Raw genomic sequence first — 72089 nt, 5'->3', positions numbered from 1 at the left:
AATTGCTACGAATGTTGAACGAGCAAGTACGAGCATGAATTGACAAAGTTATGACATCAGAAAGCCCCGTACGAACCTTAGGAATAGTATAGGATATGAATGTCATGACATTAGGTTATCGAGATGTGATTACATGTAAGAACATGTCTGGGACATTGGCATCGTTAATCTATTTCGTGTAAGACCTTGTCTAGGACAGTGGCATCGATATGTGTTAACATGTAAGACCATATCTGGGATATGGCATTGTACGAGCTTATGTGATTTTCGATTATCCTTAACGATTCTGAACGGTTTAACGGTTAAAGTCAAGTCGATAAAGAATATGTGAATGAGCTAATTGATTCAGGTATGTACGATATTCATATGATTTTTGAGAAGAGAAGGTAATTGATGAATTGGTATGCTTGAGAAGTACAAATTGATGATAATGATATTGATGAATTGGTAATTGATGAATTGGTATGTTTGTGATCTTGAATGTGTATTTAATTGTGCTTATTCATATCTTGTTTAATTGATGATAATGATATTGATTCATAAGATGAGTTATTTGTGTATGGCTTACTAAGCTTTTAAAGCTTACTTTGTGTGTTCTTTCCATTTTTTTAGATCATCGAAGCTAGCTCGGACTCTGGGATCATCGGGAAAAGTCATCGCACTATCGATCAACTCGTTGGTATTTTTGGAAGCTTTGTATATATGGTATAAGACATGTATAGGCTAGAGTCATCTTGATAAGTTTTGAGTTGTGATTTAGCTATGTGATTTGGCTTGTAAATGTTGGTGTGAATTTGGCAATTTAAGTTGGCTTAAGTTATGTGTTTGATAAGTTAATTATATGATGTTTATAATGCCTTATATGTTGGCTTAATTAGTGTGATTATATGTTGGTTATTTTGATTAGATTTTAATTGATGTGCTTATGCTTAGAAGCTAGAATATTGTGGTTTGATTTGAGATGACCATATGGTATTAGTTGAAGTATGGAATAGGTGATAAGTTGATGGATAAATGCATTTAGTAGTTATGTATGTTTGATGTTTTCGGTATAGTGAAATGGCATGTTTTGGTTGTGGAATTGGGTAGTGGAAATGGTTGTGAATAGATGCCATGATACGTGTTTGAATTTGTAGGTTTTTCGTCACTTAAATATGTATTGAAATGCTGCTATTTGGTTGTTATGTATGCTTGTGTTTAGGGTGGCAAATTGGCTTTGCAAATAGTCTATTTTTGTCCACACGGACAGAGACACTGGTGTGTGTCTCCGCAGTGTGTGACACACGGTATTGTTGCACGGCTATGTGTCCCCTGGGGTACCCTTCGAATTAAAGTCAGTATACCCTACAGTTTTGACACGGCCTAGACACATTGGCTTGTTTATTGGCCATGTGTGGCACAGGGGCTGGCATATAGGCGTGTGGTCAACTGTGTGACCCAAGTCAGTAACTCCCTTTAGATATCACATAGCTTGGCACACAGGTGTGCCAGTGTGGTGCAAGTCAGTATGTATGCCCTATTTTCACACAGCGTGTGACAAGGGCGTGTCTGGGATCCGAGTGAGGTACACGACCTGTTCACACGGGCTTGTGACCCTTATATCTTTGAAAATTTTCTATGTTTCCCAAAGTTTGAGAATGTTATCAGTTTAGTCCCAAACTACTTCTAAGCATGATTTAAGGTCTCGTCAGACCTTACAAGGGACAATGAGATTGATATGAATAGATTTTGATTATAAATGTATGAGTGAATATGAATTGTGTGTGATTTTTGGTAATGCCTCGTAACCCTATTCCAGCGACGAATACGGGTTAGGGGTGTTACATTTAATTGGTATCAGAGCTATTGTTTAATCGATTCTAGGACTAACGTAGCATGTGAGGGTGTAGTTATGTAACACCCCAAACCCGACCCAGATGTTACGACTGAATCCGGCGTGTCACATTGAAGTGTTTTTCGAAAACCATGTTTTCATTGAAAACCCTTCTTGATGTTTAGAAACTTTTACCGTTTAAACTTGTATAAAACCTTAGCCTTATTTTTTTTCTTCCAAAACGTGATTCATTGTAATAATGAAAACATTGTTAACAACCTTGTAAAATCTTATGGGAAACCTTGAAAACTTGTAAACCTTTGTAGTGGCAGAAACATGTTATTTTAAAAAAAGTTAAGTATCGAAAAATCAAACCTTCTTTGTTATGGCTTAAAGTGAGTGGATACTACGCCCCAGATAGGATTCAAGAAAAGACGAGGTGAGTCAATTAGACTGCTTAAGTACCTAGCTCTTCCATGATCCAATCTTAGACATGCACACATCCATTGCCACACTTTAAGCTTATTACTTGTCCAAGAACAAATTAAGTTTAAGTCTATTTAAAATATTTATTTCCTTTGAAAACATTTATGTTGCGAAAGCTTTGCTTGGTTATCGTGATATTTTGAAAATAAGTAACTTTTATAAAACGTACCCTAGAGCTAACCAATTTTAGGGAATCAATTTAATTGATTTAAAAACCCAAAATAAAAATAATAGAGCGGCCTTATTACAACTTTAACCAAAATAGAAATAATAAAAAGTAAGTGCGAAATTTAAAAGGAAGCTAATTGAAACTTATTTAAAAACTAAGAATTTAATCTTCGTGGCCACTCTGAATCCCGCCCAGCTCCAAGTCTACCAACTAGGGCTCACCTGCAAGGATGGAAGAGAAAGGGGGTGAGTTTGGAAAACTCAGTGTGTAAAGTATCCCAACCAGAGCCCAAATCAGTTCAAGCTTTACTGGGCCTAAGCCCTATTCAGAAATCAGTGTTAACTAGGCCTTAGCCCATATAAATATTAATTTGGGCCATAGCCCCTTACAGTATCAGAGTATACTGGGCCTAGCCCATATGAGTATTAATCTGGGCCGTAGCCCTATTACAAGTCGAGATATATTGGGCCTTGCCCATATTAACACAGTTGGGCCCATTTCAATACAGTTGGCCCATAAAAAAATAGTCTCATATGATTAATGCATGATAACCCCATCCAGCCCTGCACTTGCCTTCGTCCATCCCTACACTTCCTGCGGGGAATAAATCACCCACGCCATCCCTACACTTACAGTGTTAGCACCGGTTGCGGCAGTAACTATAATCTATAGCAAAGCTGCTTATATCAGAATATGTTGCACAGCCACCAGAACGGGTTCTTCCTCCATAACAAAACCCAACCCCATGCAGTATGACATGTATGCAGAATATATATAATTAACAAGGCATGCTTCAGAAAGACAGTCAGATTATATCGTAACAACAGTTATTTACCCTCGAGGGGCGTAATCGTAAACTTGCCCCTTTAGGGGTATTACGGTAATTCTACCTTACAAAGGTATTTCAAAAATTTTATCAGTCTTTTTAGGGTTTCATGCTCATTACAGTTATTAACATATTAACAGAAACACTTACCGAGCGTTTTTATCGAATTGAGCCCGTTGGCCCATTAAACCGATTTCGGCCCATTAAGCCCAAATATACAGAGGTGCACGAAATTGCGCACTCTACAATCATACCACTTGTGATTACCAAAATTAACAAACAAACCACCTCACGAGCGCTCGCACGATCGTAAGTTCACAAATGCCGGCTTTTTGGCATTTCGACTTTTCGGCTTTTGCCGATCTAGTCTATGAGTGGGTGTCATTTACACACCTGTTTGTGATGATATCCTGACGAGTTCCACACATGAGTTGCCTACAGTCAATCGCTAATATGTTAACTATGAATCCAATCACAACTTATATACAGAATCCCTTACCAAAAATTCGGCCATTAACACCTTAGGCACTAGCGATCCTACCTTTGCCGAAATTAGCGACTAGGTTTAGATCCAGTCATTCCACTTGTCCAAGCCTTCGATCAGCAGCCTCTAGATCACACTATTATCACAATAAAATAGTTGTCACAACCCTTAGAGCCACAGAGCCCAAATCGATAGCCTCCCTAAACCTTTAGGGGTTTGGGCTTTTCTAAAACCTGAAATAAAGAATAGGTCCAAAAACTTACCACCGATTCCTTCGGTTAATGATTCCAGTTAATTCCCACTCAATTCTGATACATATCTAACCCCGCAAATGTTAACAAAAATCGAGCCTTTAGTGATCTTAGGAATTCGGCTATGCCCCTATGGCTATGTGTTTTCGGCTTTTTGTAACTGTGTAAAGAAAAATGAAATATGGGAGTTTTGCTGTGGTCTTGTCAACAGAAACATGGGGTTCAGAGGATTAGAGAATTCATCAAAAAGATGGAGGAGAATCAGAGGGTTTTGGCTAGGAGAAATTGGCACAGAAGAAATATAGTCTTTCGGGATTTCGGCTTTTGTGTATAAGGCTTAGGAATAAATGATAAGAAAGTGGAGATAAGTAGAATAGTAAAAATATTCGGCTATAGGGGAGAAAAGAAAAATAAGAAGAAGAAAAATAGAATAAGAGAAAATGAAAAAAAAAGAAAAATATAAATTTACAACTTAACAAAACAAGAACCGATTGAAAAGGAAGAAGAATTAGCCAAATTAAAATACCTCAACTAACCCAAAAAGAAAAATGAATCCTAAGGGCCAATGATATACGACACTTACTAGTTATGGCTCAATTAATGTATTTCGGCATAGTAATTCTTTTTAAATTCCAATTCCCTAATTTGCTCCTTGATTTTTGGCCAAATTCGAAGTTTGAATTTCATTCAAACTCCCAACCGATCAGTGGCCTTATCGACCTCTTTGCACCGCTTTAACATGCTGCCAAGAGTCCTGGTCTTCTCCATGCGTGCAGCAAAAACTCAGCCTTTCCTGCACGAGATGAGGCTCAAACTCCAGACCTCGTCCGTCCATGCGCCCATGCGTCTTCACCTGAGCTGCTGGCCACAGCACCACACTTCTTTCTTTACTAAAATAGGGTCGCAATTAATGTTAACCTTTACCTGCTGAAGCCTTAGTTACTTGCGAAATAAAAATGAAATTTTGACTGCTATACATCTCGAACTCGCGACCTTCTAACCCCATACCTACGCTTCTTGCCACTGCACCGAAGTTCCTTTCATGTCACGATCTTCTCATAATTATTTATAAACCTTACCTACTTCAGTTCTGACCCATTTAAAAATAAAACAGAATTCGCCTTCCCATGGAATCGAACCCATAACCTCTCGACAGGCCTAGCACGCTACTGCCACTGCACTGAAGCTCTTCTCATGATATAATCTACTCACAATTAATCTTAAGACTTATCTGCTGCAGTCCCGATTCGTTTAAAAACAAAATATGCTACTTACCAGACTCAAACCCCTAACCACATGCACACTCTTAACGCCTCCTTGCCACTTGACCACGTGCCTCTTTTGTGTCACCTTTCCTCTCGAAATATTTATAAGGCCTCATTGCGAAAATTTTTGGTTGTAAAAACGACAGCCATTTGCGTACGTCATGCCTTGAACCCAGGCACATCCCATGCTTTCCTAGTGTGCTTAGCCACTGGGCCAGGCGTTCCTTCATTCTCAAACTCAGCCCAATTTATTAATAAGGCCTACTACCTAGATTTCCTTAAGAGACCAAATTTAAGAATTTTGTGGGCCGAACCCTGGACTTTTCCCCACACTATAAGCCCTTCGTTATTTATTTAATTACTAAACTAAACATAATTATAGTAATTATTAATAATAATTAATTTAGAATATCCTAATCATTCGGGTCATCTTCTCCCTGAACCCAGACTCAAGGCCCAATACTTTCTAGGCCCAATTTTTGGGGCGTTACAACTCTATCCCCCTTAAAAAAAATTTCGTCCAAGAAATTTCAAACTATCAACTAACCGTATTACTCAAGTCAAACCACTATGCTTCTGCTGTGCACTCTAGCTCTAATTGTAAATTAAGTAATTAATACACCATGAGAGAAGTACGTACCAGCATCTACTTTTGGTCTCCGTCCTCACGGCGACATGCTGCATAGACCAAGGCTGGCTGTCTCGCCTCAGCATGTCCCATACCCCTGTCTGGTGCTCCACGACCATGACCTATTCCATTGCTACGGCCTCTTGTTGGCTGTTGACCACCCCTCGACGGCTGTATATTACCCGTACCAGTAGTTTGTCCATAATCTGGTCTCCGAGGACACTCTCTGAAACGATGCTCCATCGATCCGCATCTTAAACAGGCTCCAATCCTTTTCCAGCATTCGCCATAATGGCTTTTCCCGCAATCAACACAAGGTTGTAATCTAACAGCAGCAACAAGGGCTTCAGCTCGGACCGGCCCATCTGCCCTAGTACTTTTCCTATGCTTCTGATCAAAATTGGAGGGTTTTAAATCTATTTTGTTTCTACTCCTTTTCTTTTCCCAGCTCTGGCACTCAGTGCGCTTCACATCCTCAGCTATCTTAGCTTTCTCTACTAATGCCGCAAAATCTCGCTCCCTCTGTGGAGCTATTAATACCCGTAGACTATCCCGGAGGCCATCCTCGAACCGAATACAACGTTTATACTCTGTTGCTACTATTTCACGGGTATATCCGCTAAGTCGCAAAAACTCTGCCTCATACTCAGCCACAGACCGATCCCCTTGAGTTAAGTTTAAGAATTCCTTTCTCCGGGCATCTACATAGCTTGCCCCAATGTACTTCCCTTGAAATGTAGTTTGAAATGTAGATTTAAAGAATTCCCAAGTAACCCACTCAAGTTGGGTGCCCTCTTTCACAGTCAACCACCACTGGTAAGCTTCCTCACTAAGTAGTGATATCGCCCCTTTCAGCTTTTGTTCAGCCGTGTAATCTAGGTCATCCATTATTCTCTCCGTGGCTTCCAACCAGTACTTAGCCACATTCGGGGCTACTCCATAAATGCCCCTAAAGACTTCTTCTCCATTCGATTGGAGACGTTCCGAAACTGACCCACGGCGTCCGGTACCAGTGTTGGGTCTAGCGACCCTCTCCAGAATACGAAGCATGGCTTGGGACAATGCGTCATCCTCAGCCGTACGATCATACGGTCTTATCCCACTATCCGTCGTAGGCGATGCTGGTGTCTCACTAGCGTCCACCACAGGTATAGTATCAGAAGCAAGGGACTCAGCTCGAGCCTCTTTACGGCCTCTACCACGGCCCCTAGCACCCCGTCCATGACTACGATGTGTGCTCATTGTATCTATCGAATTGTCTGTATTAAGAGTTTTATGTACAGATAGAGTTTCAAAGTTCGCTTTCGCAAATCTCAGCCTTACTACAGTCTCAATCTCATAGTCTCAATATAGCTTTAACTACAATGTCATAGTAGAGTCTCAGTGATATAATAGATACTTAGTAAAGTTCAGAAAAGGTACTTACAGACTTGGTGCCGGGGATTCAGTGTGCCACTTCTTCAAAAATCAGAAATTCAAATTTATTCTTTGTGCACTTTGAAAACAAAATTTAAAAGAATTTCCTAACATTTCCACAAAATCAATTTCAACGTTTTTTCCATGGAACTAGATTTCAAAATTTTATAAAAAAACGTTCGAACCCGATCCACAGCCGAGTTGTTGCAACTTGGCTCTGATACCACTAAATGTAACACCCCAAACCTGACCCATATGTTACGACCGAATCCGACGTGTCACATTGAAGTGTTTTTCGAAAACCATGTTTTCATTGAAAACCCTTCTTGATGTTTAGAAACTTTTACCGTTTAAACTTGTATAAAACCTTAGCCTTATTTTTTTTTCCAAAAGGTTATTCACTGTAATAATCCAAACATTATTAAGAACCTTGTAAAATCTTATGGGAAACTTTTAAAACTTGTAAACCTTTGTAGTGGCAGAAACATGTTATTTTAAAAAAAAAGTTAAGTATCGAAAAATCAAACCTTCTTTGTTATGGCTTAAAGCGAATGGATACTACACACCAGATAGGATTCAAGAAAAGAGGAGGTGAGTCAATTAGACTGCTTAAGTACCTAGCTCTTCCATGATCCAGTCCTAGACATGCACACATCCATTGCCACACTTTAAGCTTATTACTTGTCCACGAACAAATTAAGTTTAAGTCTATTTAAAATATTTATTTCCTTTGAAAACATTTACGTTGCGGAAGCTTTGCTCGGTTATTGTGATATTTTGAAAATAAGTAACTTTTATAAAACGTGCCCTAGAGCTAACCAATTTTAGGGAATCAATTTAAGTGATTTAAAAACCCAAAATAAAAATAATAGAGCGGCCTTATTACAACTTTAACCAAAATAGCAATAATAAAAAATAAATGCGAAATTTAAAAGGAAGCTAATTGAAACTTATTTAAAAACTAGAAATTTAATCTTCATGGCCACTCTGAATCCCGCCCAGCTCCAAGTCTACCAACTAGGGCTCACCTGCAAGGATGGAAGAGAAAGGGGGTGAGTTTGGAAAACTCAGTGTGTAAAGTATCCCAACCAGAGCCCAAATCAGTTCAAGCTTTACTAGGCCTAAGCCCTATTTAGAAATCAGTGTTAACTGGGACTTAGCCCATATCAATATTAATCTGGGCCATAGCCCCTTACAATATCAGAATATACTGGGCCTAGCCCATATGAGCATTAATCTGGGCCGTAGCCCTATTACAAGTCGAGATATATTGGGCCTTGCCCATATTAACACAGTTGGGCCCATTTCAATACAGTTGGCCCATAAAAAAATAGTCTCATATGATTAATGCATGATAACCCCATCCAGCCCTACACTTGCCTCCGTCCATCCCTACACTTCCTGTGGGGAATAAATCACCCGCGCCATCCCTACACTTACAGTGTTAGCACCGGTTGCGGTAGTAACTATAATCCGCAGCAAAGCTGCTTATATCATAATATGTGGCACAGCCACCAGAATGGGTTCTTCCTCGATAACAAAACCCAACCCCATGCAGTATGACATGTATGCAGAATATATATAATTAACAAGGCATGCTTCAGAAAGACAGTCAGATTATAGAGTAAGAATAGTTATTTACCCTCGAGGGGCGTAATCGTAAACTTACCCCTTTAGGGGTATTACGGTAATTCTACCTTACAGAGGTATTTCAAAAATTTTATCAGTCTTTTTAGGGTTTCATGCTCATTACAGTTATTAACGTATTAACAGAAACACTTACCGAGCGTTTTTATCGAATTGGGTCCGTTGGCCCATTAACCCGATTCGGCCCATTAAGCCCAAATATACAGAGGTGCACGAAATTGCGCACTCTGCAATCATACCGCTTGTGATTACCAAAATTGACAAACAAACCACCTCACGAGCGCTCGCACGCTCGCAAGTTCACAAATGCCTGCTTTTTGGCATTTCGGCTTTTCGGCTTTTGCCGATCTAGTCTGTGAGTGGGTTTCGTTTACACACCTGTTTGTGATGATATGCTGACGAGTTCCACACACGAGTTGCCTACATTCAATCACTAATATGTTAACTATGAATCTAATCGAAACTTATATACAGAATCCCTTACCAAAAATTCGGCCATTAACACCTCAGGCACTAGCGATCCTACCTTTGCCGAAATTAGTGACTAGGTTTAGATCCAGTCGTTCCACTTGTCCAAGCCTTCGATCAGAAGCCTCTAGATCACACTATTATCACAATAAAATAGTTGTCACAACCCTTAGAGCCACAGATCCCAAATCGATAGCCTCCTTAAACCTTTAGGGGTTTGGGCTTTTCTAAAACCTGAAATAAAGAATAGGTTCAAAAACTTACCACCAGTTCCTTCTGTTAATGATTCCAGTTAATTCCTACTCGATTCTGATGCAGATCTAACCCCACAAATGTTAACAAAAATTGAGCCTTTAATGATCTTAAGAATTCGGCTATACCCCTATGGCTATGTGTTTTCGGCTTTTTGTACCTGTGTAAAGAAAGATGGAATATGGGAGTTTTACTATGGTCTTGTCGACAAAAACTTGGGGTTCAAAGGATTAGATAATTTTTCAAAAAGATGGAGGAGAATCAGAGGGCTTTGGCTAGGAGAAATCGGCACAAAAAAAAAATATAGTCTTTTGGGATTTCGGCTTTTGTGTATAAGGCTTAGGAATAAATGATAAGAAAGTAGAGATGAGTAGAATAGTAAAAAGGTTCGGCTATAGGAGAGAAAATAAAAGTAAGAAGAAGAAAAATAAAAGAAAATGAAAAAAAAAAGAAAAATATAAATTTGCAACTTAACAAAACAAGAACCGATTGAAAGGGAAGAAAAATTAGCCAAATTAAAATACCCCAACTAACCCAAAAAGAAAAATGAATCCTATACGGCACTTACTAGTTATGGCTGAATAAATGTATTTTGGCATAGTAATTCTTTTTAAATTCCAATTCCCTAATTTGCTCCTTGATTTTTGGCCAAATTCCAAGTTTGAATTTCATTCAAACTCCCAACCAATTAGTGGCCTTATCCACCTGCTTGCACCACTTCAGCATGCTGCCAAGAGTCCTGGTCAGACCCCAACTCCTTCCCCATGCGTGCAGCAAAAACACAGCTTTTCCTGCACGAGATGAGGCTCGAACTCCAGACCTCGTCCGCCCATGCACCCATGCGCCTTCACCTGAGCTGCTGGCCAATGCACCACGCTTCTTTCTCTACTAATATTGGGTCACAATTAATGTTAACCTTTACATGCTGAAGCCTTAGTTACTAGCAGAATAAAAATGAAATTTTGACTGCTATACATCTCGAACTTGCGACCTTCTAACCCCACACCTACGCTTCTTGCCACTGCACCGAAGTTCCTTTCATGTCACGATCTTCTCATAGTTATTTATAAACCTTACCTGCTTCAGTTCTGGCCCGTTTAAAAATAAAACATAATTCGCCTTCCCCTGGAATCGAACCCATAACCTCTAGACAGGCCTAGCACGCTACAGCCACTGCAATGAAGCTCTTCTCATGATATAATCTGATCACAATTAGTCTTAAGACTTATCTGCTGCAGTCTCGATTTGTTTAAACACAAAATATACTACTTACCAGACTCGAACCCCTGACCACATGCACACTCTTAACGCCTCCTTACCACTTGACCACGTGCCTCTTTTATGTTACCTTTCCTCTCGAAATTTTTATAAGGCCTCCTTGCGAAAATTCTTGGTTGTAAAAAAGACAACCATTTGCGCGCGCCGTGCCTTGAACCCAGGCACCTCCCATGCCTTCCTAGCGTACTTAGCCACTGGGCCAGGCGATCCTCCATGCTAAAACTCAACCCAATTTATTAATAAGGCCTACTACCTAGATTTCTTTAAGAGACCAAATTTAAGAATTTGGTAGGCCGAACCCTAGAATTTTCCCCAGACTATAAGCCCTTCATTATTTATTTAATTACTAAACTAAACATAATTCTAATAATTAATAATAATAATTAATTAATTTAGAACATCCCAATCAGTCGGGTCGTCTTCTCCCCGAACCCAGACTCAAGGCCCAATACTTTCTAGGCCCTATTTCTGGGGCGTTACAAGTTATACATGCCATATATATAAAACTATGATGGAGTGATGAATTCCTGACAATTAAAATGTCTTTATTGTATAGTAAATAGATACTGATCAAGTTGTAGCTGATGATGTGGAAAGTAATGCACCCGCTCCTACTCAAGGGGTAGTGCTAGCTGATTCTAGGCCGATACGGGTAGCCATGAGGGAGAGGCTAAACAAGCCCTCTTGCAGATGATGAATGAGTGGTTCACTCAGTATATTAGAACTAATCTGGCTGCTTCACAACCTTCACCCCCGCCTAATCCTCCACAAGTCCCTGTCATGCCACAAGTTGTGAATCTAATTCAATTGAGTAAGCCTCCAGTTGATAAAATTAGAAAATATGGGGCTGAAGAGTTTCGTGCTACTACTAATGATGATGCTAGAGAGCTGATTTTGGCTCGAGAATACGATACGAGTGTTTGATGAAATGTCATGTACTCTTGATGAATGTCTTAAATGTGTTGTTTCACTTCTGAGAGATACGACATATCATTGGTGGAAAACATTAATATTTGTGGTTCTGGAAGAACGAGTCACTTGGGAGTTCTTTCAGACTGAGTTTAGAAAGAAGTCTATCAGTTAGAGATTCATAGATCAAAAAAGTTAAAAGTTTCTTGAGCTGAAATAGGGTCGTATATCTGTTACGAAATATGAACGAGAATTTGTGAGATTAATATGCACGAGAATGTGTTTCAACTGAAGCTATAATGTGTAAAAGATTTGAAAACGGTTTGAATGAATAAATCAAGTTGTTAGTCGAGATTCTGGAAATAAAAGAGTTTGTGATACTCGTCGAGCGAGTATGCAAAGCTGAAGAACTTGGGAAAGAGAAAAGAAAAGCTAATTTTGAAGCTAGAGATTCGTGAAAAAGATCATCGAGTAAGTCATTTCATTCGGCATCCAAGAAGTTCTGACATGACTTTAGTCGTTCAAAGGTTATTGTAGGTTATTCTAGACGTGACCGAGGCTGACCACCTGTGAGTTCAAAAGCTACCTCAGTAGTTAGTGTTGGTAACATTAGGCCTAACCGAGCCGAGTACAAACATTGTGGTTAACGACATCCCGACGACTATAGATTGAATGATCAGGCTTGTTTCAAATGTGGGTCATTGGATCATTTCATTCGTGAATGCCCTCAGTTGGTTGAACAAAAGATGGTGCAGAATCCTAGGTCGAGTAACACGGCAGCTTGAGGTAGGCCACCCAGAAACACGAGTAATATGAGTAGTAGTCAGAGGGGAACTAAAGACACTGCTGTTAAATCTGAAGCTCGTGCACTTGCCAGAGCTTATGCTATTCGTGCTCGCAAAGAAGCTTCTTCTCTAGATATTATTACCGGTACTTTCACTTTTTATGATACTACTGTAATTGCATTGATAGATCCAGGATCAACTCATTCTTATGTATGTGAAACTTTAGTATCCAGTAAGACTTTGCCAGTAGAGTCTACTGAATTTGTGATTAGAGTATCAAACCCCTTAAGTCGGTGTGTTTTGGTTGATAAAGTATGTAAGAATTGCCCGTTGATGATTCGAGATTTTTGTTTTCTGCCTGATCTGATGTTGTTGCCATTCAACGAATTTGATATAATTTTGGGTATGGATTGGTTAACATTGCATGATGCTATTGTAAACTACAAACGGAAAACAATTTATCTAAGATGTTAGAATAATGAGATTATCCGGATTGAATCAGATGATTTGAATGGTTTACCAGAAGTAATTTCTTCAATGTTAGCTCAGAATTATATGAGAAAGGGTTATGAAGCTTAATTTGCTTATGTGCTCGAAACTAAAGTGATCGAAAAGAAGATTGAATCAGTACCAGCGGTGTGTGAATATCTGAGTGTGTTTCCTAAAGAGTTACCGAGTTTGCCACCGATTAGAGAAGTTGAATTTGGTATTGAGTTAGCACCGAGAACAACTCCGATATCGGTAGCTCCGTACAAGATGGCACCAACTGAGTTAAAAGAGTTGAAAGCTCAATTGCAAGAGTTGACAGATAGAGGCTTCATACGACCGAGTTATTCTCCCTGGGGTGCACTAGTTTTGTTTTTGAAAAAGAAAGACGGAACTATGAGAATTTGCATTAACTATCGACAGCTCAATAAAGCGACTATCAAGAATAAATACCCTCTTTCATGAATAGACGATTTGTTTGATCAGTTGAAATGGGTTAAATTGTTTTCAAAAATAGATTTGAGATCAAGTTACTATCAGTTGCAAGTTAAAGACTCTGATGTACCGAAAAATGCTTTTTGAACGAGGTACAAACATTATGAGTTTTTAGTTATGCCTTTTGGACTAACGAATGCACTTACTATTTTTATGGATCTAATGAATCAAATTTTTAGACCGTATTTGGATAGATTTGTTGTTGTGTTTATTGATGACATATTGATTTATTCTCGTGATGAATCGGAGCATGTTGAACATCTGAGAATAGTGCTACAGACCTTGCATGATAAGTAGTTGTTTGCGAAGTTCAGTAAATGTGAATTTTGGTTGCTCGAAGTCGGTTTTCTAGGGCATATTGTGTAACAGCCCGATTTAGGCGCTATTGGAATGGTCGTTTCGGGACCATGAATTAAAGTCAAAAAAATATTTAAAAAAATTATTTTTTGTGTTTATTATGTGTGAATTAATATCCGTGAAATTTTCGTGTTTTAATTCTGTCGTTTGAATTCCCGATTTAATAAAAGGGCTTAATCACGTAAAATGAGAATTTGATGGTTAAATGTGAAAGTGCCTAACTGTTGTTGTCTTTATAATATGAAGTATTTATGTTGCAATATTACCATTTTTTAAGTGATGGATTGTTATGACCATGGTTATAATGGTTTAAAATTTTAGTTTAAAGGTTAAATAATATATGTTATAATAAAACATAAAATTATAATAAGCATTCATATTGTCTTGTTCTTGTCAAAACTTGAGAAAGAAAGAAAGAAAATATAGCTCAGGGTATTCGACACTTTGGAACCTTGGTTCAGGTTAGTTTTTGTTCGGTTTTTGATAATTTTTACGTTTTTGAGATCGTTGCAGTATAATGTACAAAGCCCATGCTTGAATTTCTAATTTTGATGAATATTTTGAGTTATGCCATTGATGAATAATTAAGCTTTGTGATGTTAGTTGATGCATTATGAAAGATATGTTTTGTATTGGAATTTTTGATGATTTTGAGTAATTAAGGCTAAATTGAGGGACAAAAATGTGAAATAAATGAAATGTATGGACTTGTATGAATATAAGGACATTTGGCCTAAGCATAGTGTATTTAAATTTTGCATGTTTTGTGCAATTTGGACTAAATTGTAGAAAGTGTAAAATGTCAGGGAAAATGTAATTTGCCCATTTATGTGTTTTTGGACTAAATTGAGTGAAAATATGTTCGAATGACTTTAATTTGAATATGTCAAGAACCAAAGAAATCAGATTTGGATCGGGGGAAAACCAAAGTTGTCGATTAGTCGTCCTGTTCTAATTACTATTGTTCGAGGTAAGTTTATAAGCAAATAGATGTTATTTATTTGATTAAATACGAACTATATATGCTGAAATGTATAATGTGATATCATATATATCAAAGACGAATATGTATAAGCTTGGAATCTATATGTACGAGTTCAATTCGACCGAGTTACGACATCTGAAAGCCCCGTACGAACCTTAGGAATATCTAGGATACATATGTCATGACATAGGATTTTTGATATGTGTTCTCGTGTAAGGCCACGTCTAGGACATTGGCATCGATATGTGATTATGTGTAAGACTATGTCTGGGACATCGACATCGTATTTGATTCGTGTAAGACCCTGTCTGGGACAATGGCATTAATATGTGATAGCATGTAAGACCATGTCTGGGACGTTGGCATTGTATAATATATGAGATTATCTGAGTATCCTATTCAATTTAGAAGGGTTCAATAGGCAATGATAAGTTGTGATTGAATGTGTGAAATGAGTTAAAATGATTAGGTATGTAATAGCTTATTACCTATTTGAAATAAGGTCAGTAGGTTATTTGATATATGTTGCAAATCATATATGATGTAAATGAAAAATATATGTGCATAAGGAAAGTCCATTCGGCCAAAGGTTATGTATAGTGATATCATATTTGTGATCTATGTGCAAACATATATAAATGATTATATACGGCCTTATCGATATAAAATATGAATATTTATGAAATGATCCCTGAATATATGTGTATGAGTTTCTGTATATTCGGTTAAAAACAAAATGATATTATGGCTTTAAGATTGAATGATATTTTGATATTCGATATATGTATATTCGGGTAAATGAAAGTATATGTTGTATATGAAATTGTAAAATTGAAATTAAATGTAATTATGATAGTATGAATTGGTTTGGTTAAGTGAATTGTTATTGTCATTAAGTTATTTATTTGCTTATGACTTACTAAGCTATGATAGCTTACTTTGTGTGTTTACGTATACATCTATTTTATAGATTTTGGAATCAAGTTACGAGCTCGGGGATCGTCGGTAAAGTCTATCACACTATCGACTATTTTCAGTACTTTATAAGCCAAAATTTTGAACCTATGGCATGTATAGGCTAGATAATACTTGGAAATGTTGGATTTTGGTTTGTGTATATATATAAGCCATGCGAAAATGGCTTATTTATTTTTGTTAAGTTTGACTTCAAGTTTGAACAAATTATGGATATGTTTGGTTGTGGTTTTGATGTTTTGGCCATTATATGTTTATATGTGAATCATGGTTTATATATTTGCCAATGTTGATGAAGTTATGCCAAAGTATATGTGTATGGTAAATAGGTATGTTTTGTGTTTTGGTGATATGTTTGGTTTTTTGGTTATTTTGTGAGATAAATGCTAAATTGTTTAAGGTGTGATTATATTCAGTTATATCTAGTCAAAATAAAGGCATATGTTTATAACATGTTTATTTGTGGATTGGTTATTTAGGTACGGTTGGTGATGATAAAAAATGTATGTGATTTATTTGTTCATTGGTTTGATCTTTGGAAGTTGTATTGATGACCGAATAGATATAGTTAAATGGCTAGGTATGGGTAGTTTGGATTGGTTTGAGAATGCAGATTTGGTATACTATGAATTGTCTTTTATGTTCAAAAATGGTATATTTAATATTTAGTAAAAGGCATGAAATTATATTAAGGAATGTTTTAATGTAGGCTAGGTTTATGAGTTAAATTATGTTTAATTATATTAGGAGTTCGAATGTGGGAATTACGATATAGTAAACATGGTTTTGAAGTATGTTAGTTTGGTTTGGAATTTGAAATATTATAAGATATTGATAAGGTTATATTATTAAACATGTTACGCATATGTGGAAGAAATGTACAAGCATGATTTGATTTTATTGGTTATAAATTTCATATGTGTTAAGTTAAATGCTTGTTTTAAAATGTGCCTTATATATGTGGTTTATGAATTCGGTATATGACATGAAATATACTTGGTTATAAGTTATGCATATGAATGCCATGATTCATTGGTTATAATGTTTGAATATTAATATGGAAAGTGTATGAATTATAGAATCAAAGCATGTTTAAATTAGTTTAAAAATTTTACTAGATGATTAGTATTGACATGATTATATTATTTGGTGTATAAATTCAAATGAATGTTTGTTCTGAGTTGTATTTTGACCGATAATGCCTCGTAACCCCATTCTGGCTTTGGATACAGGTTAGGGGTGTTACATATTATGTCAACATTGGGTATTCGAGTAAGATTTCTGCAATAATAGATTGGAAACCTTTGAGAAATGTATTTGAAGTTTGAAGTTTTCTGGGACTTGCTAGTTATTATAGACTATTTGTAAAAGGTTTCTCTATGATTGCAACCCCGATAACGAGACTGCAACAGAAAGATGTTAAGTTTGAGTGGTCAAAAAAGTGCCAAAAAAGTTTTGAGCAGTTGAAAGCTCTAGTGGCCGAAGCTCCAGTGTTAGTTCAACCAGAACTGAGTAAAGAATTTGTAATTTATAGTGATGCATCGTTGAATGGTCTGGGTTGTTTTTTGATGCAGGAAGGCAAAGTCATAGCTTATGCCTCAAGACAATTGAAGCCACATGAAAAGAATTACCTGATCCATGATTTGGAATTAGCAGCTATCGTATTCGCGTTGAAGATTTGGCACCATTATCTGTTCGGTGAGAAATGTCACATTTATTCTGATCACAAAAGCTTAAAATATTTGATGACTCAGAAAGATCTGAATTTGCGACAACGGAGATGGTTGGAATTGTTGAAAGATTACGAGTTTGTGATTGACTACCATCCGAAAAAAGTAAATGTTGTTGCTGATGCTTTAAGTCAAAAATCTTTGTTTGCTTTACGTGCAATGAATACTCAGTTGGCTTTATCTGATGATGGCTCAATTATAGCTGAGTTGAAAGTGAGATCGTTGTTTTTACAGCAGATTTGTAAAACTCGGAAAGTTGATAATGAAATGTTGGCAAAACAAGTTCAATGTGATTCAAATCTTGATTCAAAATTTCAAGTTGACTCTGATGATTGCTTAAGATTCAAAGGCTAAATATGTGTTCTGAGAAATTCAGAGTTGATTCAAACGATTTTGAATGAAGCACATAGTAGTCATTTGTCTGTTCATCCGGGAAGTACGAAAATGTATAACGATCTGAAACAAATTTACTGGTGGTTCAGTATGAAACATGATATCTCTTAATTCATTTCGAAATGCTTAATTTGTCAGCAAGTCAAATTTGAGCATCAGATACCGTCTGGGTTACTGCAACATATAATGATTCACGAGTGGAAATGAGACAGAATCACGATGGATTTTGTATCAGGTTTGCCTCTATCTCTGAGTAAGAAAGATGTGATATGGGTGGTTGTTGATAGACTGAAAAAATCAGCTCATTTCATTATTGTGCATATGAATTATTGACTTGATAAACTTGCTGAGTTGTACATTTATCAGTTTGTAAGATTGGACGGAGTACCTATTTCTATTGTTTCCAATAGAGATCCGAGATTTACATCGTGCTTTTGGAAGAAATTGCAAGATGCACTGAGTACAAAGCTACATTTTAGTACTGCTTTTCGTCCGCAAACAGATGGTCAATTTGAGGGGATTATTCAGATACTCGAGGATATGTTGAGATGTTGTATTCTTGAATTTGAACTTATGTGGGAACAATACCTGCCATTGATTGAATTTGCATATAATAACATCTTTCAAACGAGTATAAAAATGGAACCTTACAAAGAATTGTACTGTCGTAAATGTCGAACACCTTTATATTGGACTGAGCTCAGCGAGAATAAGATTCACGGGGTTTAAAGAAACTGAACAAAAAGTGAAAGTGATTCGTGATAGTCTAAAAGCAGCATCAGATCGTCAGAAATCGTACGCAGACTTGAAATTGAAAGATATAGAGCTTTAGATCGGGGATAAAGTGTTTTTAAAAGTGTCGCCATGGAAGAAAATACTTCGATTTGGTCGTAAAGGCAAACTGAGTCCGCGATTTATTGGGCTGTATGAGATTATTGAGTGTATTGCGCCAGTTACTTATAGATTGTTGTTGCCACCTGAGTTAGAAAAGATCCATAATGTATGTCACATATTGATGCTTTGACGATACCGATCTGATCCCTCACATGTGATTTCTTTGTTTGAAATTGAAATTAAGCCTGATATGACATACGAAGAAAAACTGATCCAGATTTTAGATTACGAGGTTAAGGAATTGAGAAATAAGAAAATTTCTTTCGTGAAAGTTTTATGGCATCGGCTTGGAGTTGAAGAACCTACGTGGGAGCCTAAAGATGCTAGAGAGAACAATATCTAAACCTATTCATAAGTAAGATTTTCGGGGATGAAAATCCCTTAGAGGGAGAGTTGTAACAGCCCGATTTTAGCTAAACCGGAACAATAATTTCGGGACCATAAATTCACGGTTGGAAAATTATTTTAATATTATTTATTGTGTTTACATCATGAAGGTTTCGTGTACTAATTTTATTGTTTAAGTGGTTAATTTGAGAAAAAAAGACTTAATCGCGTAAAATACAAAAGTGGCATGCTATAAGTTAAAAGTGTTTATTTTCTATGGCTTGTTATTTATGAAATCCTTATAATGTTATTAACCCATTGAAATTGTTAATGGTCATTAATGGACATTATATCATGAATTTTTGGTGGAATTAATTAAGGTTAAATTTGTAATTTGGCAATTAAGGTTAATTGAATAAAACAAAGTTAAAATTTGACATCTTATCATCTTTTTCAATCGAATATGAAGTGAAGAAGAAACCAATTTAGGGCTTTGATATTCTGGTAGCATAATCTTTGATTAAGGTATGTTCTTTGCTCGGTTTTTGATGATTTCTACTTTTTTGTGATCGTTGCTTTGAGTACTAGCTAGCCTGTACCTTAATTTCTGAATTTGCAGGTGATTTTGTAAATTTCCATTGATGAATGCTTGAGTTCTTGACTGTTTGATGATGGAAAATGAGTATCTATTGATAGATTATTGATCGCGTGATTCGTAACAAGTAATTAATATTTATAATGAAGATCAAACCTAGACTAACTATTATCACGACGAAAAGGCTAGTGCACCTATCGAACAATAGAATAGTAATGGCAAGACCGGGATATCGTACCCAAGGAAACCAAAAGTACTAGTAATAACTATCTTTTTATTACCTAGCCTAAGAATAAAAGGGTTTGTTTTAATTAACTAATTATTTAAACTAAGAATGCACAGAGAAAAGAATTGGGGAATTGCTTTTGGGAAAATCGATTGACTTGAGACAATACCTAAGGAAAAATCCACTTAGACTTTACTTGTTATTCTGGCTCCGAATCGGACGATTTATTCATTCAACTTGTTCTATAAAGATCCCTAAGTTATGTTATTATCCCTATTCAAGACTAATAACGTCTAGTCCCTAGATTGAATAACTGAGACTTTTCTCTAATTAACACTCTAGGGTTGCATTAACTCGATCTATAGATACCCTTATTAGGTTTCACCCTAATCCGGCAAAATTTGTCACCCTATTTCTAGGCGCGCAATCAACTCCGCTTAATTATGACAAATGTACTCTTAGACAGGGCCTATTCCTCCTCTGAATAAGAGCATGTCTTGAATCAGTATCCTGGGATATCAAAACAAGAATTAAGAACATATAATTAAGAACAAGTAAATATTTATCATACGATTCAGAAAATAATAACAAAATTCGTCTTAGGTTTCATTCCCCTAGGTATTTAGGGGTTTAGTTCATAACTAAATAAGAAAACATCTCCGAAGAATAAAGAATACAAAACATAAAGAAAACCCAAAACTCCTGAAGGTAAATTGAGGGGAGATCTTCAGTCTTGATGATGAATCCAGCTTCTGAGATGGATCAATCGGCTTCCTTGGGGTAATTCCTTACCCCCTTCTCTGTCTCCCCTTTTCTCCTCTTCTAGGGTGTATTTATAGGCTTTGGAATGCCTAGAAGCCCTCAAAAATGGCCTTTTCCGAATTGGACTTAACTTGGGCTTGACAGGGACACGCCCGTGTGCCACGGCCATGTGACATGATTGCCAGGCCGTGTTCGATCCGTTAAATTGCACACGGCCGTGTGGGTCAATGGCCAGGCCGTGTGAATTGTGAAAGCCTTGGTCGACACCCTCGAAAGGCACAGGCATGTGAGCTACCCCTGTGGCAAGGCTTAGGCCGTGTCATCTTCTCGATTTGGTCTGTTTTGTCCCTTTTGGCTTGTTTTTGGCTCCTTTCGCTCTCCTATGCTCTCCTAAGTGTAAAACATGAAATTAAAGCATTAGGAGCATCGAATTCACCAATTCTAATGAGAAATCATTCGTAAAATGCATTAAACATAGGGTAAAAATATGTATAATTTACGGTTTATCAAATACCCCCACACTTAAGCATTTTCTTGTCCTGAAGCAAAATTCTCAACTCATAATCAAAATAAATCTTTCTCAACTTATAATTTCTATTAATAATATCTCAAATTAATCCATAGGTAACCATACGTTGAGAATTTAACTAAAAGAACATAAAAGTTTCAATCATTCCAAGTTGAGCATTTTATTCCGAAAACATAGGTGTCTTCTATCATCTGAGTAATTACTTTTAATTTAGAATATCACAGATTTTTACATCCTCACTAAAGATTCGCTCAAATCACTCGAGGTGTTTTAAGGACAATAAAGAAAGCACTCAATAGTCAATAAGGGAAAGTCATTACCATAGGCTTGCATGAAAATCAAATCTCCACCACTATAATTTAAGATGATACATCAATCAAAAGGTCTTTAGAGGGTTGTAATGAGGCTTGGTTAGGGGGTGTGGTCACAAGCTGAAAAAAATGGTTAGAATTGAGATTGAATTGAAAAGTTGCCTAACTAGAAAAAGAGTTAATCTTCACTTGCGTACAACTGAGCTTTTTTCAGAATATGAAATTACAGATATGCATACATAGTTTTTCTTTCTTTCTCTTTGTTTTTTTTAAGAACAAGTTAAATATTCATAGACTAACTTATTACAAACAAGACATAGCTAAGCAATTTCTTCAACTCAAATCTCGACAAAACTAGGGATTAAATTAAGGGGTTTCAACAATAATGGGTTAAAGGTTAATATTAAGGGTAATACAAGAAATGGCTTGTTAGGCTCAAGGAGGTTTACTAGGGATTAATCGTGGGGGTAGGCTTTTCATGGCATGAGTGGGTTAATCCTAAGTGCCTTAATCATTTTGATATATCAAATCAAATGGTGTGGTCTCAACATGCATAATCAAGCAAGTTCTAGAATAACAGTTCAATGTTGACGCACTCAAAGCAATAATAAAAGTGAGCATGAAAGGATGAATAGATGCTAAAAGGTTCAAAAATATCACAAAAATTATGGCTTTTTGATGTTTAGACTCGTGAATTCTAATTCAAAGTAATACCTAGACTTGGGGAAACAGCCTAAGATTTTGAATTCTTAAAAATCAACTCATCATGCTTGACTCTCTATTGTCTTAAAGTTTAAATAATCAATTCATAAATGCCTATGTTTTAATTCAAGATATATCAATCAAAATCATAAATAAATTAAAATTTATCCTAAATATGATATGAGAGCTTTTCAAGAGAACAAGGTAATTATTCAGGGATTTTTCTGATAATGAAATAAATACCCCCCAACACTTAAGATGTACATTGCCCTCAATGTACAAAGATAGATATTAGAGTATAAAAATAAGATAAGGAGAGAAGTGAAACTTCCTGTATGATGAATTCCTCGAACTAGAGGTTTGGAGAGTGATCGGTTTGAGAGTGGAGGAGGATACTCCGGTGGTCGTAGAGGTTCATTAGGCCTTAAGTCCTGCCCAAAAGAATATTATATCTAGTGGTAGCTATGGTCGTGGTCGAGCAAGACATGGTAGTCACGGAGACCCTTTCCCGATGGAGTTTTAGTTCCTATGTGATGATGAGCTTAAGAGCTCTATATAACTGTGATAAAAACAATAACTTTTTAAGGGATATTAGGAAGAATAAGTACTCAAAAAGAAATAACCGAAATTTATAATAAATTTTTAAATCTTCTAAAAAATAAAAATAAAAATAAAAAATAAAAAGTATTTTGAATAAAAATTAAAACATAAAATAATAAAATAAATATTTCTACACATCTTCATCACTAGATGGTTCGCGATGAGATGTGGACCCGCGGAAGATGACGCTCCCTTCCTCTTCTTTGAGGCTGGTACGGTGGTTTTCTTTCCTCTTGAAGATGACATTGAAGGTGCTAAGGGAGAGAGATTGAGCTTTAAAAACAAAGTTGGAGGCTACGCACGAGCGTGGAGGGGGTACAATCGTGTGGAAAGAAAATGGAGGGAAAAGAGATGGGAAAGTGAGGATTAATGCAGGGGAAGTGGATTTTAGGATGGTTTGAGGGTTGGGGAAGTGAGAATCTGGGTAATGAGGGCCAGAATAGGGATTAGGGAGTGGGGAAGGGGAGATTTCGGCTAGGGTTTTGAAAGAAGAAGAAAATGAACAGTAACTTGCTTATATAGGGGAGGTGCACACGGCCTAAAGCCACACCCGTGTACTCTGAAAGTGAGCCTGTGTTTTTCAAATTTTTCAATTTAGGTCGTGCCCGTCTACTGTCCCACGCTTGTGTGTTTGGGGCGTGTGTGGTACACGGCCATATCGTACGGTCGTGCCTAGCCTTGTTCACTTCTCCCACACCCGTGTGTGAGGGTACCACGCCCGTGTTCTACTATCAAGTTCACCCACGGCCATGTCGCATAGCCGTGGGGATTTATCGCATCCCATGTTTTGGGGAGATCATGTCCTGCTTCCACATGGCCGTATCGCACGGTCGTGTTTCTTCCCCTGCTTGGCCACGGCCTTAGGCACGCCCATGTGCCTGACCGTGTGTGCTGAGAAACTTTGTAATTCAAAGATAAAGTTAATGATTTAAAGTGTTAGAAATTGAAAATAAAGAAATCAGAATATGTTAGTGCTCGGGTTGTCTCCGAGAAGCGCTTATTTATAGTCTAAGCTCGAATTACCTCTCTGGTGAATGGTCAGGGTGGTTTGAAGAGTTTATACTCCTCATTCCTGCTATCAATCTCATCAAAATAAGGTTTTGATTGGGTGTTGTTTACCTTAAAAGTGCCGAACTTGGGGTGACTCACCTTCACCGTACCGAATGGAAAAATACTGAGTACCGTAAGAGGGATTTTCTCATTCGGTGTTGTAGTGACAATGTGGGGACCTGCGGCATCTAGTAAGACTTTATCGCCAACCTTAAGTTGATTAGGAGAGGTATTGGCCTTGTTTTGACGTAGTTTCAGTTTATCATGTGTTCTCAGTTTGTGTACTCACCATTCGTCTAGCTCCTCTATCCGTAGCCTTCGCTCTTCATGAATGTGTCCTTTATCATTTCTAGAAATGGCTCGTGAACTTCTTTGAAGCTTAATTTTTGCAAAGTCATATTGTCAGTTTTAGTAGATTGGTGTGGACTATTACCTTCAATGTTCGATGTGATGCCAGAATTATGAGCTAGAAGGGTGATCGTTTCGTCTCCCACACGAAGTGTAAGCTTACCTGTGCCAACATCAATAATTATTTTAACAGTTGCTAAAAGGGGCCTCCCTAAAATCAAAGGGGTGTTATTATCCTCCTCTATGTCTAGAACAATGAAATCAACGGGGAATATGAACTTATCTACTTTCATGAGTACATCTTCAATAATACCCCTAGGAAATCTTATAGTTTTATCTGCCAATTGAGTGCTCATCCTAGCCCCTAAATCAGCTAATGCATGACGTATATCTAAACTACCAATTAAGTAAGGAATTTTAAAACTCCCTGAATCTTTCAATTTGTGGGGTAGCTTATTCTGTAGAATAGCTGAGCAGACTGCATTTAGCTCTACATGCAACGCTTCGTCCAAATTTTGCTTATTTACTAAAATCTCTTCTAAAAATTTCATTGCATTTGGCATCTGCGACAAAGCTTCAATAAACAGTAAGTTAATATGTAATTTTTTCAAAAGTTTAAGGAATTTACCGAATTGTTTGTCTGAGCGGTCTTTCTTTGTGACAGCCCTAATGTGACCCTAGTCGGGAAGTGGTTTCGGGACCACTAAACCGAGTCATAAAAATAATTAACCGTCATAATTGATGCTCATTATATGTACATGTGCATGTGTGAAAATTTCATGTTTGAATTTTGTTAATTGTAAGTGAATTTTATCAAATAGGACTTATGTGAGAAAATTTAGAAATGTGCTAGGCAAATGCAAAGTGGCCTATTAATGCATATTGTGAAAATGATGAGTTTGCATGTCAATTTACCCAAATTAAGGCATAGTGGCCGGCCATGCTATGAGTGGAAACATGTCACAAACATGTTATGTTAGTGATGTATGTTAGGAACAATAAAATAAGGAGTATGGGTAATAAAGAAATGGAAAAAAAGAAAGAATGTGTGTGATTGTTTCTCCCCCCTCCCCATTGCCGTGAATGTAAGAAAGAAAACAAAAAAAAAAGTGTCCATCTTTTTTCATTTCTCTTGGCCGAATGTTCTAAGGAAGAAAGGAAACAAGTTGTGTTCTTTGGTTCTTCTTGGCCGGATTGAGAGGAGGAAGGAAGGAGTGAAGCAATCGGTCATCTTAGGTCGATATTAAGGTAAGGAAGTTGATACTAGTTCTTGAAATCCTAGTTGATTTTGAGTGAGATATCAAGTTATTGTTGGTAACCCATGTTGAAATTGTGATTTTGGAATAAGTAAGGTTTTCGGCTATGGAGATTAATAAGGGTGATGGTTGTGTTTCATGCTAAGTCTAGATGAACAATGGTAGTTGCTTACATCTTGATGATTATGAGTTTCTTTCTTGGTTCTACCTTAGATCCATGAAGTATATTTTTATTTGGTGTTGTTGGAAGTATCGGCCATGGTATATCCATAAGTGTGATTTATGCTTATTGCATGGTAGGTAAGATTTATGTTTTGGATATATGTTTAAATTTGGTTATAATCAAATTTGTGATTCGGCTCTTGCACATATATATATGATTGCACATGACGTATTGGTATGACCTATATATTATCTCAAGGTATATACTTACACATGATGGTGCTTCAGTTATGGATTAAATGATGGATGCGTATTGAGTTATAATATGTAATGCATTAGTTAGTAAAATGTATGCCATTTATGTGTGGTATTAAGTATATAATCAGCCTCAACATAGACATGCATATTCGGCCATAGGAAGAAGATGGTGTTGCATGTATTCGGTTAGAGGCAAGCATATTGATGCTTTTGTCTTGGCTTAGAAAATTCGGCCAAGGGGGAATATTAGCTAAAATGTTGAGTTTGATTCATGATTCCATATATATATGTGACTCTAATGCCTAAAGTATATATGGGCTAAGTACCTTGAGGTTTTCTTTTGATGTTCGAATGAATTGTATTAAATTGCTTGATGTGATTAAAAATGCATATGACCATTGTGTAGTTGAGCTAGAAGGTGGCCATATGACCAATCAAACTCCTTGTCATATTCGGCCATAAGCTAGCATAATGAGACTTTAATAAGTTAAATTTGTTTGAATTAGCTCAAGAGCTTAGAGGACCACAGTTGGATAAGGGAAAGGAAAAAGTTATCGAATAGCCGCTGAAAACGTTCGACCACATCCGAGGTAAGTTCTTGAGTAATAGAGCTTAAATTATGATTTGATTAGATCATGTTTTAAGCAAATCAAAATCATGCTTTTTGTGTGTGGCTATTGAGCCGAAATTGCAAGAGTGATAAGTGTCTTGTGTTTGAGTTTTGCTAATGAAAATGAAATACGAATGTGTCATGATTTATTGTTAAATGTGTATGGTTATTCGAATGATGTCCGGGCTAAGTCCCGAAGGCTTTGTGCTAAGTGACCATATCCGGACTAAGATCCGAAGGCATTTGTGCGAGATACTAATTCCGGGCGAAGCCCGAAGGCATTGGTGCGAGTTACTAAATCCGGGTTAAGTCCCGAAGGCATTTGTGCGAGTTACTATAACCGGGCTATGTCCCGAAGGCATTTGAACGAGTAGCTATATCCGGTTAAATTCCGAAGGTACGTGATTCGGGAATGAACGATCTTGCTGTAAAAATTTCAGTTAATACGCTTGTAACATCCCAACATTGAAGTATGTTTCGTATGTGCTTTGAATTAGTTGAGCCCTTACAAATAAGTATTCGCTCTGTTGATAAATGAGCTACCGGCCTTTGGCTAAGTTGATCTTTGTGTATGAATATAAGGGTTGGTAATGTGAAGTAAGTATGATATTGAAAATTTGTGCAAATGAAATTATCTGTTTAGCTACATGAATGCTATACTTTGGTTGTGTCTAAATTCTTTGCTCAAAACTTACTAAGCATTTAATGCTTACTCCGTTTCTTTGATTCTCTGTTTTATAGATTTTGGTTCTTCAGCTAACGGACTCGGGATTTTGAAGTCGAATTCGCCCACACTATCAAAGCTCCTTCTGGTATACTTTTAGTTGAACTTTGAAATGGCCTGTATAGGACTACCCTTTTGTTGTTGGTCATGTACCCTTTGGTTTTGTGTAAATTTGGATAGCCATGCGAAAATGGCTTAAATATACTTTGATCATAGCATTATAATCGTTTTGTATGTTGTCCGTCGAGAGGTATGGAAATGTTGGTAACGGTTAGCCATGGGAATGGTTATTCATGATCATTTTTTTTGGAATATGTATGACAAACTCTAGTTGATCCATGGAGGATCATGAAATAGGTAAAGTTTACCTTAAAAATAGATGCTGGCAGCAGCAGTGATGTGGATGTGAAAAATCACTAAAAATAGTAGGAATGGAATTAAATAGTGAATAAATTATGTAATCGAACCTTGATGAATCTATTTTCATAGGAAAGTAACGAAACGTTCATATGAACAGCATATTATGAGATGTTAAAGTTTTCGTGAGACAGGGCCAGAACGGTTTCTGGATCTCCTGATCTGACTTTGGAAATTCATTATAAATTAACCAGAGACATTTAGAAGTCATGCCATATATGTATAGATTCCTCTTTGAGTCTAGTTTCTATAGAAACAAACGGCATCAGTATTGAAGCCCTGTACAGGGATATAACCAAATCGTAATGCATGAAGGTCAGTGTAGTCATACCCTGTAACAGGGGAGACTTTAACTAATAAACTGTACTAATTGGCCCGACCAAAAATTCTAGAAAAAAAATATGTAGATGGATATATGAGTCTAGTTTCAGGGAAAAATTACGAAACTGATTTTTGAGTTTTAGAACTCAAGATATGATTTTTAAGGTGACAGTGACACAGTTACCCAACTGCCTGGAAATTTTTAAAATGAACTGTGCAAGTAAGTGAATGTAGTCTGTGAACCCCTCGTGTTCGACTCCGGCAACGGTCTCGGGTATGGGGTGTTACAATTTTATTGGTATCAGAGCTACGGTTTAGTCGATTCTAGGACTACCGTAATGCGTTGGGTCTAGCTATACATGCCATTTTATGTGATTATTTGATAGTGTGGTGATTTCTGACAATTGAAATGTGTTTATTTATAGTAATGGATCCCGATCCTGACCGAGCGGTAGCTGATGATCTTTAGAGTGTAGCGCCTACTCCCGCACAAGGGACAGCTCTGGCGGACTCTCATCCTATTGCTAGTAATCCAAATGATGAGGCTAGACAAGCTTTCTATAGCGTGATGAATGATTGGTTCAACCAATACATTCAAACTAATACGGCTATTCCACAACCTCCATTCCCGACAAATACCACCCCCGCACCTACAATACCTCTGGTAATGGACCAAATAAGGTCAAATAAGCCCCCAGTTGACAAAATCCGAAAACACGGGGCTACTGAATTTAAAGCTACGGACAGCGATGATGCCGAGCAAGCTGAATTTTGGTTGGACAACACTATCCGGGTACTCGACGAGCTATCTTGCACACCCGATGAGTGCCTAAAGTGTACTATCTCCTTGCTACGTGATTCTGCCTACTATTGGTGGAATACATTGACTTCTGTTGTGCCTAGAGAGCAAGTAACTTGGGAATTCTTCCAAACCGAGTTTCGAAAGAAGTATATCAGTCAGAGATTCATTGACCAAAAACGGAAGGAATTTCTTGAACTTAAACAAGGTTCCATGTCGGTTACCGACTATGAACGAAATTTTGTAAGGCTTAGCCGGTACGCACGAGAATGCATTTCCTCAGAAGCCGTAATGTGTAAACGTTTCGAGGATGGATTGAATGATGATATAAAGCTGTATGTTGGCATTTTGGAAATCCGAGAATTTGTGGCACTTGTCGAGCGAGCTTGCAAAGCCGAGGAGCCTAGTATGGAGAAAAGAAAAGCTGAGGCGGGAGCAAGGGAGTTTCGTAAGAGGTCTTCAGGGAAGCCCTTCTCACAGTCATCGAAGAAATTAGAGATGGCTTAGGCCGGTCTAGAGACACTTCGGGCTTTTCTAGACGAGATCGCGATCGACCCCTTTCGAGTGCACGAGTCACTTCGGTCGCCAGTGTGGGAAATGATCATCGAGATAGAACGGAGTGCCAATATTGTGGCAAATGGCATTCTGGAAGTTGTAGATTCCATGATCGCTCCTGCTACAAGTGCGGGTCAGTTGACCACTTTATCAAAGATTGCCCGAGATTGTCTGAACAGAATGTAAATCAGAGTGGGAAACCGAGTGCTACCACTGCTCGAGGTAGACCATCTAGAAACACGGGAAATGCTAGTGGTGGTTAGAGAGGATCTAGAGATGCTGCGACCAGATCTAAGGCTCGTGCTCCTGCTAGGGCTTATGCTATACGCGCACGCGAGGATGCTTTCTCGCCAGATGTTATTACCGGTACTTTTACTCTCTTTGATACTAATGTGATTGCTTTGATTGACCCTGGTTCTACTCATTCTTATATATACGAAACCTTAGCATCCAGTATAAGAGTGTTCTTCAAGTATAAGAGTGTTCAGAGCACGAGTTAACTCCAAATCGCATCAGGTGTGTAACCACACAGTTATATTCGTAAATCGAAAAAAGCCAGAAAATATGACTATTGACCCTACACGAGTGTGTGTTCGCTCGTGTGGTAATCCGAAAGCATAAAACATGGATGTTTAATAGTAAAGGCCACCATGAGCGATTTCATGGGCTTAGATCGTTCTGGGCCACGTTGGGCCGAAACGGATCGTGTGGGCCCCATGGGCTCGTAGGACCCACACGGGTAAACCACACAAATGTGTGGAGATTACTGGGCCAGGCTGGGAAGTCACATGGCCAAGGTCATTTTTGGGCTTTACGGGCCACACGGGAGTGTGGGCCCACATGGGTCGCATTATGGGCTTTAGGCCCATTTTCACTATTTGACTGTTAAGGTTGCACGGGTCACTTGAGACGACTGTGGACCTCCTGTTGGGTCGGTAAGTATACCTAGACCCTATTTTGATGGAATTACGATTATACCCCTAGAAGGTAAAATGACTGGAATACCCCTATGATATGTATGACTATAATCAAACATGACATGATTTGCATACACGGATGATATTATGACATGACATATTCCATGGGGATTGGCTATTATATTTGGAGGAAGTGTACTGTACTGGCAGCTATGTTGCAAATAATCTTTAGTGCCACAACCAATGCTATATTTTAGAGTGTAGGGATGGATGGGTCGATTTTATCCCCACATAGAGTGTAGGACTGGACGGAGTGGAGTGTAGAGGATGGATGGGTAGGACTTCTGACTGCATTTCTATTATTGTTATTGAAATGGGCTAAGGCCCATACTGATATTGATACTGTAATGGGCTAAGGCCCTAACTGTTACTGGACTATTATTGTAACGGGCTTAGGCCCAGATTGTGATTGCCTACTTTATGACTGACTGTTGTTAAGGGATTACACACTGAGTTTCATAAACTCACTCTTCTACTTATTTGCGCAGGTAATCCTTAGGCAGATTGGCACTGCGAGGGACTCGAAGGTGGCCACACATCTGCTCGTGCCTATAAGTTGGACTTTTAATTTCATAGTAATTTAAATTTTGGTATTTTCATGTAATAAGGCCTCTTTAAATTTTTAACATTTAACTTGGGTTTTTATTTATTTTGATCCATATCTGCTAGTAGCAGGATGCGAGTTTTCAAAAGATAAATGCTTTTCAAAACACCACGTTTATACTACATAATTTAAAAGCTTCCGCAATTAACAATGTTTTGAAATGTAATAACAAATTGATATGATTTACCCTTTTTGCTAAACGACATGAGTTTTTACAATGAATAAGACAACCTAAATTTTCGTTAAGATCACCAAGAGGTTTAGCATAGAACGGGCTTTCCAACGAAACTATATCCTTTTGAAGAACACTTCAATGTGACATTGCCAGAATCGACCATAATGTCTAAGCCGGGTTTGGGGTCTTACATTTAATGGTATCAGAGTCTGGTTGTAAAACTCTATTGTGGATTTGGGTTTCTTTTAAAATTAAATTTCGAAAAAAGAACTGTTTCAAATGATTTGAAATATCTGGAAATGTTTTACAAAATATGTGGTACACTGAGTCTCCGATGCCGATCTTGTAAGTTCTCTGAAACTACTGCTTGTTTAAATTGAAACACTGAGACTATTATAGGTACTAGACTGTACTGAAATACTCTGTTTAGGGTAAACTAAAACTGTAGTGAAATTGAGATCTGTGAAAACAAAAACTCTGAATTACTGATATTGTTTTTCATAAAACATCCATTAATAAACACTGGAACTGTAAACTTATGCATAAACTGTTAATACAGATAAAGTGTAATCCGATAATGAGCACCAGAGGTACTCGTGGAAGGGGTACAAGAGGCCGCAACGGAGGCCGTGGAGGTGCTCAGGCTGGGTCTTCGGCATCGAGCCATCTGCCTAATAATGAAGCTAGAGAGGCACCGGCTTCACCTGTGACTGAGACTGGGTTACACGATCGTGCAGCTGGGGACGACGCACTATCCCAAGCTATGTTGTGAATTGTGGAAAGGGTCGCTAGGCCTAATACTGGTACTGTAGGCCGTAGGTCGGTTACGGAAAGACTCCGGTCTAATGGGGCTGAGACTTTAGGGGCATTGCTGGAGTTGCCCCTAATGTGGTTGAATATTGGATTGAGGCCACATAGAGGATCATGGATAACCTCGACTGAACCCTTGAGAAAAAACTAAAAGGTGCAGTGTCGTTTCTACGAGGTGAACCCTATTAGTGGTGGCTTACAGTGAAAGAGGGTACTCAGCCTGACAGGTTGACTTGGGAATTTTTCAAGACTGCATTCTAAGAAAAATAAGTGGGCGCTAGTTATGTGGATGCTCGAAAGAGAGAGTTTTTGAATTTCACCCGGGGGGATAAATCTGTGGCTGAATATGAGTCTGAATTTCTACAATTAAGCCGCTATGCACGTGGGATGGTGACAACTGAATATGAGCATTGTGTTCATTTTGAGGATGGCCTCGGGGATAGTTTAAGGATTCTGATAGCTCCATAGAGGGAGTGAGATTTTGCTGCTTTGGTCGATAAGGAAAAGATCTCCAAGGATATGCAGCACGCTGAGCACCAGAATTGTGAGAAGAAAAAAGGTAGGAAAAGAGGGATTCGGAGCCCTCAATGTAACACCCCCTACCCGTATCCATTGCCGGAATAGGTATGACGCATTACCGGAGTTTACTAAATATTTTCAAATAATTCTAAGTCATTTATTATTCATATTTTGAAAATAATCATAACGTCTCTCTATTGGGCCCTCGAAGCCCCAAACGTACATTAAAAATCAACCAGAATTAAATCGGGATCATAAAAAAAATTCGCAAAATCATAAATTTTATTTTCATCTAACTACTTACCATTTCAATACTTCTTATAATTAAACATGTTACCATTCAATCAATAGCTTGACACTTGTCTAAACGTCAAACAACATCATTGTTAGTATACTTGCATATATTTCATATAAATTCAACATTTATATACTTATTTTCTCGACATATTACACTTGAGTTTAATAATTGTCTTTACTTACATAATTTCCTTGTATCAACATATCAAAGATAATCATATATGTACATGTCATGAAACATATCATTCTCTTACCGTTTCTTCATAAGTATATATCAATCATTTCGTTATATCAATATTTCATGCACCATCATTTCCATATATTTTATGTATATTTATTCCGGTAAAGTTTATATCAAACTTAACATAAATTATATTCCATGTACTTATTCTTATTTTGTTTGTCTATCGTCATAATTATTTCATACAACTATTTTGTGCATATATTTCCATATGACTAGTTCTTGTAAACATTTCACACAACTATTTCATATAACCATTCGTCATCTGATACATATTACCTGAATATCAATTGTTTAATAAATGTCATCGTGTCTCCCATCAACGGTCTTATTTATCTTTGACATGATGCCATAGTGTCTTTCAACTATGGTCTTACTCATTTTCTGTCATGTTGCCATGGTATCTTTCAACCATGGTCTTATTTATTTCATGTCACGCTGCCATGGTATCTTTCAACCATGGTCTTACACATTTCATATCAGGTTGCCATGGTATCTTTCAACCATGGTCTTACACATTTCACATCAAGTTGCCATGGTATCTTTCAACCATGGTCTTACACATTTCATATCAGAGAGCACACTCCTGCGAACCTCATCCTTACAGTGGGATTACCAGTCCAGGCTAAATCCCCTGCAACGATAATTACTCTAATGAGCTTGAATCTGAATTACCAGTCCAGGCTAAATTCAGACCCTAATTTAGATTACCCGTCCAGGCTAAATCCATTTACATGTATTCTTCGGGAGGGCTATATCAGGATAGGATCACCCGTCCGGGCTAGATCCTTTTTACCGTCAATTCCTTTTCAGAGATCCATCGAAATTTCCTTTTATTCAACCAGGATTTCTTCCCATTTTTATCAAATATATCAATGTTCCATCAATTTTCATACAATGAAAATTCAAATTATTTTCACATCAATAACATACATTTCAAGCATTTAAGAATATAATTCAAGTTACACGAACTTACCTCATTGCTTGTTTGTGTTTATAATTTCATTAATCTGATATCTTTTCTTTTCTACAATCAAGTCTCATATTTGAGTCGTTCGAATCTTTATAAATAAATTTGATCATCATTATCATTCATTTCATATTCTAATGCATTTAATTAATGTTCTAGGCAAAATTACCATTTTGCCCCTAAACTTTTAATTAATGACGATTTCATCCTTAGGGTTAGGGAAAATAAAATTCTTGCAATTTAATCCTTATTTCCAGCTATTATTCTCATATGTATTGATAACAGTTCATGAATTCTATAAAATATCAGAAATTTCCACAATTTCAACACTTTTGAATTTAATCCCTAAAACATGTTTTCCCCCGATCTTGAACTAAATTAATAATTTCATTCAATTTTGTAATTTAAATAATAAAATAATCCATTTCATGCAATTTGGTCATTTCTGACATTTTTACAAAATTGCCCATAAGGTTTTACTTTTATTCGATTTAGTCCCTGAGCCTAAAATATAAAAATTAGCTATGCTAGATGAATATTCATACATATTTTTCCTCCTCCTCCTCTCCATCCCACATCCTTAATGTAGATAACACACTTGTAAGTAACATTATCCATAATTTTTATTATTTACTTTTATGAAAATTCAAGTTGTCTATCTGCGTCATAGTCACTAAATTATTTATATCTTGAGCTATAGAACTCAAAATTAAGATCCTCTAATTTTTACTGAAACTAAACTCATATATCTTCTTACAATAAAATTTTAAGAATTTTTGGTTTAGCCAATAAGTACAGTTTATGCTTTAAAGTTACCCCTATTCTGCTGTGTGATAGTTCTGGCCCTTCTTCACTAAAAATTAATTATCTCCTCGTACAGAATTCGAATGATGTTCATGTTTGTTTCTATTGAAAATAAACTCATTAAGGATTCTAAAAATATAAATTTAAGCCCATAATTATTTCTATCCAATTTTTTATGATTTTACAAAGTCAGTAATAACAAACTTAAAAACATATTGAAATCTTGATATACTTACCTTGTTCTATTACGCTAATCTTTAACTTGATTTTCTCTCTCCTCCGGCTTCTATTTCTTGAATCCAACTTGATATTCTGACTCGCCATGGTCTCCTTAACATTTTTCTCTCTTAGTAGCTATGGAAATTCTTTTGATTTCTAGGTGAAAATGGTGAATTTTTGGTGGAAGGACCAAATTGTAAAGAAAACAAAATTTCTTTCTTTTCCTTCTCTTCTAACGTTGGTTGCATGGGAAAGGAAATGTGATGTTAATTCTTCATCTTTCCTTCCTTTTATACTAAATAAATAATAATATAATAATAAACATCTCATAAAAATATTAATAAAATAATATTTATCTAATTAATTAATTTCAAATATCATAAACGTAATCATTACATTCTAGAATTCTCTCTCTTACTAATTGACCATTTTGCCCTTTATGATCTTTTAGAATTCTATCCTTGAGTCATCACTTAATTTGGTAAAATTGCGATTTAGTCCCTCATAATTTTTCACCTATTCAATTTGGTCTTAATTCATCAATTTTTCTTGGTTTCTAGATCATTCCACCCTTAAAATATTTGCACCATTAGTCCTTTAACTTTTTTATATTTACACTTTAACCCCTTAAATTTTGAGTATTTACTCTTGTGCAACAAGACTTTTCTCATCTTTGAAATTTAGTCCTTTCTTGAATTAATATATCATAATATACTTCCCAATATTGACATAACTCAAAAATTCCCTTTTTGTCACTTTATTTCCTTATTTTACTATATCACGGATAATATTTTAATGTAAAAATTTTCGGGGTATTACACTCAAGTTCATTTCAGAGGCCTAAGAAAAAGGCCAGATTTGATGGGCCAATCAGAGTTGGGCCCCCTATTGCTGCTTCTAGACCGTAGCCCTGTGTGGATTGTGGGAGATGCCATCAGGGTGAATGCTAGAAAAGGATTGGGGCATGCTTGAGGTGAGAATCTATAAAGCACTGTATCAGAGATTATCCACGACGCTCGATCAGATGCAAGCTACTGGTATGGATACTATTCAGCCACCAAGAGGTGTTCAGCAGCCACCGGGAGGTCGTGGTTAGGCCAGAGGTGGAAATGGTATGAGAAGTGGTCGTGGAGCACCAGGCAGAGGTGCTGGTCATACTGAGGCGAGGCAGCCAGTATTGGTTTATGCTGCACATCGTCGAGAGGAAGAAGACACCCTAGATGTTATTACGTGTAAGTTCTCTATCCATAATGTACCTTATATTGCATTGATTGATGTTGGGTCTATGCATTCTTATATATCATGTATTGTGTTTGAGACTTTAGGTATAATGGTTAAGAACATTGCGAGTTAGGTTATGGTGTTCAGTTCATTAGGGTAGTCTATAAGGGTGAATAAACTATTTAAGGATGTACCTTTGGAGGTCCAAGGAATGATCTTTTTGGCAGATTTAATGGAACTCCCTTTTGGGGAATTTGACTTAATACTAGGAATGGACTGGCTGGTTAAGCACCAAGTGAAGTTGGATTGTGCTGCTAAACGGGTGGTACTGAAAACTGTGAAGGGCGATGAGGTAGTGGTAGTCGGGGAACATCGAAATTATTTGTCAAATGTGATTTTTGCACTTAGGGCTGAAAAATTGGTTCGTAAAGGTTGTGAGGCGTATCTAGCCTATGTCAGTGTTCCTGATTTTGATGTTTTGTCTGTTAAAGATATCATAACAGTTAAGGAATTTTTGGATGTCTTTCCTGATGAGCTACTGGGGTTACCTCCAAACCGTGAAGTTGAGTTTGGGATTGAGCTCCTTCCTGGTACAGCTCCGGTGTCCATTGCCCCTTACTGAATGGCGCCGAAGGAGCTTGTGGAGCTTAAAGCTCAAATTCAAGAGTTACTGGATCGAGGATTCATTCGACCTAGTGTGTCTCCATGGGGAGCACCGGTCTTATTTGTGAAAAAGAAGGGTGGAACCATTCATATGTGCATCGATTATCGGTAACTGAATAAATTGACCATTAAGAATAAGTAACCCCTATCGAGGATAGACGATCTATTTGACCAGTTCCGAGGAGCTTCGGTCTTCTCTAAGATTGATCTCTGATCAGGGTACCATCAACTGAGGGTCAAGGAGACTGATGTTTACAAGACAGCATTCAGGACTCGTTATGGTCATTACGAGTTCCTAAAGTTGTCGTTTGGTTTGACGAATTCACCAAGGCTTTTATGGATTTGATGAACTGGGTGTTCCTGCCCTATCTGGATCGGTTTGTAGTGGTGTTTATAGATGATATTCTGGTGCATTCAGGAACTGAAGATGAACATGATGCACATCTCCGAGTTGTTCTACAAATTATGAGGGAGAAAAAACTGTATGCTAAATTCAGCAAGTGTGAATTCTAGTTACAAGAGGTAACTTTTCTGGGTCATGTGGTGTCCGCTGAGGGGATTAGGGTTGATCCTTGAAAAATTGAATTTGTTCTGGATTAGAAGTAGCCTAAGTCGGTATCTGAGATTTGAAGTTTTCTGGGTCCGGTAAGGTATTATAGATGTTCTGTGGAGGGGTTTTCGTTGATTGCTACACCTCTGACTAAATTGTTGCGTAAGGGTGTACCGTTTAACTAGACTGATAAGCAACAAGAAAGTTTTAAGAAACTTAAAAAGGTTCTAACTGAGGCCCCTGTTTTAATACAGCCAGAGTCTGGGAAAGAATTCATTGTCTGTAGCGATGCATGACATGTCGGTTTAAGATGTGTGTGGATGCAAGAGGGCAAGGTGGTGGCATACGCATCTTGTCAGCTTAAGACTCATGAGGCAAATTATCTGACGCATGATTTGGAATTGGCCGTAGTGGTATTCGCACTAAAAATTTGGAGGCATTACCTGTACGATGAGAAGTGTATAATTTACACAGATTACAAGAGCCTCAAGTATCCCCTCACTCAGAAATAGCTAAATCTTAAGCAGCGTAGATGGATCGAGCTGCTTAAGGATTATGACTATTCATTTGAATACCATCCTGGTAAGGTCAATGTATTGGCCGACGCACTGAGCCGTAGGGCTATGACTGATCTGAGGCCGATGTTTGCTCGTCTCAGCTTATTTGATGATGGTAGCTTGTTGGAAAAACTCTAAGTTAAACCGAAGTGGATTGAACAAATTAAGGGTAAACAGTTGGAGGATGAGTCACTGGGTCCTCGATTCTGATAGATAGAGAGTGGAGAAACATCAGATTTTAGACTGAATAGTGAAGGGGTACTCTATTTCTGTGGGAGAGTCTGGGTACCAAAGGATACTGATTTGAGGTAGCCTATACTGCAAGAGGCACATAGTGGTCCTTATGCTATGCATCCCGGCGGGAATAAGATGTATCAAAACCTTCGTGAGTTGAATTGGTGGCCAGTTCTTAAACGTGAAGTTACCGACTTTGTGGGTAAATACCTTACTTGTCAACAGGTTAAGGCTGAACACCAGTTATCTTCAGGGTTGCTTCAGCCAGTTAAGATCCTGCTGTGGAAGTGGGAGAGAGTAACTATGGACTTTGTTACTGGGCTATCCCTAACGCCTTCTAAAAATTCAGTATGGGTATTGACCAAGTCTGCCCATTTTATACCTGTTTGTACTGATTACTCATTGCAGAAGCTGGCTAAGCTGTATGTGTCAGAGATAGTGAGACTGCATGGGGTATCGGTTTCCATAATATCTGATAGAGATCCTCGCTTCACGTCTTGATTCTGGAAAAGTTGCACGAGGCTTTGGGTACAAGGTTGGAATCAGTACTACATTCCATCCTCAGACAGATAGTCAATCGGAGAGGGTGATTCAAATAATGAAGGACATGTTAAGGAGTTATGTGATTGACTTCCGAGGTAGTTGGGAGCACTATTTTCCGTTAGTAGAGTTTGCGTATAACAATAGTTACCAGTCTAGCACACAGATGGCACTATACGAGGCACTATATGGTCGTAGGTGTTGTACTCCTTCGTGTTGGACTGAGTTGGGCGAGCGGCGTGTTTTGGGCCCTGAACTGATTTTTGATACCGAGGATAAAGTTAGATTGATTTGGGATCGACTGAAAGTAGCATCTGACAGGCAGAAATCATATACGGATCTGAAGCATAAGGAGATTGAGTATGCTGTGGGGGACTTAGCTTTTCCTAATGTCTCGCCATGGAAGAATGTACTGAGGTTTGGACGAAAGGGCAAGCTAAGCCTTAGGTTCGTTGGGCCTTACCGCATATTGAAGCGTGTGGGACTAGTTGCCTATCAACTTAGTTACCTCCAAAGCTAGACCAGATTCACGATGTGTTCCACGTCTCTATGATGAGGCATTATCGCTCTGATCCCATGCATATTGTCTCGACTGAGGAGATTGAGGTTAGGTGAGATCAAAATTTCAAGGAGGAACTAGTTTAGATTTTGGAGTATGATGTAAAAGTGTTAAGGAAGAAGTCTATCCCACTGGTTAAGGTACTTTTGTGTAATCATAGCTAAGAGGAGGCCACGTGGGAACCCGAGGAGGCAGTGCGATAACAATATCCTCATCTGTTTTGATCAAGTAAATTTTGAGGCTGAAATTTTCTTTTAGGGGGTAGAGTTGTATCGCCCCAAAATCTAAGTAATTATTTTTGTATGTTGTGTGCATAAATACATGTCTGCTTCAGTGGTTGAGTGTCCTGAGTAGTGTTGGATAAGTCCTAAGTTCAAGCCTTAGCTTGTACAAAATTTGTTTTTACTTGAATAAACCTTGTCTCTAGTCAGTAGGCTTCTTTGATAGATATGGGTAGTTTATGTCATAAAAAGCCTACTGATCTAGGGGATGAGGGCATGTGGAGTGTTCTAGGGGATTTGAGGTTCGAGGCTTGGCAATGTAGAAGAGTATTTTATTTTCCTACTGACACTGGGGAAGTGTTGTAGTTGGACTGAAATTGGGGTGTTTGAGAAGTGTGGGGAGTTGTGGCTGAATTCTAGGGACTTGTTGGAGGGAATTTTAGCTGGTAGGGTTGTGGATTGGTGGGATATGGTTGAGTGATCTTAGGAGCGATATGAGGAGAGAAATTAGGAGATTTGAAGGGAGTGGAAGAGGGTGTGCCGAATTGGGACTCTCACTCCATGTAATTTTCAGTTTTTGACCTATCATTGTGGGTTTGGTCATTTTTTCGGTTCTTTTTTCCTTGGTGCCGAATTCCTATCTTTTGGTTTTGGTTGTTTTGTATTTTTCCTTTGTAGGGCGGATTAGTAGTGATCATCCGGGGTTTTTCTCATTTTGGTCTTTTTCAGGTTTGTTCTCCTCTAAAGTCTTTGATGATCGATTGCCTCGACTCCTTTCCCCTCTTGTAATCAAGTCTCTTATTAGCCGAATACCTCTGCCTTGGTTGTTAGCCGACTCTTTTCTTTCTTTTCCTTACTCCAATGATTCCCTCTTGACCGAGTGCACCTTCTTTTCTTCTCATTCCCTCTTTTCCTTCTCCCTATTCCTTTCCCTTTTCATGTTGGTACCTTGGCCGAACACCCCACCTCACCTTTCTATTTTGCTTTCAGTTAGCAAGTGCATTTTTATTAGTTGGGTTTGGGTGCACGGTTCTCTTCTGTCACTCTAGTGCTTTTATGTTGGCCGAATATTGATAGGTAAGCCTCAGCTCCACTTCTTCCCCTTTCGACTTTTCACCTTGTTAAACCATATTTTTACTTTGTCTCTTCTTGCCGATTACCCTTCTGTTTACCTGTTAGATCAATCCTTATTATTGGTTCTGTGTGCGTTACATCATTAGTCTACAATCTGCTTAGTCGTTGTTGGTAAGTATGGTGCAGTTGTGATGGTATTATACTTTAAGTGCGAGTCTAATATAGAAAGGTGGCGTCTTTTGTGTAGGTGGTGGTCGAAGTTGATTGGCACATCCCCTGACAATCAAGGGTGCAATTATTGTGGGCTTTTGATATGAAGATTGTTATTGTTTTGGACTTCGTTAGTTTCCAATTGGATCATGGGTTAAATAACTGATGAGATGATATATTAATTGTTCTTCAGGTATAAGAGTGTTCAAAGCACAGGTTAACTCCAAATCGCATCAGGTGTGTAACCACACAGTTATATTCGTAAATCGGCAAAAGCCAAAAAAAATGACTATTGACGCTACACGAGCGTGCATTCGCTTGTGTGGTAATCCTAACGCATAAAACGTGGGCGTTTGATAGTAAGGGCCACCATGAGCGATTTCTAGGACTTAGGCCATTCTGGGCAACGTTGGGCCGAAACAGACCATGTGGGTCCCCCGAGCTCGTGGGCCCCACACAGGTAAACCACACGGACGTGTAGAGATTATTAGGCCAGGCTGTGTAGTTCACACGACCAAGGTCATTTTTGGGCTTTACAGGCCACACGGGCGTGTGGGCCCACATGGGTCGCATTGTGAGCTTTGGGCCCATTTTCACTATTTGACTGTTAAGGTTGCACGGGTCGCCTGAGACGACTGTAGACCTACTGTTGGGTTTGTAAGTATACCTAGACCCTATTTTGATGAAATGGTCATTATACCCCATGAGGTAAAATGATAGATATACCCCTGTGATATGTATGATGGTAATCGAGCATGACATGATTTGCATACACGAATGATATTATGACATGACATATTGCATGGGAATGGGCTATTATATTTGGAGGAAGTGTACTGTACTGGCAGCTCTGCTACAAATACTCTTTAGTGCCACTACCGGTGCTATATTTTGGAGTGTAGGGATTGGTGGGTTGATTTTATCCCCACATAGAGTGTAGGGCTAGACGGACTGGAGTGTAGCGGATGGATGGGTAGGACTTCTAACTGCATTTCTGTTACTATTATTGAAATGGGCTAAGGCCCTTACTGATTCTGATATTGTAATGGGCTAAGACCCTAACTGTTACTGGACTGTTACTGTAACGAGCTTAGGCCCAGATTATGATTGCCTACTGTATGACTAACTGTTGTTAAGGGATTACACACTGATTTTCATAAACTCACCCTTCTGCTTATTTGCACAGGTAATCCTTAAGCGGATTGGCGCTGCGAAGGACTCGAAGGAGGCCACACATCTGCTCGTGCCTATAAGTTGGACTTTTAATTTAATAGTAATTTAAATTTTGGTATTTTTATGTAATAAGGCCTCTTTAAATTTTTAACATTTAACTTGGGTTTTTATTTATTTTGATCCATATTTGCTAGTAGCAGGATGCGGGTTTTCAAAAGATAAATGCTTTTCAAAACATCACGTTTATACAACATAATTTAAAAGCTTCCGCAATTAACAATGTTTTGAAATGTAATAACAAATTGATATGATTTACCCCTTTTGCTAAACAACATGAGTTTTTACAATGAACAAGACAACCTAAATTTTCGTTAAGATCACCAAGAGGTTTAACATAGAACAAGCTTTCCAACGAAAATATATCCTTTTGAAAAACACTTCAATGTGACATTGCCAGAATCGACCCTAACGTCTAGGCTGGATTTGGGGTGTTACACTTATTCAGACAGTTAACAATATTTCAGATAACATCTATATTTTTCAATGATAAAAGATAATCCCGATACAAAATTCATCAAAATTCTATTTCGTCATTACTCAGAATCAAAACATGCTAAAATGTCCTGAAGACGCTTAATAATTAACTTTAACCTGTTGATAGATCAGACATTTAAACGCAAGGTAAAAAATATTACGTTTTATACTCATTTATCAATACCACATTCTCAGATTACCATGCATCTTGTTACTCCTGTATGAGCAAACTAGCTAACACTGTGAGCCACCTGCAATAATGGTTATACAATCTCAGAGCTTTTCGGTATACACACTCTATTTCAAAGCAACAAACAATCATCAATTCCACATCTGAAGTTCTGAATCAGAAATCAATTTATGTTAGACCCCTTTTTAACTTATAATTTGATAACACATTTTTAAGTTTCACGAATTCACTCAGTAAGCATCAATTTAACTTCTAATCTAGCTAACATATAATCATCATTTGATAAGATCAATCATGTATTCATCACTCGTAAAGCACACAAAAGTTTCTTATTCAGATCATTTGAAACTATAATCATTTCCCTCAGATAGTAATAATTACTTACAGACTAAGAAGTTTTTTGACGATTCAAGCTAGCTTTGTTGTGCCAAGTTCGAATCTCGATCGGCAACATCAAACATTTTAAACTCTTGTAATCATCCAATATGTCACATAACACTTTTCATGCAGATTTAACTGTATGGAATCACAAGATATCTCTATACACTTTATTATTAGAATACATTTCAAACCATTCATTGACACATGACTAAAAATCATAAACTTTTTCTTCAACTTATGTTGAACCAGAGCTGATGTTTCGGTTGACAATATCTTCATGCAAAAGAAACTTCAACAATCAAACTAACATTAATTTATCACAACATTTCTTAGTTAGAGTTGTTCCGATAGATATAATTCTGTATCAAGTCTTCAAGAATACAAATTCTTGAAACACATATAACCTAATTAACTTTTCAATCAAATAATTCAGATTAGACTAAACTATTCAATCGATCTTTTCGAAGAAATGTTTTCTTCTCGTTAAAAGGATAGCCCCAAACATATCATTTTAAATATTTGATCTTGATCTTCTATCATTTTCACTTTTACCAATGTCGAACCTTTCACAAAAACTAGAAAGAGTTTATAATAAAGCTGTCTCATATATTAATCATCAAAACTCTGAATTATACTGAGTCACCTTTATCAGATAGAAATCATAAGGCCTTAATAAGACTTGTAATAACCCAAATTTGCCCGACCCAAAAAAAATAGAAAAATAAATAAAAATAGTAAAAAGTGTTTTATAGTCCATGTACAAATCATGCTAGTAGCCCATTACACTTGTAGCCCAACTGGTCTAAACCAAAATACCTAAAACTACCCAATACCCGGTTACACCCAACCCACAAATGGACAGCCCAAGGAGACCCAAACTAGCGAGGCCCAATGCCTAAACCGAATCTGGAAACCCAAGGTTTTCCAGAAACTTCACACTACAAGTATCCCAAGAGCTGTGCCTTTTCGTCTCGTGTCGTTCCAGTCTCCACTAACGCCGTGACTCCAGCCCTGTACCACATCGCAATCGGTGCACGAATCAACGACAGTGCACTCACCGCTGTGATATTCTCGCTGGTATCTGCAAAATGGAAAGAACGACAGTAGAAAAATAGGAGCAAAATATGTTCCCAAATTGTAATGATTTAGAAAGAGCTATAAAAGCCTTTCTTTTTTAATCTGTAAGGACACGAGAGAAAATAAAAAAATAGCACAAGAGAAATAGATTACAGATTCACAGATTATAGATTACAGATTTTTCTTTTACCAGAAAGCAAAGGTGATTTTTTTTTATTTTTTATTTTTCTCTTAAATAACTGCATTTCATGCATGTAAAATATTAAAAATAAATAAAAAACGGGTTACCTTTCGATGCGGGGTAAAAGGTGAAGGTTTTCCAGTTTTCGACCGCCGTATGTGGCGGCATTGACAGTGGCACGTGAGTGCGTGAAGACCACTGGATGGAGTCTCGATAGAGCTCCGAGAACCCCCCCAACTCTCTTTCAGAGGGTTTCTTTTTTTTTTAAATCAGATTTCAAAAATGATTTTTAGGTCAAAATTTGGCTTATATAGCCTTATGAAAACGGTACCGTTTTGCTTAAAACAAATAGCTTCAAAACGACGTCGTTTTAGAGCCCAGGATCCACTCGTTGACCCGTGACTCGAGGAGGATCCGCGCGTTTTTAGTAAAAGGGCTAATTGCCCAATTGATCCTTCTGATTTTTTTTAATATTTACATTTTCATTTTATTTTTATTAAAATTTGGCCCTAACCTTTCATTTTTGTGTCAATTTAGTCCTAATGGCCATTATAAAGCCTTTTTTGGGACGACGTCGTTTCGGGATTAGGGTTGAATTACCCAATGAGTCCCGCGGCTTTTAGCGTGTGTTTCAATTAAGCCCAGATTTTTTTTATTTATTTGTAATTAACCCCAAATTCTTTAATTAAATTCAATTTTAATCCTTTTTGTATATTTAATTTATTTTAAATACTTTATATATTATTTAATTTTTTATAAATACTAGTTATATAAAATAGTATATATTATTTTTATTTATATACATTATCCATTATATTATTTATACTATTATTATACATTTTATTTATAAATTTTATTATATATTATATTTTACTATATATATTATTCCTTGTATTTTTATTTTACTATAAATTGTGTATTATTTTATTATTTATTAATTGTTTAAAATTTTAAATATTTTAAAAATTATTATTAAATAATAGTATATATATTATCCTTATTTATATGATATTGATCATATTATTTATATTTCATTATATTTTATTTATATATTTTATTACATATCATATATATTTATATATTATTCCCTATATTATATTCCTTTTATTATATATATTATTTCATTATTTATTATTTATTAGTATATAAAAGTTAAATTTGTAAATTATTATAAACCAATATATATATTGTTATTATACGTGTTTGTTTAAAATTTACTGCAAAATTTTACTCCAATTTAACATATTATTTTTTCTATAAGTATATCAAGCTACTATATTACATAATATATTTTTTTAAAAAAACTTTTATTATTACTTATATATTGCTTAATATTTTTTTTATTTTTTATTGTTTTATTTTGTTTTTATCCTTTTTTTGTATTTATTAGGTATTGTTTTAACACACTAATTTCATCTCATAAATTATTTGTTATTTTTCATGTTATTCATTTATTGTTATATATTCGAATGCAAATTGGTCATTTTATGTTGTTATTTTAAAAATATATTCACATGAAATATTATTATATATGTTTAATTTGTACTGATATATTTATTATTTTTGCCATTTTGTATTTTTGCATGAAATGATAATGTGTATATACATGTTATTTGTGATCATATATGCATGAAATGTTAAAGTATTGTATGATTTAAGTCGTATTTACCATTTTCTACATTATATTTGCATGAAATGTTAAAGTACGTAGTTTAATTAATCCAATATTGATCTTTTGTAATAGGTTAAATGCATCATCATTTTTATTAAATTTTTCATTTAATCCAAAGGAATCTTAAAAAACAAGGCAATGTCTTTTGTATTTAGGAATTCGGGGAATAGTGCCCTAACGTGCTGGGTTGTGATTTCCCGTTTGTCTAAATATCTAAAGTATCATTTTTAATAGATTTTACAAATTACGAAATGATCTTTAGTTATGAAGGTTTAAGAATATCGTGTCCAATCACGCTGGATGTGATGTTCGCATTCTTTTGGGACGAAAGAATTTCGATTTTCAACTCAAATTATTACGGGTTTAAAAGAGATCTTATTGCTAAATTATTTCAAGCTTTTGACATTAAGATAAAATTATTCAATTTGGTACCAATTTTGGGCGTTGCGAGGGTGCTAACCCTTCCTCGTACGTAATCGACTCCCGAGCCCATTTTCTCATAATTTCGTAGACCAAAATGTTTTATAAGATGATCCAATCACACTTTAAAAGGTTGGTGGCAACTCCCGTCTTTTCAAAATTCTCGCTTTTAAAAAGGGAGGCTTTGACAGCTTGGCGACTCCACTGGGGACTTATAAGAGAGTCAAGCCAAGAAATTGATTTTGTGTCTTAATGTCAAAAGTTTGGAAAATTTTAAAATATTGATCATTTTTCATGTGTTCACCGCTTATGTTTGTTACTTCAATTTCGTACATCGCATTTGCATGACCGCTGTGGTCGCACCTTTAAGTGGGAGTGAGAAGCTACGCTTTCGTGAGGTTTTCACCTCCGTATGAGCTAGTGGATTGCTTCTGGGATATTGTACCTATGTCTTCATGAGATTTTCATCTCCGCATGGCCATGGGGAAATGTGTCCCCCTGAACTGAACTTGGTCTATATGAGCCTATAATGGGTGAAGACCGAGGAATCGGCTAGTTTAGTACCCTCACTTTAGAACTGAAACTCATATAGTGAACTTTAAGCGCTTACCCTAGGGATTATGGTGATAGCTTTTAGTAAACTACCCTTATAAGTGTTTGTTTGTTATACTTTATACGATACTAATTTATTTTGTTTTGTTATCATTGCATGTCATTCAACATTCAAAGGTATCGATTCACGGTTCGATTTCTGGGTTAGAAAGTTTTGTAGTGGGGAACGAATATCTTGATAAAGTGGAGGACAATGCCTCTGTTTGTACCTGGTCAGAGAAAACCCAGTTAGAGAAAGGAGATAGTATTACTGAGGGGTATACCTCAGAGTTATGGGACTTCACTCGTATTAATTAGACACTGAATGAGTTTCAAGAGTTGAGAGACATTTGGGATCAATGGGATGACAAGGCTAAACAGCTTTTCTATCAAAATTATGGAGATCTTCCCTATTTGCTAGACATCAAGGTAGATAAGCATCTGTTTCGAGCTATGGTACAGTTCTAGAACCTTGCTTATAGTTGTTTTACATTTGGAGAGGTAGACTTAGTACCTACTTTGGAGGAGTATACGACCTTGCTTCACTGCCCAAAAATTCAAGGTAACAAAGCTTATGTTAGGGCTGCTAATCCCCCAACTTTCGTAAAGAAATTAATGACGATTACAGGGGTGAGTGAACAGTGGGCCGCAACTCGAATCCAACGAAGGGGTGACAGCAAATGCATTCTGTGGTCAAGTTTGAGGGATTTGATATTGGCACACCCAGATGTGAAAAAAAAGGTTGATGTCCTGTCTTTAAGTATGTATGGATTGATGATTTTCCCAAAGGCTATGGGGTACATAGATGAGGCAGTTGCAGGTTTATTTGATCGAATTAGTAAGCAGAACATGCCTGTGCCTGCAATCCTAGCCGAGACGTTTAGATCCTTGAGTGCATGTCGGAGAGCTGGTGAAGGTAGATTCATTGGATGTGCACAATTGTTTTTAGTTTGGTTCCACAGTCACTTTTGGAAGGTTGATAAGGTTCCTTGCTGGGTGTTCTTTAAAGACTATTCTCCGTTAAAGGAAGCAGCAGCTATACCGAAGAGGGATGACATTACAGAGGAAAGGTGGATAGAAATACTCCAGAACCTCTGAGAAGAAGATGTTATATGGAAAGCTCCTTGGATGACTCCTAGCGAAATCCTTTATCGTTGCGGGAACTTTGATTGGGTACCTCTTCTTGGAAGTTGGGGGGTTTGTTGGTTATGCACCATTACTTATCCTAAGGCAATACAAGGCAGAGCAGTTTATACCGGCAACACAAGGGCTAGCTCAGAGTGACTTCTCATATAAAGGTGATCATTATAAGAGGAAGATGCGAGAAATCTTCGAGGCTTGGAAGAAGGTTTGCTGTGTGAAGATTCTGACTAAAGGACCGACGACAACTTTTGAATACAAAGGGTGGTTTAGTAAGAGGGTCAATGATAACATCCCTAGACCAAGTTTGGAGGCTGCTCGATCAATGGAGGAGAAGTTACGAGTGATTCCATTAGAGTTAGAGGTTATAAAGCAAGAGTTTGAAAGGAAGAGTTTGGAGCTTAAAAGAAAGATAGAGAGGCTCGAGGAGGAAAATATGTACCTAGGCTTAGACGTTGACGTTCAGAAAATCGAGGTCGAAAAAGTAAGGAAAGAAAAGAGGAAGATTGAGGAAGACCGAGATGACTTGAAGACGCAGTATAAGAAGACACAGCTATCATTGAAGAGAGCTGGATTGGGGAAGTCTTCAGAGCAGTGGAAACAAGAGGTTCAAGAAGAAAAAGCCAAAGCCGAGTATTGGGAGAAGAAGTTCAAAGAGATGCAGTCGCGTAATCAGGCCTAGAGAAGGAAAATGAAGGATTAAAAACTAAGGTGGTTGAGCTTGGGCGATCTCTTCATCATCACTGAAGTCGTAAATCTGCGGTCGAGTTAAAGGCAAGCTTGGATAAGATCGGGGAAATGAAGCACAATATTGGAAGGTTGGAAGCAGCACTATAGGATTGTGAACTACGGATTGAGCAGCTCGAGGCAAGAGAAGAATAGTGGAAGGGAGAACTTCACCATCTTCAAGATCAAGTTGGAGATAGGGATTATCTCATGGGAGAAGCTATAGTCTAGATTCGAGAGGTTTTTGATCATTTACAAGACCTAGCAGCACAAGCTAATGTATTGAGTACAAAATACGAGTTAGTGTCAGATAGAGGTCTAGAGTTAGCTTTGTTGTTGGATAGGGTTAAAACCTTGGGCCTAAGGGTAAAGGTGTATTTGTAATCCATTTTGTGTAAAGATTTTTGTTTCTTAAATAACGTTTTCTAAAAAGAAACTGAATCAGAATCGATATCTTTTAGCATTCATGCATTTGCACCTCATCACATCATATGCATTCAAGTTTATAGAAAAACCCTAATTAGTTAAAATTATTAGGGAGAAGAGAGAGTAAGAGAAAGAAAATATGAAAGCAACACATCCCTACGATACACGCGCTAAGTCAAAGAATATGGATCAAAGACTTGAGCAGATTCAGAAAGAAATGCAAGAGCAGTTACAGGAGCAATTGGCAAAAATCCAACAAGAGATGAAGGATCAAATGTTGGAGGCTCAAAGGAATATGATGGCTGAGATGGCTCAGCTGTTGAGGGGAACAATAGATAAAGGAAAAGCCCTTATGACTACCACTGAAGAGGATAACGAGGGTCATCCTCCTGGTTTCACTCTACCTCACGTGCAAACCCAACCTGAGGCATATCCCCGAGGGCCGTCTGTCACAATAAGGCCTCAACAGGGTCAAGTCGGTGCTGGAACACCCATGAACTTTCAAACTAGTTCGGGATTCAATCTTGGAGACAATCCTGCCAATCCGGTTATCCCCGATCTAGATGTAGCTGAGAGGGAAGAAATGGGACTTGAATCATCATGGTAATTAAAGGAACGTTACAGATGGTTAGATGAGAAATTTAGGGCACTAGAAAACGCTGATAATCGTCAGGGAATGGATGCTAAGGACTTGAGTTTAGTCTCAGATTTGGTGCTTCCCTATAAGTTTAAAATGCTGGAATTCGAGAAGTACAATGGGACTACTTACCCAGAAGCCCATATCACTATGTTCTGCAAACGAATGACTGGTTATGTAAACAATGATCAATTATTGATCCATTGTTTCCAAGATAGTTTGGTTGGGGCAGCGGCTAGGTGGTATAATCAATTGAGTCGTACAAGGATCGGTTCTTAGAGAGACTTAGCGCAAGCCTTGATGTGGCAATATAATCATGTGACTGACATGACTCCTGATAGAATCACTTTGCAAAATATGGAAAAGAAGCCTAATGAGAGCTTTAGGCAATATGTATAGAGGTGGAGGGAGGTTTCCATGCAAGTTCAACCATCGCTCTTGGAGAAGGAAACTACTATGCCGTTCATCAACACTTTAAAGGCCCCATTCATTACCCACATGATCGGAAGTACCACCAAGAGTTTTGCTGATATAGTTATGGCGGGAGAAATGATTGAGAACGCCAAAAGAGGTGGCAAGATAGAGGGGGAAGCTACTAAAAGATCTGCCTCAATAAGGAAGGATAATGAGGTGAATAATACGAGTAGCTATAATTCAAAAGCGGTTACGATTAGTCAGCCCAGAGTAACTACGGTTGGGCAACAAGATTATCGAAAGTAGGGATCTGGTTTGAGACAGAATTCTGAAAAGGTCTCATTTACGCCTATCCTAGTGACGTATCGGGAGCTTTATCAAAGTTTATTCAATGCGCATGCAATAGCCCCTTTTCATTTGAAACCGTTACAACCCCCATATCCCAAATGGTATGATGCAAACGCCAAATGTGAGTACCATGCGGGGATATCGGGGCATTCAATTGAAAATTACATTGGTTTTAAGAAGGCAGTGGAAAGAATAATCAAGATGGGGGTCGTAAAATTTGACGACACCCCTGTTATAGAAAACCTGTTGCCAAATCATGGGGATCAAGGGGTAAATACAGTTGGGGATACGGGTATCAGAAGGGTTAAAGAGGGCGTGTCCGAGGTGAGAACGTCAATGAAAATGATTTGGAAAGAAATGGTGAAAAGAGAGATGATAATCTCTAAAGAGAGGAATAAAGGACCAAGGGACTATTGTGAGTTCCATGCTGAAGAGGGGCACGAGATCCAGGAATGCGACAAGTTTAAGGCCTTGGTACAAAGCCTTACGGACAACAAAGAGCTAGAATTTTATGAAGCTGGCACAAATGAGGGACATATATGCACATTAGAAGGTGCACCGAAGAATCAAAATCGGCCGAGGATTATTATTTCTTTACCAGGAAGTAATGAAGCTAAAACACCAACGGTACTGAAAGTCATTATTCATAAACCTGTTTCCTTTCCTTATAAGGATAACAAGAGGGTACCCTAGAATTATAACTGCCATGTGTCAATGCCGGAGAAGGAGGATATAGCTAGTGCTTCTAAGGAAGCTCAAGGTGAGGTTTCTTACACACGTAGTGGGAAGCGCTATGATGCAGAAGACGTCAAAGTTGAGCCTGCAAAACCAAAAGCTTTAGACAAAGGAAAAGGGACCGAGATACTGGTTAATGAGCCAGTGAAGGAAAAAGAAGCCAGATAATTTTTAAAATTCTTAAAACACAGTGAGTACAGCGTGGTTGAGCAATTACGCAAACAACCAGCTCGTATATCAGTGTTGGCTTTGCTTCTAAGTTCAGAGGCTCATCGAGAAGCATTAATGAAGGTGCTCAATGAGACTTATGTTACTAATGATATATCCGTCAATAAGTTGGATCAATTGGTTAGTAACATAAGTGCTGACAATTTCATCTATTTGAATGATGATGAAATCCCACCTGGTGGCATGGGATCAACTAAAGCTTTACACATCACCACTCGTTGTAAGGGATATACACTGCCAAGTGTGCTTATTGATAATGGATCAACCTTAAATGTCTTGCCATTATCGACATTGAACAGATTGCCCATAGATAGTTCTCATATGAAAATATGCCATAATGTAGTGAGAGCCTTTGATGGCACAGAAAGGAAGGTCATGGGAAGAATCGGCATTCCTTTGATGATTGGACCAAACACGTATGAGGTGGACTTTTTAGTGATGGACATCAAGCCCTCTTACAATTGCCTGTTGCGGTAGGAGCGGTGCCCTCATCTCTGCACCAAAAATTGAAGTTAGTAGCTGATGGACGGTTGGTCACAATAAATGCGGAGGAGGACATTATAGCAACAGTTACTAGTAGTGCACCCTATGTAGAAGCAAACGAGGAGGCAATTGAATGCACTTTCCGTTCATTAGAATTCGTCAACGCAACATTCATTTTAGAGGGGAATGAGGTGCCGGTGCTCAATATATCTAGAACTACAAGGATGGGTTTGCAAATGACAATGGGAAGAGGAGCCTTGCCAGAAAAAGGATTGGAAAGATATCTTCAAGGAGGGATTCAAATTCCAGAGTTAAAGGAGAAGAGAGACCATTTTGGTTTGGGTTTCGGGCCAGATCAAAAGCAAAGAAGGAGGGAAATGGAGAAGCGTCAAGAAAGGAGAAGGGCACGTTTAAGCAGAAAAGAAGTAGAGTGGGAATCGATGACATTTCCCCATATATTCCAAACCTTTGTATCAGGAGGGATAATTCACCCTAAAGGAGGGTTGCTTGAAGAAGGAGGTTGTTACATCAATGCTGTGTATAATGAAAAGTCTGAACGAGGAAACCTTGAGGGCATTCGCCCTTACGAACTGGGAAGCTCTTTGAATAATTAGGTTGCAAAGGAACTTCCTGTAGTTTTTAAAGATTCTTCAGAGTAATTTCCAAAACGCTCTTATTGCTCTAAAGCCTAGGAGTAGTAAGATTTCATTTGTAAAATAGGCTCATGTTCAGATATTTACATTTCAATAAAACGTAACTTTTGTTATCAATTCAAGTAAATATTTTATATCATTCAATATTCTTTTAACCTTTACATTCTTTCATTCCATTCATAACATAAAAAAATGTTCTGTAAATTCATTTATTCTTTGTACATTCTTTCGTACCCCACAGGTCCCTAGATATCAATGACATGAGCACTGATATTACAAATCCTAGATTCTCTTTTGAGCAAGACATGTGTTTAGAAGAACTTCAGGATTGCGATATGTCTCCAGATCTATTGAGAATGGTGAAACGAGAGGAGAAACAAATCCTACCCCATGAGAAAGAGGCAATAGAGAATATAGCCTTGGGGGAAGGGAAGGAGGTGAAAATTGGCACACATATTGCTAAGGAAACAAGACAAGGCCTTGTTAAGCTACTATTGGAATTCAAAGATATCTTTGCATGGTCATATGAGGATATGCTGGGTTTGAATACTGATATTGTAGTACATTGCCTCCCCATAAGACAAAATTGCAAGCCGGTCCAACAAAAATTGTGAAGGATGAGGCCTGATATTGTGCTGAAAATAAAAGATGAAGTCAAAAAGTAGTTTGATGCTAGATTCCTACAGGAGGTTAAGTATTCAGAATGGGTGGCCAATATTGTGTCTATCCCTAAGAAGGATGGAAGGTACGAATGTGTGTTGATTATAGAGATCTGAATAAAGCTAGCCCAACGGACAATTTTCCCTTACCATATATCGACACTTTGGTGGACAATATAACGGGATATTCGTTATTCTCCTTTATGGATGGTTTCTCAGGGTACAATCAGATAAAGATGCATCCTGAGGATATGGATAAAACCACCTTTATAACATTATGGGGCACCTTTTGTTACAAGGTAATGCCCTTTGGGCTAAAGAATGCAGGGGTAACATATCAAAGGGCTATGGTGACTTTATTTCACGATATGATGCATAAGGAGATTGAGGTGTATGTTGATGACATGATTGCTAAATCTCGATCATAAATGGAGCGTATTGAAGTCTTGAGGAAGTTGTTCCTGAGATTAAGGAAGTTTCAGTTAAAACTTAATCCAGCAAAGTGCATCTTCGGAGCTAGGTCGGGAAAGTTATTGGGCTTTGTGGTCAGCGAAAAGGGGATAGAAGTTGACTCAGACAAGGTTAGAGCCATACGAGAATTGCCTCCACCACGTACTCAGAAGGAAGTTTAGGGTTTTCTTGGAAGATTGAATTATATTGCTCGGTTTATTTCACAATTAACCGAGAAATGTGATCCTATATTTTTCCTCTTTAGAAAACACAACCAAGGTACTTGGGATGAGGAATGCCAGAATGCTTTTGATAAGGTTAGGCAATACTTGTTAAATACTCCAGTGTTATCTCTACCTAGTTCAGATAGACCATTAATTCTGTACTTATCAGTGTTTAGTAATTCTATGGGATGTGTGCTTGGCCAACATGACGAGTCGGGAAGAAAAGAGAAGGCGATATACTACCTCAGCAAGAAATTCATAGAGTGTGAGATGAGATATTCGCCAATTGAGAAATTGTGCTGTGCTTTAATCTAAACGACTCGAAGGTTGAGACAATATATGTTATCTCATACAACTTGGCTAATTTCAAAACTTGATCCATTAAAGTACATGATGGAGTCAACAGCACTAAATGGAAGAATGGCAAGGTGGCAAATATTGCTTTCAGAATTTCACATAGTCTATGTGAGTCAAAAGGCTATAAAAGGAAGCACGATAGCAGAATTTCTGGTGAGCAGAGCACTAGAAGATTATGAGCCATTAAGCTTTGATTTCCCTAATGAGGATTTGATGTATGTGGCAACTATTGAAGAACATCCATGGAAGATGAACTTTGACGGTGCATCCAATGCAGTAGGAAATGGAATTGGGGCAGTCTTGGTATCCCCAAATGGTGATCATTATCCATTCACATGTAAATTGGATTTTGACTGTACGAACAATATGGTTGAGTATAAAGCATGCATCATGGGGATTCAAGCGGCCAGAGAGCGAAAAATTAGAACTCTGGAAGTATATGGAGATTCTGCGTTGGTAATATACCAGCTTAGGGGTGCATGGGAGACAAAGGACCCCAAATTGATTAATTATCGAAAGGTAGTTTTGGAGTTACTTGAAGAGTTTGAAAACGTCACTTTCAGTTATCTCTCACGGGACGAAAATTAGATGGCGGACGCTTTGGCGACATTGGCTTCCATGATTAAAGAAAATAAACAAGAGGTCATGAAACCAATTTAGATGAGCATTTCTGAGGTTCCAGCTCATTGTTGTAGCATCGAAGAAGAGGAAAAGGATGACCATCCTTGGTATCAAGATATATTACGGTATGTGAGAAATCGTGAATATCCTGAGAGGGCAACCGAAAATGACAAAAGAACTTTAAGGAGGTTAGCCTGCGAATATGTGCTAGATGGGGATATCCGTTATAAAAGAAGGAAAGATCAGGTGCTTTTGAGATGCGTTGACGCTGTAGAAGCTAGACAAATCCTGGAAGAAGTATATGAAAGAGTTAGCGGTACACATGCTAATGGCTTTATGATGGCAAGACAAATCATAAGGTTTGGATACTATTGGTCTACTATGGAAGGAGATTGTATTAGTTATGCTAAGAAATGTCATAAATGCCAGATATATGGAGAAAGATCCATGTACCACCTTCACCCTTACATGTTATGACTTCTCCATGGCCCTTTTCCATGTGGGGCATGGATGTCATTGGGCCAATATCACCAAAAGCTTTGAATGGGCATCGTTTCATTTTCGTGGTCATTGATTACTTCACAAAATGGGCAGAGGCAGCTTCATATGCTAGTGCTACCAAGTCGGCAGTAAGTTGTTTCTTAAAAAAAGAGATTATTTGCCGGTATGGAATGCTTGAGAGGATTATATCGGATAATGCATTGAATTTGAACAACAACACGATTGTGGAAGTCTGCAGCCAATTCAAGATCAAACATCATAATTCATCTCCATATCGCCCAAAAATGAATGGGGCAGTAGAAGCTGCTAACAAAAACATCAAGAAGATAGTGGGGAAAATGACTAAAACCTACAGAGATTGGCATGAGAAATTACAGTTTGCACTCTTAGGCTACCGAACGTCCATCAGAACCTCTATCGGGGCAACTCCTTTCTCGTTTGTTTATGGGATAGAGGCAGTGTTACCCATTGAAGTTGAAATACCTTCTCTTCGAATTTTTTCGGAGATAAAGCTAGATGAAGCAGAATTGATTCAATCGCGGTATGACCAATTGAACTTGATTGAAGAAAAGAGGCTAAGGGCTATTCATCATGGTTAAATGTATCAGAATCGAATGATGCAAGCTTATGATAAGAAGATTCGTCCAAGCGAATTTCACGAAGGGGACCTGGTGCTGAAAAAGATCCTTCTCATACAGAAAGACTTTAGAGGAAAATGGATGCTGAATTGGGAAGGGTCGTATGTTGTAAAGAAGGCTTTCTCTGGAGGTGCTCTAATTTTAACAGAAATGGGTGGGAAAAGTTTACCCAATCCAGTGAATTCAGACTCAGTCAAGAAGTACTTTGTCTAAAAAGAAAGGAAAACAAGGTGAAAACCCACAAAGGGCGCTTTGAGATTAAAAAAAAATAGAGAGGCCAGGGTGAAAACCCGCAAAGGGCGCCTTGAGACAAAAGGGGTTTTAAGTTGAAAACCCGAAAGGGCTGCTCAAATATTCGAAAAACATGCAGTGACTTTGATATACCGGATTTGACAAGAAATGGAGTGTGTTACATACCGGGGCATCAATAAAGTACTTTGGATTTTCTAAACACATGTTAAACTCAAAATAGTCTTCATGGAATTTGTATACAGAAGCCCAAGCTATGATTTGTTGGAGATCGATTTTTTTTTGTTCTGTTTACTATCTTTGGATTCTTTTTCTTCTCAAAGATATGTTTTCAGATTAATTTCCTGTTGTATTCTGAGGATTTATCTAACTATTTTCAAGATCAAATTATTTGTTTTCCATTATTCATAAAGTGTGTTGCATTGAAATAAGGATTGATGAACTAAATATTTTTACAAATGATGTTTTGCATATTACTCTGAAAATCTCTAGATAATACGAGAAACTAAAACAGAACAATTGTTTGAAGAATTCCCATGAGTAAAGGCCAGAGGTGCTCGAGGAAATTTCTTTTTCAGTCCAAAAGATGATTGGACAATTCAAACGATTCAATCCTGGGAGAGGATCGTCTCCAGCAGATCGTAACATTCAAAGAATGGTATAATAGGACCAATTTGATTCAAAACATACGAGCACGGTATGATTGATACTTCGAAAAAAGTGGAACTTTGATGGATAAATGAGTAAGGACGTCCAAAATAGGAATCATTTTCATAACATTTTGCATCATGATATGTTCATTTAGGAGCATTTGACTCATTTCAATCATGGCACCCTAAGCATTAGGCATGAATACATACGAATTCTACAGGTTATGTCCCTTAGGGGATAATGTAGATCGAAGATAACAGATTTGGCGTCTCTGTATTACCAGAGAGTAGATCGAAGATGATAGATTTGGCGTCTCTATATTGTTAGAGAGCAAATCAAAGATAGCAGATTTGGTGTCTCTTTATTGACAGAAAGCATATCGAAGATGACAGATTTGGCGTATCTGTATTGCCAGAGAGCAGATCGAAGATAACAGATTTGGCGTCTCTGTATTGCCAGAGAGCAGATCGAAGATAATAGATTTGGCGTCTCTGTATTGCCAGAGAGCAGATCGAAGATAACAGATTTGGAGCAGATCGAAGATAACAGATTTGGCGTCTCTGTATTGCTAGAGAGCAGATCGAAGATAACAGATTTGGTGTCTCTGTATTGACAGAGAGCAGATCAAAAATAGCAGATTTGGCGTTTCTATATTGTCAAAGAGCAGATCGAAGATAGCAGATTTGGCATCTCTGTATCGTCAGGGAGCAGATCGAAGATAGAAGGTTTGGCGTCCCTGTATTGTCAGAGAGCAGATCAAGGGTAGCAGATTCGGCGTCTCTGTATTTCAGCTTGGCGTTCCTAAGTTCGCAGAGAACAGGTTGAAGATAGCAGATTTAACACTCCTAAGTTACGGTGAAGCAAGTTTGAAGCTATCAGAATACCTTTGAAGAAGAGGAGGATCAAGATTTCGTGACCCAGCCAGGCCGGGTAAAATTGGTCATTTTATAGTCTTTGCTCTATCCCTGTTACACAATAATGAGCAAAAAGGGGCAGCTGTAATAACCCAAATTTGCCCGAACCAGAAAAATAGAAAAATAAATAAAAATAGTAAAAAGTCCTTTATAGTCCATGTACAAATCATGCCAGTAGCCCATTACACTTGTAGCCCAACTGGTCTAAACCAGAATACCTAAAACTACCCAATACCCGGTTACACCCAACCCACAAATGGACGGCCCAAGAAGACCCAAACTAGCGAGGCCCAATGCCTAAACCGAATATGGAAACCCTAGGGTTCCAGAAACTTCGCGCCGCAAGTATCCCAAGAGCCGTGCCTTTTCGTCTCGTCTCGTTCCAGTTTCCACCGGCGCCGTAACTCCAGCCTTGTACCAAGCCGTAATCGGTGCACGAATCAACGACAGTGCACTCACTGCCGTGATATTATCACTGGTATCTGCAAAATGGAAAGAATGACAGCAGAAAAATAGGAGCAAAATATGGAAAGAAACCAAAGATTTCTTTTCCAAATTGTAATGATTTACAAAGGGCTATAAAAGCCTTTCTTTTTTAATCTGTAAGGACACGAGAGAAAATAAAAAAATAGTACAAGAAACAGATTACAGATTCACAGATTACATATTTTTCTTTTACCAGAAAGCAAAGGTGATTTGTTTTTTATTTTTTATTTTTTTATTTTTCTCTTAAATATCTGCATTTCATACATGTAAAATATTAAAAATAAATAAATAACGGATTACCTTTCGATGCGGGGTAAAAGGTGAAGCTTTTCCAGTTTCCGGCCGCCGTATGTGGCAGCGTTGATAGTGGCGCGTGAGCGCGTGAAGGCCACTGGACGGAGGCTCGATAGAGCTCCGAGAACCCCCAACTCTCTTTCAGAGGGTTTCTTTCTTTTTTTTTTAAATCAGATTTAAAAAATGATTTTTAGGTCAAAATTTGGCTTTTATAGCCTTATGAAAACGGTACCGTTTTGCTTAAAACAAGTAGCTTCAAAACGACGTCGTTTCAGAGCCCAGGATCTGCGTGTTGACCTGTGACCTGTGGAGGATCCGCGCGTTTTTAGTAAAAGGGCTAATTCCCAATTGATCCTTCCGATTTTTTTAATATTTACAATTTCATTTTATTTTTATTAAAATTTGGCCCTAACCTTCCATTTTTGTGTCAATTTAGTCGTAATGGCCATTATAAAGCCTATTTTGGGACGACGTCATTTCGGGATTAGGGTCGAATTACCCAATGAGTCCTTCGGCTTTTAGCGTGTGTTTCAATTAGGCCCAAATTTTTTTATTTATTTGTAATTAACCCCAGATTCTTTAATTAAATTCAATTTTAATCCTTTTTATATATTTAATTTATTTTAAATACTTTATATATTATTTATTTTTTTATAAATACTAGTTATATAAAATAGTATATATTATTTTTATTTATATATATTATCCATTATATTATTTATACTATTATTATACATTTTATTTATAAATTTTATTATATATTATATTTTACTATATATATTATTCCTTGTATTTTTATTTTACTATAAATTATGTATTATTTTATTATTCATTAATTTTTTAAAATTTTAAATATTTTAAAAATTATTATTAAATAATAGTATATATATTATCCTTATTTATATGATATTGATCATATTATTTATATTTCATTATATTTTATTTATATATTTTATTACATATCATATATATTTATATATTATTCCTTATATTATCTTCCTTTAATTATATATATTATTTCATTATTTATTATTTATTAGTATGTAAAAATTAAATTTGTAAATTATTATAAACCAATATATATATTGTTATTATATGTTTATGTTTAAAATTTACTACAAAATTTTACTCCAATTTAACATATTATTTTTTCTATAAGTATATCAACCTACTATATTACATAATATATATATATTTTTAAAAACTTTTATTATTACTTATATATTTCTTAATATTTTTTTATTTTTTATTGTTTTATTTTGTTTTTATCCTTTTTTTGTATTTATTAGGTATTGTTTTAACACACTAATTTCATCATAAATTATTTGTTATTTTTCATGTTATTCATTTATATATTCGCATGCAAATTGGTCATTTTATGTTTTTATTTTAAAAATATATTCGCATGAAATATTATTATATATGTTTAATTTGTACTGATATATTTATTATTTTTGCCATTTTGTATTTTTGCATGAAATGATAATGTGTATATTCATGTTATTTGTGATCATATATGCATGAAATGTTAAAGTATTGTATGATTTATGTCGTATTTACCATTTTCTACATTATATTTGCATGAAATGTTAAAGTACGTAGTTTAATTAATCCAATATTGATCTTTTGTAATAGGTTAAATGAATCATCGTTTTTATTAAAATTTTCATATAATCCAAAGGAATCTTAAAAAACAAGGCAATGTCTTTTGTATTTAGGAATTTGGGGAATAGTGCCCTAACATGCTGGGTTGCGATTTCCTGTTTGTCTAAATATCTAAAGTATCCTTTTTAATAGATTTTACAAATTACGAGATGATCTTTAGTTACGAAAGTTTAAGAATATCGTGTCCAATCACGCTGGATGTGATGTTCGCATTCTTTTGGGACGAAAGAATTTTGATTTTCAACTCAAATTATTACGGGTTTAAAAGAGATCTTATTGCTAAATTCTTTCAAGCTTTTGACATTAAGATAAAATTATTCAATTTGGTACCAATTTTGGGCGTTGCGAGGGTGCTAACCCTTCCTCGTATGTAACTGACTCCCGAGCCCGTTTTCTCATAATTTCGTAGACCAAAATGTTTTATAAGATGATCCAATCACACTTTAAAAGGTTGGTGGCGACTCCCGTCTTTTCAAAATTCTCGCTTTTAAAAAGGGAGGCTTCGACAAGACTGATGTCTGAATCTCATAAATAGATATTAACCCTGCTATTAATAATGGTTTTAAACACAGAAGAAAATCGAATATGGTTTGAACAGCAACCAATGCAGAAATACAATCTCTATAAATCTGATGATGGTACCACTGTACTCCCACATTTCAATCCAGAAATTATAATCATTATAGATATAATCATCTCTGTAATTGGATATCTCTTGCAGATAATCACATAGAATTTTAAGTAAACCAAAATAGAGAAATTTTCAACATCTGAAGCTACACAGAATATCGAAAAAATACAATTCATATAGAATGATATTAGCCACGATGATATCCCAGAAAATGTCCAGAAAGAACAATATCACACATAAATACTGGAATCCATAGTAATAGAAGCAATATATATTCTTCACGTATATTCAATAGAATAATAACCAGTATAAACAGAGTATTAGCATCATATAGATTTTACCGTTGGTTTTCATATCCACACATGGGAATAAATACCAGAGAAAGACATAGCAATGTCGAACATAACCCAAATAGACCAATGATACTTTCATCTATTAATATGTTTAGCAAATGTTCTCATACGATAAGAATTCTTTCTGAAACTAAACAGTCACGTATATTTCTGAAGATAAATGTACACATAGAATGCTCAGAAGAAATCATAGTAACTGCCCGACTATAACCACTGCACTCAGCCACCAATATAGTTCAAACATTATTCAATTGTCTAATTATGTCATCATTAAGTCCATATTATCCCATCAATAACAGAAATCAATTCAAAAGAACTTTTAGTTAATAACTTTATTTAGATATCATACCTGAATACTTTTATTTCATCGAATTCAACTTCTTCGTTAACAGTGACTTTGCATAATACGAATGGCCATTAAAAAGATTCAATATCTCTTATAACACTGTCTCAATTTGCTGACCCATTCTCTTTTTTGATCACATTATTAATCTTTCAAACACGGACTTCTATAACTCGACACTTATGAGCTTATTCAACCCAAATCTTACAGATTTCAATGTGACATTTTACTGATAAAGGGGTAAGGGTAGTAAAGTCTCAAATTTAACTGGCACATAAATGTACATAACACTTACTATTACAAATAACCAGTTTATTACTAATTTCACATTCTCAAAACATTTAATAAACATTTGTTTATAATCACTTTTGTTCTTAACATGTAGTTCATATGCCAACTCAAATCACTAATTCACAATCAAAGCATCCATATAGCAATCAGAGGCCACATATCACAACTCATATACTTATATCATTACAACATTTATCAACAACAAAATATCTTGTATTCTTATTCATACCTTTATGAGTTTCAACTCACCATCAACACATTACATTCCGTACTATCAGAATTACCTCGGTTGGAAAACTTATCTATCTCATCAAAATAATTTTTCGTCAGAGCCGGGAGATATCACACTATCGCAGGTTAAATGTGGCATGTATAGCTAGATTCACATACGCTATGTTAGTCCTAGAACCGACTAAACCATAGCTCTAATACCAACCAAATATAGCACCCCTAACCCGTATCTGTCGCCGGACTAGGGTTAAGAGGCATTACCGAACATATCAAAACATAGTTCAGAACTGACATTCCTTACAATTCATGCACCCAGTAATGTATTATCCTATATAAATTTTTTTTGAAATAAATTAATAAAGCAATCTCTTATTCATAAAATCAAATTCGTATATTTGAATCACATAGCCAACCACGCAAATCATGCTTTATCGAACATTCTCTTATATGAACTATGTTTCAATATTTAACAATTTCAATTCCGTTTGCCTATACAAAAATTTCGAACAAAGCTATCAAATATCAAAACTAAATTGAACATATTTCATAATTACAAAATTCAAACCATATGGCCATCATTTCCATAACATTCGATTACCCAAGTCATAGTCAAACTTATTTTATTTCATATAACGAGCATATATCAAAACATCCATTCATTTACATCTATTTCATAACAAATTAAAGATCATACCATTTTATAAACCTAAGAACAAACGCATACTAAGCCGTTTCAACCCATATCATTAGCTAAATAGTAAACATAAAATTTAATAAACATTATACATGCGCTTGTTAAATCAATTTGGCCATATCTCACGGCTTAATATTCATTTTCACATAAAACATTAGGTAACTTTATAACATAACCAACTATACTTATAACATTATCATATCATGCGCATAACACCCAAAATCCAAAAGCCATTTCTAATAACAATTACAAATCATAGAATTTTAAACATTATTACCTTATGTGCATTATACCAAATCAAATTTAACCACTTTTGAACACAAATGTTAAGTCATACCATACCTAATTCGCAAGCTAAATTACATATTTAACCATGTTATATTCAACAACACACATGAACCACATACCAAAGTCGAATTTATTACCACATGTATATCACATTTTATAATCACTCATTGAACCAACAATTTGACTTTTTTAAATCAAACTACAAGCAAACATGTCATAGGCATATGTATTCATATCTCATATGTTCAACAAATCAAATAGACAATCATGCGGTTATCAAATTTAACCTCAAATAAGTCATAACATTTCCATCACTCAAATTTTAAACTTAACATGCTATCTCATATCTTAACATCAAAACAATATGTCACCTATAGTTACTCAAATGACCATCAAACACACCCAAAATATAATCATCATTTTACCATATTACCAATCCAAATTATACCACTTCTCATGCTTCTAGAATGAGCTAACTAATAAGTCGAATAAATATCCTACTTACCATTCCTTAATGCCGAATCATATAACCATCATCACGACATATTTACCATGAAATATACCTCCCAATTTAAGTTTATAACATGACCGAATATATATACCAACATTATCCTCATGATCAAACCATTTTCGCATGGCTATATATATACCAATTTCAAAACCAAATATATCAAAACTAGCCTATACATGCCAGATAATCGAATCTCAAAGCATTTATTTACCGAAGCAAAAACTGGATAGTGTGATGAGGTCTCCTACGACTTCCAACCCGAGCAAGTCTCCAAAACTCTATAAACATAGGAAAAACACACAGAGAAAGCTTTAAAAGCTGAGTAAGCCATAAGTAAATAAAATCAACTCAATGATATGTATAATTCAATTTAACTAGCCCAAATTTAACAAATCTTAACCAGATATACATTCATCATACTCATAAATTTATATGATTACATTAAGTATCCTCATTTACCTCATTTCTCAATGAACATCTAAATCTCATACATACTTGATTCATCTAGCTCATTTGTTCATACTCATTCACACAAAAGCACATCTCAATCTCATACATTACATCTATTTCACTTACTCATAATTCATTTGCATACATTCATCATTCATTGTCATGTATTTCACATAGAGTCATTTGAAACATACTCACTTTTCATTTCTGAATTACATAAACATATCACACATACCTGACCTTTTAGCTCGATTTCAAATTTGATCTTAACTCGATATTTCCCATTGAACCATTTGGAATTAATAAGGATACTCGGATAGTCAAAAAGCTTGTACACTGCCATCGTCCCAAACGTGGTCTTACATGTAATCACATATCGATTCCACTATCCCAGACAGGGTCTTACACAAAGTCATATACGATGCCAATGTAGCAGACATGGTCTTACACGTAGATCACAAATCGATGCCAACATTCCAAACGTGGTCTTACACGAAATCACATATCGGAATCCTATGTTATGACATATGTATCCTAACTATTCCTAAGGTTTGTACGGGGCTTTCGAACTTCGTCACTCGATCGATTCAACCTCCTAAATATTGCTTCCATGCTTAATTCAATTTGGCATATACATATACACAAATAATAATTCAATTCGACACTATTAATATATATACAATTGAATTTAACGACATTTATTTACTTATGAATTTACCTCGTACACACACAAATGGACTGGAACGACTATTCAACAACTTTCGACTTTCCCCGATCCAAATTCAATTTCCTCTTTTCTTGATCTCAATTAATACAAATTTGACTTATTTAATCATATATTCATGCAAATTCATCCAAAAACACATAAATGAGAAAATTACACTTTTGCCCCTAAAATTTCACATTTTCACAACTTAGTCCCTATTTCACAAAACAAAAAGTATTCAAAATTTCACCACACCCATGCTTGGCTGAATTTCACTAAGGTCCCTAGCAGCCCATTTTTTTCATTTATTTTACATTATAACCCCTCAATTTACAAAATTCACAATTTAATCCCAAATAGGCATTTTAACTAAAAATCACTTAATTAAACATAATAATCTTTTAACAAATATTTATTTTTCATCATCAAACAACAAAAAACATCAAGCTTTCAATAATGGCAAATCACAAATTCATCATCAATTCTAAAATTAAAGCATGGGCTAGCTAACATACGAAGCAACGATATCAAAAACATAAAAATTATCAAAAACCAAGCAAAACACATACCAAATTCAAGCTTTCAAAGGTGCCAAATATTCAAAGCTCAACTATGGTTTCTTTCTTCTCACTTTCAGCCACAAAAAGATAACAAAACATGTGTTTTTACTTTATGTTTTATTTTATTATCATATATTAACATAATTACCATGTTAGCCTTTTTAATTTCATTTAAAATCCACTGACCTTAGGTTTTTATGTCCATCCATAATTTCAATGGTATATTATCAACATAAGGACCCCACATTAAAAGAGCACATCAATTAAACACATAATCAATTAAACCATAGCTTTTACATTTCATGCGATTAAATCCTTTTATCAAATTAGACAACCAATCGGTAAAATTAAATCACAAAATTTTCACACATATCGAATAACATGCTATAATTACCAAAAATAATATTAAAATAATTTTACGGCCTCAGATTTGTGGTTTCGAAACCACTATTCCGACTAGGGTCTAAATCGGGCTGTTACATTACACACCATCCCAACACACAACGTAGGGTATAAAACACCCACCCAGCCCTACACACCACATAGTGTCTGTACAACACTTAACAAAATAGTTTGCAATCAAGCTGTCAGTATATCGGCGAAATGTCGCCTCACAAAATACTTTCTCCACAGATACAAATCCCACCCCATACACAGATACAAATAACATATAACAGATATAACAGGGTTAACATGTTTTGCATGCTTATATACAGATAGCATACATTTTATTACGAACTAGTCAAATCATACATATCAATTTCTAAATTCTCAAATCAGTCTATCAGAATAGCTTATATCCTGCATTAGGGTTTGCTTTGCCCTTACTGACCCTACGGAAGGCCCATAATCAATCGAAATGACTTATGTGACCTTGGGGAAAATTTTAGAATTTTGTGGGCCTACATGCCCAAATCGGCCTAGCCCGTGTGACCCACACCCGCCACACACTCGCTCGTCACACCGTCTACTTACCGCCTAAGAAAATAGTTACTATCACAGTTTAAGCCGTTGAAGCAAAATTCACAGGTTCATCGCCTTTCCCTACGCCATAAATTCACATAAATAAAATCCCTTAACTACACCATTACATTATAAAGAAAGAATAAATTCAAACGACCCTACAAAAATCAAACTCTACAGACGAGTGAAACCCCACTTACTAGAATTACAGAAAGAACACTGAAAAGGAAAATATTTTGGGCAGAATTGAAGGGAAACAAAAAAGAAGGGAATTGCAGAGAAAAGGAAAATAGGGAACGTCAGTAAAGTTTGAGCAGAGAGTATGTAACACTCCTAACCTGTATCCATTGCCGGAAGAAGGTTATGAGGTATTACTTGACTGAACAAAACTTCTATAAGGTCAAAGATACTTACCAGACATAAATTATCAACAATGCAAACATGTCTCATTGATTTTCCATAAGAGCTCTTATAAATTTCCAAAATGACTCACTATCAAAACATAACCGAATATCTAATAACAAATTAACTACTATCAAGTTATAACTAAAACATTTCACCACATTAGTTCAATTATAAGGCTTCTCTAAACAAAATGAGCAAGCCATCTTCGCATGGCTATAATGTATACAAAGTCGAAATATCATTCTACCTATAGCCTATCCTATACATGCCTTAAACCATGATGATATACAATCTTCTCAACTCACATAATGACTCGATAGTGTGATGATATCTTCGGCCCTTCCAACTCGAGCTAAAGTATATACCTATAAGAAATGGAAAAGAGAACACGGAGTAAGCGTCAATGCTTAGTAAGTTTTAAGCAATGCAAACAATTAATTTACTTATAGATCGATTATTCAAATTTTCAAGAAATCATTCCTAGATAATTGCCATTTTGGCCAAGTATCCATGAACATAATGCATATTTAGCAAATTCACCTCACTTGAATCTGAACTCAATTAAAACCAAATATTGAAATTACAAATAAGATCATAAGAACTCAAAAAGCATCTCATTAACAAGTTTTAACCATGTTTGCAACAAAATCACAAATTCACTACAAGTTGTCTTCCTGAGCAACAGTCACTAAATTATTTATAACTGGAGCTAAGAAACACCAAATCAAGTGCTGTTAATTTTCCCGGAAAATAAACTCATATATCTTCTATCCATCAAATTTTCAGAATTTTGGTTTGACCAATTAATACCGTATTTTTATTGAAGTTTCCCCTATTTCACTGTTTGACTAATCTGACCACTCTTCACCACAAATCAAATTTCTCATTATACAGAATTCGAAATATCTAATCGTTTATTTCATTTGAAACTATACTCATTAGGGATTCTATGAATATAAATTTTATCTTATAACCATTTTTGTACCATTTATAATGATTTTCTGAAAATAGAATAGGGGACCTTGAAGTCATTTTGACTCTGCTCCACGCCACTTCAAATATCTCATTATTGGCAATTCTTTTGCTTATACGGTTTCTTTTATAAGAAACTAGACTCATTAACATTTCATGACATAATTTATTTAGCCTCTAACTCAACTTCCACAATTTATGTTGATTTTTCGAAATCACGTTACTGCTGCTGTCCCAAGCAGATTTATTACCCATTCTTTGGATTCATATTATTTAACATGTATATCTTCAAATCAATATCATATAACCTTTCACCATAACCGAATACACACATACACATATGAGATTTTCACATATACTTCTCAGTTCACATTCATGATTCAATTCCGATCAATCTAACATATAAAAGTATATAATACATACCTGACCAGCTTAATGTATTGAACATATTCAATGGTAGTTTACTACGAACATTCGAAATCATAATCTTACTCCAATCATCGGCATTAAGTCTGCTAGGTTTAAAACCCAAATCCAATCACCACCACAAAGCATGTGGGACTTTAAGCCCGGATATAATACCAGCACAAAGCTTGCGGGACTTTAGCCCGGATATAACACCAACACGAATGCCTTCGGGACTTAGCCCAGATATAACACCAGCACGAATGCCTTCGGGACTTAGCCCGGATATAACACCAGCACGAATGCCTTCGGGACTTAGCTCGGATATAATTCTCCATTATCATACACACATATATATATATCATAACACATTAGCATTTCATTTACATTACTTGAACACAAGCACAACATGCTTATCAACTATTCCACTTTCGGCTCACTAGCCACATACAAAGAACACGATTGCGTTTCGCTATCCAACATGATTTCTATAACCATTCGGCTACAAGTCATATGCACAAATTATTTGTCCCACTACGTAATTCAAGTAGAACCAATAGGTCACAATTTATTTATTATGCTTATATACCATGATTTTATCAAATCATAAGCTAAGTTTCATTACTCAAAGACTTACCTTGACTGTCGTCGAATGACTACAGATATGATATTTGGTTAGTTTAGCTTTTTCCTTTATCCGAATTAGGCTCCTTAAGCTCTTGAGCTAGATTAAACAAATTCACTTGTCACTAATTCATTAATCATGCCTTTTATTCGGTTATATTATAATTTGCTCATAACAAGAATTTCAACTATTACTTAAAAATGCATTCGACAGCACATACATTTCAAAACCAATATAATTCTTTCATTCATGAACACATTCGGCTATGTTAAAATAAATTTTTAACAATTTAAGCATCAGCTTCTATCAACTAATAATAGATTTCGTACATTAACATTTCACTCAATTGACATATTAACTATTTTAACCCTCCTTCACTACATGACAACAAAACCTCAACCATTTAACATATAACAACAATTTTCCTCAATTCATCTCCTAAGTTCACTTTCGGCTCTTACACAACAAATAAATAATTAACTTTTAATTTCAATATTTAGCAAACTCAAACATTATCTTTCATCCATTACTAATTCAAAACATTAAAATATTCAAGATCCAACACATAGTAGCCAAAACCGAATATCATAAGCTAATGACCTCACCTTAAACAAACTTATTAAGCCTTTAAATCAACTTCTAACCATCTCACATTTAAAATTATCCATCATTTAATCTTCATGCTTACATGCCATAACCGTATGGTTCTTATCACACTTGGACCACAAAATGCATAAATTTCACAAATTCTAATTACTATCATAAGCTCAATTTCGGCTAACACTCAATTAAATACTTACAATCTAGCACTAATTTAGCATTTCAACATAGCCGATTGTGTGACAGCCCAAAATTGACCCTAGTCGGGAAGTGGTTTTGGGACCGCTAAACCGGGTCACCGAAATGTTTGAATGTGATATTTATTGTCTAGAGTATGTAATTATGAATATGTGAAAATTTCAAGCTTCGATTTAGTCGATTGCATGTGAATTCAGTTAGTAGGATTTGTGTGACACTTTTGAAATGTGATAGGCTAATCTATAAGGATCTAATAGTGCATGTAATAAAAAGGGAGGACTTGCATGTCAAATTTCCCCCTCTAATTAGTAGTGGCCGGCCATGCTATGAGTGGAAACATGTCACAAACATGTTATGTTAGTGAGGTATGTTAGGAAAAATAAAATAAGGAGTATGGGTAATAAAGAAATGGAAAAAAAAGAAAGAATGTGTGTGAGTGTTCCCCCCCCAATTGCCATGAGTTAAAGAAAAGAAAAAAAAAATTGTTCATCCTTTTTCATTTCTTTTGGCCGAAAATTCTAAGGAAGGAGGAAGGAGTTCTTGCTTCATGTTTGGTTTGGAAGAGGATTAGGAGGAGGTTTGGCCATACTTGTATCTAGATTAAGGTATGTTTGAGGTTGTGCCATGAGATTCATGCATGTTTTTAGTTGCTAGCTTGAGTTCTAATTAGCCCATGGTTCAAATCTTTGCTATGTCATGGGGATGATATTCAGCCTAGGTGGATTTTGTGTTAATGCCATTGCATGCTAAATATGAAGCTTGTTAATGATACATGTGATGGTGGATTGATGACTCTTGGATTTTCTTTTTAGCATTTTGAGTGAGACATTAAGTTCTTTGTTTAACCATGACCAAAATTGAAATGGTTTGGTGTTGTGATGTATTCGGCCATGGTATATCCATAAGTATGATTTATGCTTATTGCATGGTAGATAAGATTTGTGTTTTGGATTTATGTTCATGTTTAGTTATAATCAACTTTGAGATTCGGCTCTTGCACATATATATATATGTTTGCACATGACGTATTGGTATGACATACAAGGTATATATTTACATATGATGGTGTTTCGGCTATGGAGTACATGATGGATGCGTATTGAGTTATAATATGTAATGCATTAGTTAGTAAAAGGTATGCCATTTGTGTGTGGTATTGAGTATATAATTGGCCTCAACATAGACATGCATAATCGGCCACATGAATGAGTACATAGGTTGATGTGTTGTTCGGCCATAGGTAAGCATATTGAAGGCTTTATCTTGACTTAGAAAATTCGGCTAAGGAGAGTATTAACTAATGTGTTGAGTTTGATTCATGATTCCGTACATATGTGACTTTAATGTCTAATGAATATATGTGGGCCAAGTACCTTGAGTTCCTCTTTTCGATGCTCAAATGATTAAATCAATTTATTTGTTAAATTAAGCTCAAGAGCAAAGGGGAACTAAATCCGATAAAGGGAAGGAAAAAGTGGTCGAATAGCCATCGGAATCGTTCGACAACATCCGAGGTAAGTTTTCGAGTAATGGGACTTAAATTATGATTCGATTAGATTATGTCTTAAGTAAATCAAAATCATGCTCTTATATGTGGCTATTGAGCCGAAATTGTAAATGTGATAAGTGTCTTGTGTTTGAGCTTTGGTAATGAAAATGAAATATGAATGTGTCATGATTTATTGATATATGTGCATGGTTACTCGAATGATATCCGGGCTAAGTCCCGAAGGCTTTTGTGCTAAGCGACTACATCCGGACTAAGATCCGAAGGCATTTGTGCTAGCGACTATATCCAGGCTAAGTCCCGAAGGCATTTATGCTAGTGACCATATCCGAGTTAAGACCCGAAGGCCTTGTGCGAGTGGTTATATCCGGCTAAACCCCGAAGATGCTTGATTTGGGAACGAGCGATCTTGCTGTAAAAATTTAAATTAATACGCTCGTAAAATCCCAGCGATGAGGTATGTTTCGTGTGTGCTTTGAATTAGTTGATCCCTTACAAATCTGTATTCGCTCAGTCGATAAATGAGCTACCGGCCTTTGGCTAAGTTGATCTTTTGTGTATGAACATAAGGGTTGGTAATGTGAAGTAAGTATGATATTGAAAATTTGTGCATATGAAATTATCCGTTTAGCTATATGAATGCTATACT

The sequence above is a fragment of the Gossypium hirsutum genome, chromosome A13 (assembly GCF_007990345.1).
Source record: "Gossypium hirsutum isolate 1008001.06 chromosome A13, Gossypium_hirsutum_v2.1, whole genome shotgun sequence".
Classification (NCBI taxonomy): Eukaryota; Viridiplantae; Streptophyta; class Magnoliopsida; order Malvales; family Malvaceae; genus Gossypium; species Gossypium hirsutum.
The sequence above is the reverse complement of the archived record's forward strand: the minus strand, read 5'-3'. Positions refer to the sequence as shown.